At 44.7% G+C, this 70463-nt stretch overlaps 5 protein-coding genes across 5 annotated transcripts; 2 read left to right on the plus strand and 3 right to left on the minus strand.

The window, feature by feature from the left end:
• Positions 1 to 9644: 9644 nt before the first annotated feature.
• On the minus strand, positions 9645 to 19351 carry zdhhc18b (zinc finger DHHC-type palmitoyltransferase 18b). Its single transcript, XM_070846506.1, has 9 exons — positions 18665 to 19351; positions 17801 to 17961; positions 16007 to 16156; positions 15684 to 15821; positions 15200 to 15251; positions 14975 to 15077; positions 14710 to 14819; positions 14007 to 14109; positions 9645 to 10001 (listed from the first exon to the last, which is right to left on the minus strand). Exons 1-9 carry the CDS (start codon positions 18913 to 18915, stop codon positions 9645 to 9647), a joined length of 1425 nt encoding a protein of 474 aa, XP_070702607.1. The 5' UTR covers positions 18916 to 19351.
• An 8452-nt stretch (positions 19352 to 27803) lies between these two features.
• kdf1b (keratinocyte differentiation factor 1b) lies at positions 27804 to 33326 on the plus strand. The gene is made up of 4 exons (XM_070846569.1): positions 27804 to 27982; positions 28985 to 29921; positions 30010 to 30096; positions 32686 to 33326. Exons 2-4 carry the CDS (start codon positions 28991 to 28993, stop codon positions 32778 to 32780), a joined length of 1113 nt encoding a protein of 370 aa, XP_070702670.1. The 5' UTR covers positions 27804 to 27982; positions 28985 to 28990; the 3' UTR covers positions 32781 to 33326.
• Positions 33327 to 35255: 1929 nt separating this feature from the next.
• On the minus strand, positions 35256 to 36133 carry LOC139215316 (nuclear receptor subfamily 0 group B member 2-like). Its single transcript, XM_070846244.1, has 2 exons — positions 35593 to 36133; positions 35256 to 35506 (listed from the first exon to the last, which is right to left on the minus strand). The coding sequence occupies exons 1-2, from the start codon at positions 36128 to 36130 to the stop codon at positions 35265 to 35267; spliced, it is 780 nt and encodes a 259-aa protein (XP_070702345.1). The 5' UTR covers positions 36131 to 36133; the 3' UTR covers positions 35256 to 35264.
• A 1496-nt stretch (positions 36134 to 37629) lies between these two features.
• nudc (nudC nuclear distribution protein) lies at positions 37630 to 44619 on the plus strand. The gene is made up of 9 exons (XM_070846243.1): positions 37630 to 37790; positions 38680 to 38757; positions 38875 to 39084; positions 39168 to 39239; positions 39354 to 39467; positions 41838 to 42032; positions 42123 to 42206; positions 42294 to 42412; positions 44291 to 44619. Exons 1-9 carry the CDS (start codon positions 37716 to 37718, stop codon positions 44340 to 44342), a joined length of 999 nt encoding a protein of 332 aa, XP_070702344.1. The 5' UTR covers positions 37630 to 37715; the 3' UTR covers positions 44343 to 44619.
• Positions 44620 to 53568: 8949 nt separating this feature from the next.
• On the minus strand, positions 53569 to 56430 carry tbxta (T-box transcription factor Ta). The gene is made up of 8 exons (XM_070846832.1): positions 56246 to 56430; positions 55626 to 55890; positions 55036 to 55170; positions 54887 to 54948; positions 54730 to 54791; positions 54441 to 54614; positions 54220 to 54343; positions 53569 to 53827 (listed from the first exon to the last, which is right to left on the minus strand). Exons 1-8 carry the CDS (start codon positions 56428 to 56430, stop codon positions 53569 to 53571), a joined length of 1266 nt encoding a protein of 421 aa, XP_070702933.1.
• Between the last annotated feature and the right edge of the window lie 14033 nt (positions 56431 to 70463).

A 70463-nucleotide genomic window follows, 5' to 3' on the forward strand; every position in this document is an offset into this window, starting at 1 on the left:
CTGTTACCATGGCGACAAAGGTCCAGTATGCCTGTCGCTGTTACTTTCCTACAGTCACAGTGTTGGGAGTGTTAATAATAATCGATAATATGCACCTTCTGGCTTGGTAGGTGCAGAGGGCCCCATCTGAAGCCTTCTAATGGTGGTGATACCAAGTGATAACGGGCCAAGCAATAACAAGGGTTTCAAGCAGCTGCATGTGATTTCCCTGCCCTTCATTCAGCAGGGTTTCATGCTGGCGGACCCCACACGGCGTTAGGAGCTGAACAGTTGGTGGTGAGGACAGTGAGGCGATGCCAACCCGCACTGTTAAACTGCCCACAGATTATACTAATTATACCACAGAAAAACCTGACACAGGGATTCTGTCACAGTGTATGGCGGATGACGAAAAAAGATATTAAAGGTTATCCAGTAGCACCTGGACCAGGAAATCAAAATTGAGAGGTAAAGCACTGGTTTCTGGCTTTCATTTATTCCTTAGCAGCAAGTTCTTCAACAAAAACTCTTTCAAGCTCATTTCCAGTCAACACGTGGCCTCCAGGTGCTCCATCACAATTTCCATCTGCCAGCTGTCAGACAGCCTGCCTCTGAATACCAACCAATGCAGAAAAACATGACAGCGAGACCAAATACTTATCTGTTTCAGGATTCACAGATTGAAGAGAGGAAAGTCAGTCTGTAATAGAAGTCAGTCAACAGTGGATTAGTGAGCTGACACTGCAGAGATGCAAGAATCTACGTGAAGCAGTTGAAGCTCTCCGGCATCTGTGTGGATGCATGTGACAAATCAACTATTTCCTCCTGAGGAAGACAGCGCTGACTGGAGGAATTTCAGAATTGGACTGAACCAGTCAGAATCATACACTCTAGTAAATACATACAGTGAAATATGAACCACAGACCTGGTAGAAGCATCTGCTACAGGTATTGACTAAAAGACATACAGTGGCTATAGTTTAAACACGTGACCTGAAGAGTCTGGCTACTGACTCTTCATGCCATCACATTGGTTCCTAAATAGGCCTTTTATGTTGGTGTAAGTATGTTTCCATTTTTTAGCCACTTAATTTTCACACAAAAGTCAAATCATCCATCCATCCATCCATTTTCTGCCACTTATCCGGGGTCGGGTCAGGCTGGCAGAAGGCTAAGCAAAGGTAGTCCAGAAGACCCTCTCTGCTGGACGATCCTGGGCTGTTTCCAGGGTCTCTCACGAGCTGGTTGTGAAAAGCTCCAAAGGAAGGCGTTCAGGATGGTCCAGATCAGATGCCCGAACCACCTCAACCGAGTAGCTCACTCTTGAGGTGAGTCCAGCCACCCTACGCAGAAAACTCATTTAAGCAATCTTATTCTTTCGGTCGTTACCCAGAGCTCATTGCAGCAGGTGAGGGTTGGAGCGCAGATCGACTGGTAAATCTAAAGCGGCCCGCTACAACGGCAGCGTTATTGCTGACGCTCCAGCGATCGGCCCGTCGATCTCGTAGTCTCTCCGCTGAGAGACAGAGTGCGCTGAAGGTCACAGTCTGGTGAAGCCAACAGAACCACATGGTGTGCGAAGAACAGACGACCGGTTTTGAGGTCAATTCAACTGATTTTAATTTTTGCCATGTGCTCTGTTGCATAATCATCCTTCTGCTGACAGAATCTAAAACTGCTGTTATTTCAGTGTCCGACTGCTGCAACCACAGCCTGCGTCCAGATTTGGGTTCACCCAGTGAGGTCAACCTGAATCCTGCTCTGTCATCCAGATCTTCATTCATAATTTTCAGGTTTTTCTCTGGACTCTATGAGGGGATATTCCTGCGAGGCACATACTATACTGTGTTTCAAAGACATTCATTTCATCCAAGCTCCTGTTATCTAGCAGGTGAGCTTGTCCTCTGCTGTCCACTACATTACAAGAACAACCCCCATATTTCAATAGCGACAACAGTACAAATCACACTCATTGGGGATGGGATGAATTTTTGCCATATCAACATAATGGCTACTTTTTTTTTTTATTTAGCTAAATCAAAACATTTTACTAAGGTTTGGAAACATTTGAGCGACAAATGAGGGCGATTATGCAACTAAAACACTTGGTTATTGTTCAGTAAAGGTCATCGTCTTTGTCACATACTGAAAGAGTCAACAGTGACCTGCAGCGTCAGAGAAGAATGACAGTCTCCGGTGTCAGTGGTGTGCTTTGTACGCCCAAGAATCCACCCTGATTTCCTCCCTACAGCCTTTTACTGTAAGAGCACGCTGAATGTGAAACAAATTCAGGCGCCTTCACAAAAGGAAATGTCCTGCAGAAAAACATAATTGATTACTTGCATGCGACAGTGTTGGGCTTCAACCCAGAAATACGCCATGTTGAGTCTGTTCCCTTGTGACATATTTCAGATCAGCACAGATCAGGCAGCACAGCTGGAGAACAGCAGCAACTAGTGAAGAAGAGTCTGAAGTGTCAAACGCAGTAAGAGGGAATTTAAAGGACCACTGAAATAAATACCTTTGTTATAGTCAGCTTTGATTCCCAGTAGCTGGTGACCCATAACAGATGTTCATAGCATCCATAACAACATACCTGTAACAGAATTTCAAACTGTGCTTGATCGCAGCAGCAGACTATAATTTTATAGGAGTCCATCCATCCGTTTTATTCCACTTGTCCACTTTCAGGCCCTAATGGTGGCCCAGTCCCCACTTCTTCCAGCTCTACCTACACAAGGACGCATCCAGTTAGCACCTTAATCCGATGCTTGAACCATTTCTCTTGGCTACGTTCCACAGAGAGGAGCAGCAGTTCCACTCCAAACACCCTTTCAGCCGTCCAGAGTCCTCACTTCCACACCAGGAAATTAGTTTTAAGCTGCTTGTAGCCACAATTTCCTTGTCTCTGACACGGCAGGAGACTGCAAATCATAGGTGAGAGCTGGAACATTATGGCAATCACACCACACTCCCATCTGTTATTACATTTTTGATATCCATAATAGTATTCCTCCTAGTCAGAAATGAATTCTTCTGGTAATGAAAAATATCTCCAATCCCATTTTCACTGGTAGAAATCCAGCTTTGATTATACTAGTCATAACAAGGTTTCAGATATCTTTAAACACATGTAAGTGTCCGCTTTAACATTTTATAACTAGACAGATATCTGTAATTCATTTCTTTCTGGTCAAAAAGAACATTTCAGACATCCACAGCGACATTCTCCCTGGGACGACACTTGTGCCATCCACGTGTATCAAGCTTTTCAGTCTTCAGATATTTGTAATCTAATTGATACCAGTCACAACTTAAGTGAGCTATTTTTGCGTTCATTATTATCTATTTGGATGATGGATTTGGTAAAGATCATTCAGAACATTTGTTGGCATCTGCAGTTGCATTGTTTCTACTCATAATTCTGATTGTAGAAACTGTAGAAAATATATTTTTACTGTAATAAGAATAATCAAGATAAATTCATCAGTCATATCCACATTGATGTTTCTACTAGTCACAATGTATTTTGGATATTCAAGATGACATTATTATCTTATCTGGAATGGTTTTTCATTTTGGACATCTTAAAATTATGACTAGTAACAATTGGATTGTAGATATCTGAAATGGGAGTTTATCTTTCTAAGAACTCCAGATATCACAGTGACGTTGTGGATATCTGAAATTGAAAGCCTAACACACACAAATGGCTAAATCAACGTCTTTCATCCCAGACATCGACTGTATATAAGTGTCCATATCCGCTGTGACTCACTCATCGGTTTGTAAGCCACCATTTTTTGAGGCCTGGAGTTTGGCTCTACGTGTGTCGCCGTCTTGGTTTCATGGCCGTCACCATCTGTGTGTGTGCTCTGTGGCACCTGTAGCCACACCCACGGTGATGTCACAGCGTACTGACCAAGGTGATACGTTAGACCACAGCAGGTCCAAAAATTAGGACATTTAGATGGTCTTCAAGCAACATTTATATATCTGAAAGAATCTACTCTGGTGAAAGCATTGGCTAAATGGAAGATGTAAGCATTAACAGGTAAAACTGATTATAGGCTTTCAACAGTCAGCCTTTGAAAGTTAGCTGAAGCCAGTAACGACAACGTGATAAAGTTCGGGAAATTTCTGCCCTTGATCTTGACTTTGACGCTGGCTGTTGCAGACGGCCTATACCTCTAAATGAGAGTTGGTCACGGCGTCTGATGAGATGTTATCGGTGCCAAGAAGCGAATGCATAGTAAAGGGTGATGAAAAGTTTTAACCTGAAGCCTAACACGCAGACAAAGACCCCACTCATTAAGCTGAGAGCGGGGATCTCCTTGGCAACCGCGCCGTGTTTTCATGACACAGCCGCGCACAGCAGCAGACAAGGCAGGGGAGATCAGCGATGTTGAGCAGCGGTTCTCCATAAACATTTATTTGTTCTTCCGAGGGAACTCATTAAACACGGCAGACTCTTTTGGCCCGGAGCAAGCTAATTTGTTTTGACATTCCTAAAAGCGTATGGCGAGAGGGGAGCCCCACTTCCCTCGTAAGCTGCCAGTTGGACAGCTGGAAAAAAAACTTGTTAAGATATTATACTGCTGATGTGCAGCATTTCATACAGTCTGAGCAAGAGTTTCTAGTTTCTTGGCTTCTTCGCAGTACGAGAATCTTATGAGCTTTACTTCTAGTAAGTTTAGACAAACAAAAGTCGTAATGCATGACATCATATGAGCTGTAAACACAGGGATAAATTGTGTAGGCCTAATCCGTGTTTGTTTTAATAATGAGGGATTATATGAAACTGACCAACATGAGGATGATGAGACATCAGCATGGTTTACAGCACGGCCTCTGCAACGATTAAAATGTGTGTTCAGTTTAGTGCCACGTGTTGCTTTTCATATTTAACCAAATAATTTAAAATTCTTGCCAGATTCAGACATCACTGGAGGTCATTTAGAGGTTCATTTTACACAATTCATTTTCAGGGACAAAGCCCATCACATTTCCTCAAAGACTGATGACAGTGGCACAAGAGCAAAAACAAAACAAAAAAAAAGTTAACTTGAAGTCTGGCAGAACGAAACAATGAGCCAAAGTCATAAGCCAGCTGAGTTGGATGATAGTTTTCTGTGGATTTGTCAAAATAAGTGACACCTTTCACACCACACACAGACGTTTATATAAAAATAATGATACGGGCAGCTTTAAAGCTGCTCCACAAAACTATTCATACACAACAGTATTCCAGATCACTAAGTACATGCAAGAAACAGCTTCCAGGAAGGCCAATGTGTCTGACAGAAGACCTTCTGGTAGTAGCTGGCGCTACAAGACTGTTTGTGATGTCAAGGTGGGACATTTCAGGGCATTTAAAAAAGAGGAAGACGAAACAGAGCGAGACGTGCTGCAGAAACAAACGGCTCTCCGCAGTTGATTCTGTGAGCTACAATGTGGCTTAAGAACAAACAGATTAAACACAACACTGACGATGAACTCCTCCTGTGACGACAAAGTGTTACTTAACATGGAGGCTGACACGCTCTCCTCTCGTGTCGTGAGCAGCACACGCAGCCCAGTGCATTTTTTTTGTCAACAGCATGTCAGGGAACCCGAAGGTTGGGTTGATGAATGCTGGCGCTCCTCATTCTTACACGCAAACAGGGACGAATGGCATCTAATGACCTTCATGGGTATGACATGCTCTTTAAAGCCGTTCCACAAGCATGTTATCATACAGCGAGTGACATAAAGCCCCAACAATACAGTGTGAGTAGCGACAGGGTGTGTGCCATAGGTTCAAAGAGATTTCACAACCTGATAGCGACAGTGACGCTGCCACTGTTTACCTCCACATTCACATTCATCCAAGTGACTCTGTTTCCTCATCTGCCGTACTGTAACACTGTTATCCACAGGTTTCCCATCTGTGGTTCTCCAAAGTGCAGCTCTTAGATGGTTTGGTGGTATGATTGTCCCACTAGTTTTCTCCATGTTGCATTTGCAAAGCCAACAACAACAGCCTTGTTGAGGGCAGCCATAGATGGAATAATAGGACACGGTGCTGCCACAAGGTCAATTATTACTCTTTGTATTCTGAGTGTTTAACCCATGAAGATTTTATATTTATAAAGGTCCATTATATTATCTATTAGTTCATTATCATTTGTCATACATGTGTTTATTTGTACTGTTTGTTCATACTTGTTGCTTTTACTCTTTTAATCCTTTAGTATTTAGGATGGGGTTCACTGATGACACTTGTTGGTTTTTCTAACTAAACGTGTTGCTCATTTACTCCTGACTGAAAAATACTTATGATTTCAAAGCACTATAACAGTAGAAGCCACAGCACACAACTGCAGTGAGGCGATGCTGGTGAGTGAAAGCTGCCGACAAAAGGAGGAAAGTTCACTTCACTTCATCCACAGTTTGACAGTCAGCTGTCACACAGTCACATGTCGGCCTCTCCGGCCTCAGCACTACCGCCGCTCTCCGTTTTGAAACACCTGTCTGCCCCTGCTGTCTGCTTTCATAGGGCTGCACGATACGGGTGGCAGATAAACCAAGAGAGACATAACAATAACATCACTAAGTGTGCTTTCAGTTCCATTTCCAGTTACACAACCCTGGGAAACTGATTGTATTGAACTCTCCTCTTTAACATAAAGTAATTACATAGCAGCAGGGGAAGACAAAGAGAACTGAGTGGGAAAGAATTCTAAAATGCCTGCAGCTCATGCACACAGTGCTTCGTATTGTGGTTGAAGAGGAAGAGATCACCTTGACTGCAGCTCCATGTTTATAGCTCATCGCTGCCATCTAGTGGTCAGCTGCAGCACTTCAGCGGCGTGAAAACGAACTGAGCCTCTTTGTTTCACTCAACTTTATTTTTTCCACATTATTACAACATTTTTTTCTCCTCAGAAATGCATTGCTTGCATCAGCTCTCATCGACATCCAGTAAGTGTTGGGATGACACAGAGATTAGTGCACAGGAAGTGATGTTCTACTCAGTGATAACACTCTTTAAGGTGAACTACAGACGAACTGTGTGTGTTTTGTGTGTGTGCGTGCGTGTGTGCGTGTGTGTGTGCGTGTGTGTGCGTGTGTGTGTGTGCGTGTGTGTGTGTGTGTGTGTGTGTGTGTGTGTGTGGGCGCATGCCTACGTTTCAGTGCATGGAGGTGATTGTTTGGTTCATTGCATTTTTGTGCAGCTATTGCCATCAGGTTACAATGTGGATAAACATGATACATGTCACATAGAACTTGCATATTGAACAGCTAACCCCCCACCCCAACCCACCCCCATACAGCGATCCACCTGAGAACAAACCAACACGCCCACACAGATCTGCTTAGATTTGTCAAAGCGCAGAAAGTAAAACAATTTTGAGGAGGAGAGAACAGGTATTGCTGTCGCATGATACAAAGTGTGAGCAGGAAGTGGGTGAAAGGGAGCTTTAGACCGTTGTGTGATGGTAACCAGGAGGAGGTGCAGCACAGGCAACGAGCAACACTGCTTCAGCTCAGGTACACTGATATGTCTGGGGATCCAAGTCACAGCTTTCCTACAAAAAGTGGTGCGTAATGACACGTTTGAATCGAGGTAAATAAAGAAAAAGTACCATAAAATACGTCTTTAGTCACTATCATGCAGTTGCATTCGCTGCCATTTATACAGCACAGAAATCTGAACAACAGCACACACCGAAACAACTGACGCACGCTGAACTCACTGTGTGGTTTGTGCAAAGTTAAAGGGAAAATCCACACAAAAATAGAATTTCCATTTGCAATTTCTTAATTTTGGATGGTCAAAGTCAACACCTTCAAACCTTCGAAGACAGCTGCAACAATGGCATCACATGACTGTTTGTGGGGTCGATTCCTGGGCACCGAATAACTCAATGGACCCTTGTACGTGTATCTGAGATATTACAGATGGGCGACAAGAGGAGAACGTGAATAAATGAGTGTAGAAAACATAACAAATGCCATCACAGTCACTAGATCTCTACCCAACTGAAAACCTTGTTTGGAGATTTTGGAGAAGTTTAACCTGATTAAGGGGCCCAAAGCAAAGGTGAGCTGTGGGCCCTCCTGCCCCCATTTCCTCATATATAGATACATATTAAATATATGTGTTGTAGTTTTTGAATACCCATCAAGTACTCTATAGTACTGGCATACTGCCTGGCTCCAGGTTTGCTGTGTGTCAAGTAGTTTCTAGTAATGTAATGAATAAATAACTCTAGTCTAGTAACTTTTAAGAACTATGTTGAACTAACTAAATAAAGTACTGAATCTGAATGAAATTATAAAGATGATAAAACAACATGGCCTCAAGAGTAAGTAAAAAAACTGCATTATCTTGGAGCCCATCAGCTTCCATCTGATGACGATTTAGCCTCTGGGGGCCGGGGGCCAATGTTCTGGGGCTTCCAGTGCAGCCATCAGATATCTGGATAACGGATATCTGGGCCGAGACTTCCTCTTCCCGTCTTTGCTGAACCACATGAATGCAGATATTTTGATTTTAAAAAAAAGCCAACTTGTCGTCAGACTATAGCTGATGGTTGGTCTCTTTTACTCTTTTACTCTCCACATAGACCTTTCACCTGGATGCAACCCAAGCCTGCTCAAACATGATTGGTCAATACCACCCACGCTACAAATGGAAACCTAAACACTTTGGATGCCAAGATTTGTCCGTCTGGTCTACAGCTTCTGGGTTCATACGCAGATTATCTGTTTACAGAGATAAGCAGGAAAAAACTAGTTTGTACGAGTTCGTAAACAACTTTGAGAGAGACTAACACTGTTGGATGGAACCTCAAACCAGTTCCTACAGTCAGTCAGTCAGGTGTGGAGGAGGTGAGTTTCAGATGGTTGTTCTAAAGCCTTTAAGGCCCAAATCTTATCAGTTGAGATCCCACTGTAGTGTTTATAGTACCTAACAAATTTTCCCTTTAATTTGTCACCCATCTGTACATCCCTTTCAGACAATGAAGGGCATAATGTCCCTGTATCCTTGAAAATCGCTGACAGAGCCGTGTGATTGTCCCATTATTCGCTGCCTGTATGTCTCGAGGTGACATCATCAGTGCAAACTGTCTCTGCTGCTCAGCTTAAGGAGAAACTGGCTCAAGTTCACACTATAAACTGAAGCGGCACAGTGTTATGGAATTCCATATTTAAGATGGACTTTCCCTTTAAGAGCAACCTTTCTCCTGACAGATACAAACACTTCAAGCTCCCATCAGTTTGTCCACCTGATACATCAAAACCACTATTTCACAATATTTGACAGATCTGACATGCTGGTAAAATCCATGAGACCTACGGCTCTATCATTACACCGGTTCTTTCATCTTACATCATCTCCTCATGTGCTTTTTCGTTCTACGTCAAAGGCTAAATCGCATCCTTCACGACCTTTAATGATCTTCATCCAGCCGGCATCAGTGTTCCTGTTTCCACTGCAGATTGGTCACACAGATACACATCTTCGTACTCGCTACCCTCATACACAGTGACTAGATCCAGGACCGACAAACAGTAAAGAACATTTTGAATTCATACCACTTGTATCTGACTGTGTTACAGCATGCAGGCTTCAAACAATGTGTGTTTCCGCTTGAGAAAGCCGTCATTCACGTCAGTCAGTGCAAAGGGGCAAAGCTGCCGCCTTTGTGGCCCCTGGCTTTGGAGCTGGGGCCAGCGTCCGGAGAGGTAGGGGAAGCAGGGACATCAAAGGCCGGGTTGGGAATATGCAAAGCCGCTCGTTTGCTTTTCTTTGACCGAGTCTTGGCGTGGCGTGGAGGAGAGGTATCTCCTTGGGAACCGGCGGCATGGCGGGCTCCGCAGCTCGTGGAGAGCTCCGGTGAGGGGTCAGAGTTCCCCGCGGGGCTGCTGTCTGGGCAGGTATGAGCTGTCTGAGGTTTCCCCTGAGGACATGAGGTGGACAGGAGCGGAGAGCGAGTGGCCGACTCCAGCAGACCTTTAGTTCCCTGTGTGCACTGGGGAGGCACGAGAAAGGGGAAGAAAAAAAAAAGACAAGAACTGATGAGACGAGCCAGTGAAGTTAACAGGGCCAACAGCAGGGCGGTAAATCACTTCAGTGAATGCAGCAACAGCTGTGCAGGTTGAGTCAAAAGCAAGCTGGGAGTGCAAGCACGACACGACACGAGCGGCTCGGAGCAACAGATCACTAATGTTTCATGTATGTGCGCGGTAGACCTCGGGAATCATTACTGATAGGTCTGTGAGCATTGTCTAGTTGGATACAATGTGGTACAAAAACGTCTAAAAGCCTGGACCCTACGCTTCCCATGATGCAGTTCAACTGTGTACTACGTTAGAACCTTCCTGCTTCACATCAGTGCCCACATTTTTCAAACGCAGTGCCCTTCGGTTTGTGACGAAAGCTTTCCGTTACCATGACAGGCGTCTAAAGCTGGACTCATAGCGGACATGAGGGGTTAACGGGAGTCCCGCCATGTTGGATTTTTCTTTAACTTCGTGTCTTCACCCGCAACACAGTCCACCAGCATCAGAAACACAAGCAGCCAGTCACGGGGTCTTGCAGTCCCCACATGGGATCAGATTCTGGTTTTAAGCTGCCAGTTCATGTGCAGTTCTGCCTGTGGTCACAAAAACATCCAAAAGTCATGTTGTCAGTAACATTTCTGTCAGTGTGAGGGCCTCACCCTGCACTGCAGCTGATTTTCTGGCTGCTTAGAGCAGCAGATGCAGAGCAACATTTTAGCGATGGTGTGTCGTAGGTACTGTAATGTCTAGGACAGGGAGGGGAAATTTATTTGTGTAGCACCTTCAAACTACAAGCAAATCGCAGCACTTTATGTACAACATAAAGGCATTGAGACAAGATATAAAAGAAACAAAAGGCAACGTAAAACAATTTAAAGAGACAAATAGGAATTTTAAGTAAAATAGATAAGAGTAAGGCAGATTAGACAGTAGCGTAAAGTTACATTGCAGCAAGAGATGAATAAATAGTCCCAGATTTAACATCATTCAGTGGCAAATAGAAAAGTCTTACGCCGTGGTTTAAAAGAACTGAGAGTTGTAGTCTTGTTTCTGTTCACTACCTAGACGCTAACTTGGTTGTACTGCTGGTTGGTGCTGGGCAGGTCATGTTCAGTGTTCAGTGGGGTTTTTTTTACTAAAAACATCTGCCTGCTGTTGCTTTCAAACGGAGCTGATGTGAGTGCAGAACCAAAACAATGAGCTCAAAGCAGCTAGACTGGTCTGAAGGCACCTGCAGCCGCTCCTCTTACGTTAGTCACCTTTTCCAGTAGTTAACATTAGAATATCGATTGGTGCGGCACTGAACACTGAACACAGTTAAGTGTAAAACGTCCCCCCCCCAGAGTGAATAATGGATGAACTTCAGGAGCCTTGGGAGTCATTTTTGTATTCAAATTTAAAACATCACCTGTTAATCAAGGTTCAAACTCTGCCAGTTCACTAGTGATTGTGTGAAAAGCTATATAATCCCTCAGTTTAGACAGCAGCAGTGCTTTCATTTCCAGGTCAGTCCAGCCTGGCTGTCAGCATGTCCCCGAAGACAAGGACACGTTTCAGCAACACTTTCCACTTTGACTTTCACAGTGTGCTGGAACTGTTGGAGCCAGAACCACACGTACATCCTGTACCGCGGCACACGGCGTATTCAGCATGGCAGCGTATGGATGAGCCCATGCAGCAGCGCAGCAGTCGGCCAAGAGGACATGCAGACGCAGCGGTGGGCGCAGAGACCCTGCACTCGCTTTCCCTTTCAGTCAACAGGCTTACCAAGCTCAGGCATCACTTTTCCTGCACTAACAGTAGCTAATCAGCCAGCGCAGGACACAGCAAAGTCCAGACATTTCTCCTCCTAGTGTTGGTGGCAGGACACAGGCACAGAGACAGACCACAAACAGAACAGCAAGTTAGGACGGGGTGAACACACACACACACACACACACACACAGGGAGCGTACCGACACCCTGACAGCATGTTAGGAGCTTTTCCTCCCGTGGTCGTCACAGTTATAGTCCAATGTGTGAAGAGAGGATGGACCAAAACAAACAAAATAAACATAATAATGAAACATGAGAAGAGAGATGATGAATAGCACAGATAGAAATGCATGTTTTATTAAATGTTTACATTTCAGATGCTAACAAAATAGAAATGTATTAAAAAAAATCAAACGAAAAAGTGGAATAAAGACACGAAGGGAACTGAGTGGGAAATGATGCTGATCGTCATGAGGCGTCACGAAGACTTTGGCACTTTGAACTTTTGCATGCAGACAAATATGACTGTTGACATGTGACAGGAGAAGGTGAACGAGGAAGTGTTGGTGCAGAAAAAGCTTTGCTCACAGCTTCCCAGCTCTAATTGGCTGAATTCAGACGGACTATTTTTACACTCACTCACCAAACCCAACTCAACAACACCACTCATCTCAGACTGGAAACGCTACGGCAGCGTGCGCACAAACAAAGCTTTCATAGCTGTCTTGTTATTCTAGTGCAAACAAAGACGAGCCGTTTGGCTTCCAAAATGCCAAACAGCAGCTCCTCCACTGCGTGATGTGAGAATCCTGAGACTGCAAATCTACCGGTGCCGCGGTTAAGTCCTGTCAACAAACGTTGCCGTACAACATCCTTTTATATTCGCTGCTGTCATAGAGAACAGGGGAGTGAAGAGGAAGACGACGAGAACAGAAACAGCATCTGAGTCTTCTTACAACTGTCTCCCTCATAAAAACACCCTGAGTTGACGTACTGCATTAAAAAAATAAAAAAAAATGTAGTAAATCATTTTTTTATTTCAAAAGAAAGATGTCAGTAAACTGGATTTGTTCGTTTCTATGAGGTAAACATGACGAGCTGCTCGGGAGTGCATCAGCTGCCTGGAGCCTGTGTCTAAACTCAGACTAACACATGTTAGTAAATCACAATTACAGAAATTACTCTCACTTTTTCTAAAATTGGCTTATTTGCCTTCTCCCCCCAAACTGAGGTAAAGGATCGATGCGAGCCTTGTGTCTGTGCTCTGATGTAAGGATACTGAAATAACACCATTTTTATCATCATAAGCAGCTTTTGTCTAAGACTGCCTTCCTTGGTCAGGTGTGACCGTAGACTGTATATAAAGATGGGCGACACTACGTCTCCCCAACAGTGAAGCGAAGACGTCACCATCGCCCCCTGGTGGCTGGCTGCAGCCCCCTCCGTGGTAGCACGAGGGACATGGGCTCGATTAAAAAAAAGATAATAAATAAAAATCAAAAGTACAAGTCAGATCACTTTCAGTGGTTCTTATCACTTTTGCTGTATATTCAACTGTTTGGTTTCAATGAGTTATTAGATGCTGTGTGACGTCATGATTGACAGCTGACCCGACATTGAGTCGAGCAGGTGTCTGAGTAAGACTTTGCCCCCCCCCCCCATCACACTACTCAGATTTTAAATGACATCGCCAGCGCAATATGGCAGCGCCCACATCCTGGATGGTTTGGCTTCATTTCTGTACAGTGGGAGGAAATGGAGACGAGTCTTTATATACAGTCTGTGAGTACGACCAGTAGTTTGTTGTGATCACCACTAGCAAACCTGAATAGATGCTGCAGTGTAACGGACGTTACACTACTTGTGCTGGTGTCGCACTGTTTTTAACATCTACCATTACAGCATCATTAGCACTTGTGGTCCCAGTGGTTGTTATTTCTCTATCCTCCCTTTTAATAAGTCGTGTTATCCTTGCATATGCTAAGTTGTTGTATTTTAATGACATGTGAGCCTATGACTGTAGTGTAAATACAGAGCATGTGGGGATTAACCCGTACACCACAGTCAACAACAGGCAGCAGACAGACGCTGGATCTGGGCCACAGCAGGCAACAAGGCTTCTGTCAGGCAGAGGAAGAGTTTTGGTGGGAGTTGGGGGGTGCGGGCACAAGAGAGGGGGATTCCTGCAAGCCAAAAGCCAGCTGGGAGGATCCTCCTACCACATTTATCTCGCTTTTAGTGGCCAGAGTGGGCAGCTCGATGTCCTCGCCAGCTGTCTGGGCAGATTCATCCGCGGGCAGGAAACCTCTCCTGTCGATCAAGCTGAAAAAAACACAAATAAAGTCATTGGGTGGGTGTGTTCCTATTTTAGTCTCAACGTCTTGTGTACCCTTAGTGGTGGACTAACACCAACATCGGGCACGTAAACTCAAAAGGTGAGTGAACATTTTTGAACAACATGTAGATGCAATGAGTCGTCATTTTGCATACAGAAAGTCCTGTTTTTTTCCCTGCACATCTCAAAGACGAGCACAAGCAGCTCAGAAACATCTTTCAGAATAACACAGCGTGCTGGGTTTGGGGGACAAGCTAAATTTAGTATTTATTGTTAATTTGACAATTTAAATTAATCAAGGCTTAGAGCCAGACACAAAAAAATGTAGTGACAATTTTAATAATGGATTTGTGGTCAAACATGCCAAACACCAAACACCGTCTGGTTGATTAATCATATGACTGAGAATCTGGCTCTGGGCTACTCCTCATCATTTACAGATGCATTGTCATGGCGACCTATGGTTCACCTGTCCAATCCAGCCAGTTACAAGCGTCTTCCATATTGATTATGTGGGTGAGACAGGCCAACGCTTACTGAGTTCACGTCTCAATCATGTGTGGACTCCTTCCGTATGTGAGACTAACCTGGGGGGCATGGGTCCACAGAGCACAGTACAACAGTTGATAAAGATGTTTCTATGACTGTATGGGTTGGTAACGTCTTCCCCACTCTTCCCCGACCAGGAGCCTTTAATCTGAAACAGACAGGATATAAAAACATGCTTATTGTGCAACATTTTGCGTGTTTTGATATATTTTATCACAAGATACCAAAAAGAAACATCCACAGCTCCTAAACTGTGTTGTTGTAGTTGTAATGCAGCACATTCAACTCAAGGACAGCACTCACATCTTCATTAGTGGTCAGGTTGGAAGCAACCAGGTACGTATGGAAGCCTGAGAGGCCCAAGATGGACCAGACTGAGAAGAAACAGATCACCAGCTCCACTGCAGTGACAGGCTGGGTCAAGGAGAATGCCGGTACATTGGAGGAGAAAGAAACAAATACGGCGTACGTACATACTGACAGTGTTCACTGGCTGAAAAATCTCAAACCGCTTTGTGTAAAGGATATCTGCCTGGACTCTCTTGCAGAGCAAACACCAGGCCTTTTCCTCCTTGGGCCCCTGAAACAAAGGACGAAAATAACACTGAAAGAGGGCTCAGACTCTGTTAAAGTGTGTAGTCATGTTGGGATTCCCCAACCAACAGCTGCAGTTACTTTTCTTAATGTAGAAGCGGTAACACCAGAGTCAGGCTCTAATATTTTAATTTGATTCTAACCCCTTAGTGAGCAGGGCCGTTGGATGAAATTAAATTTCAACAGTCTGGCATTCTTTACTTGTTCCCATTTGGCCAGCCACCTGACACTTAATACAGTCACAGGTAATAATGAAACACTATTTATATTCTTCTTGTCAGACCTCACTGCTCTAATGTGGTAAATCCAAGCCAGACAAAAACAAACACCAAGTCTTTCTGACAGGCACAGCTTGACCCAGGTGTGTTAGCGGTTATCAGTGAGATCCTCATTCTTGAACCAGGGCAGCAGCACATACTCAGCGCTAGGTGTGTGGTGACGCAGCCGAAGATGAACGCCGTCAGGAAGGAGAGTGATACGATGAAGGTGTAGAAGAAACGGTAGTTGCGTTTTCCCACACAGTTCCCCACCCAGGGGCAGTGGTGGTCGAATCGTTCTGAAAGAGACGATCAGACCAAAAGGGGAAGTCAGAGTGGAACCTTTAGTTGAGGACATGTGCCGGTACGTCGCTCGTGTCAGTCCATCACTGAGTGCAGCGCTGCTCAGCGTGGCCCTGCGAGGCCTCTGTTCATTATTTATCACCGGGAAATGTCACAGTGCCAGTGTGTGTCCACAGCTCACCTACACAGTTGTCACACAGGCTGCAGTGGGAGGTGCGCGGAGGCCGGAACATCTTGCAGGTGAAGCAGTACTTGAGCTTCACCACCTGCTGGTTGATGAGGACTTCCTTGGTGCGCGGTGGAGGCCGATAGCTGGTGTTCCCAGTGTTGTCTGCGGAGGAGAAGGTAATCCTGATTCACTGAGCTATTGGTCTGAAGAGATAATTCATTATTATCATTTAAACACCTGCCATTTAACAAATCTCCAACCTATGCTTCATGTACACACTCACATTATATTTAAGCACAGTAGCAGCACCCTGAACCTGGCTTACCTGGACTGAATGCACTCGTTACTAATTACATCTGTGATCAACATTCCCTGCTATGAAATGCCAAAGTGTCTGCTGTAAAACAGATTTACACCATGTCACAATTCCTTACTGCATACTAATTGTATATCCTCAATTAGTGCTAAGTGCTATGCTACACTGTGCTATTTAATAAGTGGAATGCAGACGTGTGTCAATCAGACTGCTACTTTTGAGTGTTGTCTGAAGTGTTCCTGAATCTGTTTCACTACCATCCACACTGTGGGACAATACTAAATCAGCACACTCAGAAGTATTTTTAGTAGCGTACAGACTTATTGCAGCAGAATTTGTTCAGTCTCTTTTCGAGTGTGAACACATGCATTCAAAACCTGCTTAGAATTAGTATGAAATCGGGATTATAATTCCACAATTTACACATGCTGCGACCTTTTTAAATGAACTTTCAATGGGATCAGTGATCAAATTTAGAAACCAGTTAGAAAATGGAGTCAAATAAGCATTTCCTTAAAGACAGAGCAGTTGGTAAATATTCAGTGCTTCTGTCAGAGTCTTTGCTTCCAAAATAGCAGGAACAACAGCAGCACAGTTGGGTAATATGAACATCTTACATCACTGCTGCCTAAACTCTGGGCATGAGTGGGAGTTAACAAGGTGCACATGCAGCCAACTTTAGATGTTAAGGTCATTACAGTGCTAAGTATGCCATATGAGAAGGAACAATACTGTTGGCAAGACTTACAACTGACAGTGAACATAACTCATGGACTGCTTTTTTCCCCCACAGACTGTGGTGAAGAAAGAACAGATTGGTGTAAAGGAATCTGCACAGGAGCTGGTCAGGAGGATTGCAAATCTTTCAGTCCAGACTTTAGAAGTCAACGGGACTCATTCCTTCCAAAAAAAACTGCTCTAATGGCTGCCAACTGACATTCATTATACCGAGTCAAGTGAGTCTTTTCAAGGAATCTACTTAGGACCTTTTTATGTGTCAAATGTTCCACTATCCATCATGATTAAAATGAACTGGCAACAGAATGACTGGTGACTGCTCCATTAGACTTTGCCTTATGTTTCGGTTTCGGAGTAAAATAGCTGACGCTCGCAGAAAAGTGCCTTCAATCGCAACTGTGAATTGTGCTGTGAAGCTAAATAAACCGCGTGAAAGCTCTTATGACAGTCCCACAAATAGGATGTCCTTGAAGTTTGACATAATTGAATGCCACTGAACGGAGGGTAACTTATAAAGAATTGAGCTGAGCATAAGCAGTTTGAGTTTTAGGGATCAGATTTCCTTTGGGAAATATAAAGGCCACATGGAGCAGTTCTGGTGCCAGAGGTGGTCTAAATACAGTGCCGTAAACTGGGGGAAATACCAGTCAAGGGGGGACACAATGAACACTGAAATTGTAAGATATCAAAGTCAAAAGCACTTGAGACAACTATATAGTTGTGACGCCAGTTATAGCTGAGCTGGCCCTTACCAATCTGTTTTTCAATGTCTGCAGCCTCATCTGGCGTCGCTCTGGGCAGGATGCCGGGGTCAGTGAAGCTGGTCTGGAGCAGGGTGATGACCACAAATACAAACAGGCCTCCTCCAATAACGGGTATGCAGCTGGTCAGGTGTTTGACCAGGAAGGGACAGCTGTGACACAGAGCAGCCACAAACACAGAGATTATGAATTATCAAGACACAGTGGCTGCACCAAAGGCTAGAGAACGACTGTAAAAAAAAAAAAAGAAAAAAAAAAAAAAAGCCCCATCTCATACAACTCAGCCTACTTTATTCACCCACCAGGGGATCTACTTTAATTAATATTCAGTGCCTTTAATCACCATCTGAATCCCTGGAGAGAGGATCCACTTTTCACTGCCCTGTGACGGATGAACTGTAATTCTCATATCCAAACATCATTCCTTATTATAGTACATACCAAAGCTGCGAGAATAAACTGAAACGTTAATGTACAACTACATCAGTTATTCACGCAGTTTTTTAAGGCCAAATAGAGAACTGATGTGTATATTTTTGTAAAACATTTCCAGACTACATCGGGAAATCTTGCCTTTTTTAGTTAAATTCCGTATTAGAGGTATAATAACTCGTGTACAATAGGAATGAGTATCTTGGATGAATCATTAGGACCTGCTCTACGGTTCGGCGTAGATCTGACAGGAGTCAATTAAAGTAACTGGTCAATTTAGAGTCAATTTGCCTCCTTATGGACGCTGAGATGTACTGGTATTTCGTCCTTTACGTATCATCCCTTTGTCACAAGGACAACGAGTGAACTCGCAGGTGAAATGACAGAATGGTAGACTTTGGTTAATATGAAACATGAACTCACTCAAATATAAAGAATAATCCACTTGTGACGAGAATCAGGCCCAGAGTGAGGGGCAGGACCCCGCTCTGCCGGGCCACTATGATCCGTCCATCGCAGTAGAAGCGATTCTTTCCGGGGAAAACTTCCCACTTTCTCCTCGGTCCTTTCGGCTCCTCGCTCTTGCCACTGTCGTTTCCATGGTGAGGCGGGGGGGTCGGAGTTGGAGTCGGGAGTGCATGCGGGTCAATTTGCTGATACTCGCAGTTTTTCATGATTTATAAAGTAGTTTGGGTGCTCTGTCCCAATTCGGACAACCGGGGCATTCGGCCATGGACCGGCGGCATCACCGACGCCCCAGTGTGAGGCAGCTGAACGGGGCAAATGTCGTCATCCCCCGTAGAAAACAAGCTAACCCTACGACGTGACTACGGGTGTCCATGTAGTAAATAACCCGAAGAGCCCGTGCTCCGAATGACACCCCTGTTACTCTCCATGCCTCCTCATTTGTTCCTCCTACAGTCCATCTCCGGGAAGACCTCGTATGAATTCATGCTGTGAGCCGCTGGTCCCCGTTAGCCTGCTAGCTGTGCCACACTGGCGGCCAGCCCAACCAGCTGCGGACCGTTAAACATCAGCCACCCTACACACGGTCACCGCTGCTAGCTTGTTCGCTAGCTCGCCTGGCTCATAGTGGCTAACATTTTGCTAATCTCCAGGGTTCCTGTGAAGCACTAATTTCTCGGAGCACTAAAACTTCCTCATCACTGATGCATAATTATCTCCCATCAACAGTCCCGACACCTTCGTGACTGGTCTCTGTTCGCACCGCTGCCATTAGGTCTTCAGGACAAAGTGGTCAAAGTTAAAGGAGAGGTTTGTTTCCGGTTATTATTCTTTCAAAATAAACGTCTCATTGGAACGTCACCGTTGCATCGTAGGTATGACACTGACGGAGGCAGTCACAGACATGAATGACCACACAGAGTGTTGGTGAACCTCTCACGCTTTCATCATCTTCATTTCTCTGTCTGAGCGTCACATTTCCACAAAATGTCAAATGTGAATAGTTGCCAAAAAATGTAATATCCGGTAAACGTATCGGCCACTGTGGTTAACTTGACGCAGGTTCGTGCGCAAGATAACAGGTGTTATGGCGAGTTCTGCCTGCCTGAGTGGAAACGCGCAGCCGGCGCGGGAGCGCGCACAGCTGGAGCGAGCGCTCCCAGACCCTGTAAAGATTTTTAAGGCAAAGAACTGTTTAAAAACGACATTTATGGGCGATTCTACACAATCTGAATTCTGGTTTATGAACGTTTTGAGTCGTCAGTGCTTTATTAGACTCAACAGAAGTAATATTTCCTAAATATGATTGGTTTGAAATGTGCATTTCTTAGTTAGAGGCTTTGGTGCTCTTCCTCGGCAGCACTTCAGACAGCTGAAGCCTTCTGAGATGAGGTGTTCAGATGCATGAAGGGAATCTCACATTGTCACATTGTTGTCACATTCACAGTCAAAGCCAATCAGCATTTGGTTCCTGTCACAGCCTGACCTGAAGCGACCTGGCTGAGTAGTAAAGGGGCAGAACTGATTTAGTAGCTGCTCAGAAATGCATCCGCTATTGTTTCATTCAGGAAGATCGTACACAGGCCATGCTGGTGGTGGGACTGTTTGATCCTAAAGCGTCTGCGGAGATTCTAGATTTGCATCCCTCAAGTATTTCAGCCGAGATGAGTGTTATATGTATGAAAGGCTGTTTAAACCATTTCACTTCCAGATGAATTCTTTTTTTTTGCCTGCTCAGAAATGCATCAAGAATGCATTAAAGTGACATCGATTAACATCAACAGGATGAAACATCTTTTTTTCAGTGTTCTGTACTGTAGCCCACAGATGGAGACGTTTTAATTGTAGTGAGGATATAAATGTGCACGGCCCCTTATTGTGTGTAAACTGTCACCAGCTGGGATGATAACATGATCATATATCCAGTCAAAAATAGAAATATCCTCATCCAAATCTTCAAAACAGAAGTAGATAGCAGCACTCACAAGTGTGTGAATATGAAACTGTAAAGTTTGATAATAAGTAAAGATCAGAAAGACCCAGCAGGACTGAAGAACCTGTTGATGAACTGGCATCAACAGTCCAGTGTGGCAGCTGTGTCTCAGCTGGAGATGCTACATGTGATGTTCGACACAATCACGTGAACCTCCGAGAGTTTTCCTGCCTGCACCTCATTTCTGTCTGCAAAACTGAGAATCTTAATGTGCGTCTAATGTCCAATGGTGTGGCTAAATATTATTAAAAACTGCGTGGAGCTAAAAACTCCATGTCTCTCTACTCATGTGTCCACCACTTTACAGCTGCAACACATCTGGTAGCAGGGAACAGGAGCCAGGTGGAGACCCTGGGTCATGGCTGGTTGACTTAAATCATAGACAGCATATACAGGCTGAGGAATCAATCAAAAGCAGGACCTTAGTAACAAGTAGTCTGGCAGGTTGCAGGCACACAGGAAACACCTGATAAAAAAGGGGAAAATGTTGCTTCTGCTGAGTCCAATAAAACACTGATGACTGTAAACGTTCCTAAACTACAAACCCCACAGACTTCAGCTCATTTACTGTCACTGATGAGCCTGACAATGAGGATGTGGTCGTTTCAGAAATCCTTCCGAAGCCAGCCGTGCGCGCTCCCGCGAGGGGTGTGTGTTTCTCGACAGGCAAGCAGAACTTGCATAACACCGGAAAATATTTCAAAATAAAAGTGTAAAAAAAAAAGAAATTGGAGGGTGCTGGGGTTAATGTGTGATGGAAATTATGGGTATTTGGTCGTGGCCCTCTGGGCTAATTGTGACGTCATTTAAGGGGAGCCACTACAAGTGAATAGGGTCAAATAAATAGATCAATTAAAACAAAAAACACCACCAGTTGACTATTTACAGTAAGTCGTTTTTTGTATTACAAGTTTTCTGAGTTCAGTGTTTGAATATGCAAATGAGACATTGCCTAAGTAAATATGCACTGACTTGCACATATTTCAGGACAGAAATGTGATTGGATAAAAAGGTTCCGAGTATATTTTGAATATGTTTTTATCACTGACATAAATCGGAAAATACTGCCTCCAGTCATATATATATATATCATATATATATATATATATATATATATATATATATATATATTGTAACGTTCAGCAAGATGGTGGAATAACGAGCCCAGTTGTTAGTAATGTAATTTATTACTAATCTTCGGTTACTGTCGGCCGTAACCACGCCAACATAAACATAACAATACCGGAACAATTGAGCAGCTCTCTCTCTCACCAAGCGCGCCGACCAGAGGACGAGACATGCCACACACCACAATCAAGCACACACTCTCGCCCCGCCCTCCTCCTATTCTCAGCCACTCACATGCCTAGCAAAACACATTCAGGAACAGTGGGACTTTTCAGAACAGCATTTAACACAACAACAACAACAGGGATGCTACACTGCCCCCCTCTTACTAACTCTCTCGCCCCGAGAGATCACATAAAAAGTCCCTGAGGTGACCTGGGGGTCTTGTCTGTCTCTGGGGCCTCCTCGTAGCGGACACAAGAGGCTGTGTCTGCAGTCCTGCAGTGCCCCGCTGCTGCACACAGGGTGCGTTTAAGGGTGGGGGAGAATGTGGGGAGTGGGAGGGGGACACAGTCAGTGAGTCTGGGGGTGTGGCTGCTCTGTTTCTCCGGGAGTTGATTGGGGGCTGAAGTGGGCACGCATTGCCTCTGTATGGTGCCAACCTGTCCCTGTGGAGAACCACCCGTCTCCCCCTAGGTGGCAACTGGACTCTGTAAACCACCTCCCCCAGCTTCTCCAACACTTCACAGGGCCCCACCCAGTGGCAATCTAACTTAGGGCACCGGCCCTTCTTTCTCCTGGGGCTATACACCCACACTAGGTCCCCAGTCCTGAAGTCTCTCCCTTTTGCCCTCATGTCATAGTTCCTTTTCTGCCTTATCCCAGCCTTTGCTAGCTGGTCACGGGCAAAAGCATGAGCAGACTCCATCCTGTCCTGGAGCCTCCTGGCGTATTCTGGTCCTGGTGGAACAGCTGGTGTGTCTGGAGGGTTCCCGAACGCCATTTCTGCTGGTGTCCGCAGCTCTCGGCCCAACATAAGAAGGGCAGGTGTGCATGCGGTGGAATCCTGCACAGCTGACCTGTAGGCTAGCAAGACGAGGGGGAGGTGCATATCCCAGTCACGCTGATGTTCTGCAGTGAGGATGGCAAGTTGTTGTGCCAGGGTTCTGTTGAACCGCTCAACAAGTCCGTCACTCTGCGGGTGTAGGGGTGTGGTCCGGGTCTTGTGCATGCCCAGGCGTGCACACATGGCAGAGAACACAGCAGATTCAAAGTTCCTCCCCTGGTCACTGTGGATCGTCTCAGCTGCCCCAAACCTGGCGAACATTCCCTGAACCAGCGTGTCAGCCACAGTCTCCGCCTCCTGGTCTGGTATGGCATACGCCTCAGGCCATTTTGTAAAATAATCCATGGCGACCAGGACATAACGGTTCCCCTTGTCTGTGCGGGGAAATGGACCCATTATGTCCACTGCCACTCTCTCCATTGGAGCCCCCACCGCCAGCTGCTGGAGCTGGGCACGGGACCTGTCTGGGGGACCTTTGTGCGCTGTGCAGAGGTCACAGCGGCGGCAAAAGTCCTCAACATCCCTCCTGAGCTGGCCCCAGTAAAAACTCTGCCGGAGCCGACGAAGGGTTTTGGAAACTCCAAAATGTCCCGCCCCAGTGGTTCCGTGACAGGCCTTTAGAACCGCCCATCTTAGGGCCCTGGGGACCACCACCTGCCACCTCTCCTCTCCTGTAGCTGGCTCTTTCCAGGCTCTCTGAAGCACTCCATCCTTAACTCGGAGAGCTCCAAACTTTTCAACCAGCCCCTTTGTGGCAGGCGAGCACCCAGCGACCTCGTCCCACTGAGGCTTCTGTCCAGACTCCACCCACCGTAGCACTGGTTGGAGGTCAGCATCCTGTTCCTGTTGCGCTCTCCATTCTATTGGGTCGACAACCTGTGCTGCTCTGCAGGCTGGCCTGTCTCTGAGGTGCCTGGTGTCTCGCTCCTCCTCTGCGCGGAGCTCCTCCTCCCGGACCTCCCTCCTCTCGCAGTATCGACAGCCGTCAGTGGCACAGGGGCGCCGGGACATGGCGTCAGCGTTGGTGTGGCGAGCTCCAGCCCTGTACTCCACTGTGAAGGAATACGGTGCTAGTTCCTCCAGCCAGCGTGCAATCTGCCCCTCCGGCTCCTTGAAGGACATTAACCACTGGAGAGCTGCGTGGTCAGTTCGGACAGTGAAGGGCAGGCCGCACAGGTAATATCGGAAATGGCCGATTGCTCTCACAATGGCCAGGAGCTCTCTGCGTGTCACACAGTAGCGACGTTCAGCTTTGTTGAAGGTTCTGCTGAAGTACGCCACCACTTTCTCCCCTTCTGGCCCCACCTGGCTCAACACTGCTCCCATCCCAATGTCACTGGCGTCTGTGTCCAGGGTGAATAGCAGATGGGGGTCCGGGGGGATGAGAATGGGAGACTCCATCAGGGCTTTCTTCAGATGGTTGAAAGCCTGTTCACAGTCTGGGGTCCAGGCAAAGTCACTGTCTTTCTGCTGCAGGCGGAACAGGGGTGCAGCAATGCAAGAAAAGCCGCGCACAAACCGCCTGTAGTAGGATGCCAGTCCAATAAAGCTCTTCAGCTCCCTCACGTTGGCAGGGGTTGGCCAGTCCTTCACAGCCTGCACTTTCTCTTCCAGTGTGCTGATACCCTCACCTCCAACCTTATGCCCCAGGAATTCCAGTTCCTTTCTCATGAAGCAGCACTTGTCTGGGTGGAGCTTCAGACCTGCCGCCGCTATCTTCTGCAGAGTCCGCCGCAGGGACGCCAAAGCTGCCTCGAAGGAACTTCCATGGACCAGGATGTCATCCAGGTAAACTAGACATTCCTGTCGGGGAATGTCAGCCAGCACCTTCTCCATCAGCCGTTCGAATGTGGCCGGGGCGTTGCACAGGCCAAAGCAGAGGACACGAAATTGCCACAACCCCCTGCCAGTGCAGAAAGCAGTCTTTGGCCTAGTTTCAGGGGAGAGGGGCACCTGCCAGTATCCGCTGCGCAGGTCTAATGAGGAGAACCAGGATGAGCCAGAAACTAAGTCCAGAGACTCGTCGATGCGGGGCAGCGGGTACGAGTCTTTCTTGGTCACGCTGTTCAGTGGTCTATAGTCGACACAAAATCTCATTTTTGGGCTCCTCTTCTTGTTTACCATCACAACCCCCGAGGCCCAGGGGCTGTCAGAGGGTTCGATGATGCCAGCCTTCAGCATCTCATCTATTGCACTGTCAGCAGCAGCCTGATGTGCTAAGGGAAGACGGCGGGGACGTGTCTTAATGGGCCGTGCATCACCAGTGTCTATGTCATGCTGCACCAGGTGAGTCAGGCCCACTTCCTCCTCAGTCAGTGCAAAAATGTTCTTATACTCCAATAACACCTGCCACAGCTCCTCCTGCTGTGCGGGGTCCAAGTTGTGGCAGCTGCGTTTCCATACCTCCTTCACCACTGTCAGCCTGTCCACGTTTCCCACCGTGGACTGCAGGTCCAGGGCAGGAGGGCCCGCAACGGCTGGAGAATGAGGGGTGAGGGGTTGGGGTGTAGGGGGGGCTGCTTGGGGTGGGGGGTGTGACCCATGATGTTCCTCTGTTGCTCTCATGGTTGGCAGGTGCGGTCCTGAGGCCTGTGCGGGGTGCACCATTTCAACTGTGGGGCCCCCAGGAAAGGCCAGTGTGTTCTTCCCCAGGTCTAACACACACTGTGTGGCACGCAGGAAGTCCAGACCCAATATGCAGGGGTCCTGCACTGCTGCAACCCACACCTTAAAGTCCACGGACAGTCCCCCCAGCTGGATGGTTATTACCCCTCTCCCGAGCATGGGGGCTAACTGACCAGTCACTGTCCGCAGCTTGACCACAGTAGGTTCCAACTTTGCCCCTGCTGGAACCACGTCAGGTCTCATCAGTGTTGCAGTGGAGCCAGTGTCAACAAGGGCTGTGCATGAAGCCCCCGCCAGGGTGATGGGGACATGGCAAAAGCTTCCTGCATGGGTCCACCCCACCACCCTTGTGGACTCAATGCCGTCATCAGCTTCTGGGGGAAGTGGAGCTCTGTTCCCCCAGCTGTTCAGTCGGGCTCCGTCCACTGGAAACACGACAGACTGGGATACAGGAGAGGGGGCCTGCGTCATCCCATCTACGCAGGCCCTGAGGCGTTTCCCTGAACACCAGCCTGCTTTGGGCACCGCACGCTGATGTGACCAGGCTGGCCACATGTCCAGCACACAGGGGGGTCTCGGTGAGGACGGGTGCGGCGGCGTGTCGATTGTAGTGACACAGCCCGAATCAGTTCAGTCAATTCAGCAGCCCAGGCCGGCTTCTCTTGGCCCAGGCCGACCAGCTCCACACTCCTCCCAACCGGCCTGCTCCCACTGTGGTCATTCTCCGCAGTAGCTCCTACTGCCTCTCTCTCCACAGCCAGCTCTAGTGCTTCCTGCAGACTACGGGGGCGTGCGAGCTGTGTCTGTATGCGCAGCTCTCTCGGGGTGATGGCTCGCACAAACTGGTCTCTGGCCAGCTCATTCTGCACATCAATGGGCATGTGGGCATATGCTCTCCTTGACAGGGTCTCAATGTCATTAGCCAACACACGGAGCGGCTCCCCAGGCCCTCTCTGTCTGTTGGACAGCTCCGCTCGCAGGACACCGGGCTGGCTACACTGTCCAAACCGCCGCTGCAGGGCTCCAACCAAAGCCCCGTAGTTCCCCCTATCGGCTGGGCTGAGCAGCAGCAAACATGCCAAGGCCTCCTCCGTAAGGCACAGAGCCAACTGGAGCGCTTTAGTGTCCTCCGACCAGGCAGCGGCCCTTGCCAATAGTTCAAATTGGGCATGGAAGGCCTCCCAGTCCGCCTTACCGGAGTATTTCGGCGTCTTCCCATACAGTTGGTGACTCTGGGCGCCGCCATCTTTATTCAGACATGGCCCCGCGTCTTTGGCGGGTTTTTCCGCACTCAGCGAGCTGAAGCCGGCGTCAGCTGCTAGCCTCCTGGCCGTCTGCCTGAGGCGGGCTCTATGCTCCGCAGCACGGTCCAAGCCACCGTCATGTCCCGGTGTGACATCGTACTCATTGTCCACCGCCTCAACCTTGACTTTAGGACGAGTACCGGTCATTTCCCGCTGCGCCGCCATCGCCACCGTAGGTCGAGCAGAGTTAGCTGGTTCGGGTCGCTGCTAGCCGAGATCAGAAGTCCAGTGTTTCACTTCTGACACCAATGTAACGTTCAGCAGGATGGTGGAATAACGAGCCCAGTTGTTAGTAATGTAATTTATTACTAATCTTCGGTTACTGTCGGCCGTAACCACGCCAACATAAACATAACAATACCGGAACAATTGAGCAGCTCTCTCTCTCACCAAGCGCGCCGACCAGAGGACGAGACATGCCACACACCACAATCAAGCACACACTCTCGCCCCGCCCTCCTCCTATTCTCAGCCACTCACATGCCTAGCAAAACACCTTCAGGAACAGTGGGACTTTTCAAAACAGCATTTAACACAACAACAACAACAGGGATGCTACAATATATATAAAATGTTATATGAATAATGCTATGAATAATTCAGGAATATGAATTCCTCAGGAATATAGATAGAAATAAATCTATGTATGTAAGTACTACTGAAATAGGGATTCTCTGCTTAGACTATGAAAAACAACATATGAACATATGAATTAAGGAGAAATCTACAGACGCAAATGGACCATGTAGAGTAAAATAAACGCTTAAATTCGCGTCCTGGAAGTTTTTCTTGCTTTCCACTTGTCTAAAAAGAAGGAATGATATGAAAGCAAAATATCCCCAAATCCTACAGTTGACCAGTGCATGAAAAATCTATGGTTTGGCCTGTAGTACCTTCCCTTAAATACGCTTGGATGTGTTATTACCACTGTAAATATACGAAGTTCAGAATTGTAAGCTAAAATCCGGGTGGCGACTTAACTTGCGTCTTATTATTGAAGTCAACACCGGAAGTCCAGTCTCACGTAGCTACCTGGTGCGTTTCCTCCACCTTGACGCTCAGGTACGCGGCGTCGGTCGAAAACTTCGCTGAAAGTGACATTTCGGAGCGGAGCTGAGTTCGGGGATGTTTCTTAATGGCTTAAAACGGGACATGTGTAAAGTAGGGCGGAGAGAGCAGCAGTAAATCGGGAGGCAGAAGGTGGACGCGCCGTGTGCACCGTGAGTAATGTTTAGAGAGCAGTTCCTAAGTCCTCTAATGGAGGAAAGAGCCGCGGTGACAAGTCGCCATGAAAGTGAAAATAATTTCCATACACGATAGAGGCTGTACAGTAATATGTGTCAAAAAAATAGTAACGTGTTGTCAGTGCTAAGTTAAATGTGGGTGAAAACAGCCAAATAATATTTTCATGCCACTTGTTTGAATATTGGCTAATTACACGGTGAGGCTACTGTAAACATTGTCCCGACATGTATCGGGACACGGGACGCCAGACACCATCAGAGAATCTGGCAATTTAAGGGTTACTATGTTTTTAATGACTATATACTGCCAGTAAAACACCACAGAAGATAACATCAGATTGAAGAAGATTTGTGCCTCTTTTCGGCATCCGTGCAGCCTACAGTTCTGGCTCATAACCAACTGATTGAATCGGTTTTTATGGATGCAATTTTCTACCCTTTGTTTGCTCAAGCAGGAATACCGAATTCTAGATGATAAACAGATCCATAAGAGATAACAGATTCTTGTGAGCAAAGGGGAAATAAATTCCAAGATATTTAAAGGAGATTTGGTGCAGCCTTTTCTCACTAGTGTGTGTGTGTGTGTGTGTGAGAAAGAGAGAATATAGTTATTTTCTTTACCTTTTCATAGAGTTATTTTGCCTTTATGCAACAGTTACAATCAATGCTTATAGTTCAGACGTAGTAATGTGCCATGACACCACACAGTGAATTGGATGTGTAATTCTTCACTGTGTGCACACACATCTTCAAGAGAACCAGTTAGGTTACTCTACCTGCCACCTGGGGATAGTAGTTTCACATTTATTTTGAAGAGAGATGCCCTCAGGGGGTTACGAGTGATTTTAGACTTTGCATGGCAGATTAGATTGATAACGTGTTGTTAGGTAACGCCTCATCAACGCATACCATCTTACCATTTAGCTACACCTCACATGACCCCAGTTTCTCTCATGCTCGTCCCGACCTTGGAGCCAGTGAGTCATGTCTGTCGGCAGCACCGGCAGTCTGAGGCACGGCTCAGGGCCTAGCAGCTACAGGACTGGACCCAGCCGGAGCAGCAGCCAGAGGTCGTCCTACGAGGAGCGCTCTGTGGACCCAGTGGAAGACAGGCTCCCGATGCCAGAGCCAAAGACGGCCCACAAAGCTCACCTGAAAGATGCCAATGGAAAGGAGTCAGAGGTCATTGGCTTCATTCCTGGCTCAGCTGACAGTCCCTCTGCAGCACAAACCTGCAACCCCTGCGAGTCTCCGAGCAGCTGTAGGACCTTTGTGTGCAGCGTGCTCACGTGTGGCCTGTACAGGGTCTGCCAGCGCTCCATCCTCGCTCCGTGCCTGGCGCCAAACGAGAGCTCGCCTGACGAACCAGAAAGGGTGAGCCTCCGAGCTGTGAACCCGGGAGACAACAAGGAAGAGGACACCACAGACTGGCTGGGGGATGTCCACATCGCCGGCGTCAAAGTTGACAGACCATTAGAGTGTCTAGATGCTGGAACCAAATCCCCATCATATGTGCCTCCGCCTGGTGCTCAGACACAGCCCAGCCACCCGTCCCTGCATGAGTCTATGGCGTTTGACGACTGGGAGGCCACAGAGGAGGACGTGGACGCTCTGATCATGAAGAAGCTGCTGGTGCTGTACTCTGAGTATCAGATCGAGGAGTTGGCCAGGTGCACCTCGGACTCCGTGTTTCTGAAAAAGAGCAAGGCCATCAACAGTCTCATCAACTCACTGGCGGAGGAGCACAAAATGGACGAGCAGGAGGCCGAGTGTCGGCTGGTGCGCGGCATCATCCGCATCAGCACCCGCAAGAGTAGGAGGAGGCCGGCCATCTCCGGGAGGTGGAAGCGGACGATGTCGGACAGCGGGCACGAGACCATGGGGGAGAGCGATTCCTTTTCGTTCAGCAACAACAGTAAGTCCCACTTTTTCACTTCTTAACTCCAGAAATATCCACATGACCTTCTGTAACCATCACTTATTTTCTCTGCTTTGTTTGCAAGATGACTACAAATCAAATCCAAACATCCAAATATCAGAACTGACCTCCTCCGACAAGTGTGCCAGAGAGATGTGGAGGAACAACGGAGGTAAGAAACCAGCCTTTATTACATCATTCACAGTTTAGTCTTACACTGTGTCCTAACAGCAGGCGACAAAAGGGTGTGTCAGCGCCAGAATAAGTTTTCTGTTGGACTGTACTAACTTACTAACTGGCCTTGAGCACCACAGCAGCACGATGCTGAGCGCCGCTTTGAGCTGAACTTTTGTCAGACGTCCAGTTTCTATATCTGTCACTTTGACAGCACCGTTATAGACGAGGAACAACTGATTCATGAAGTTGAAATGATGAGGTATCTGTACAATACTGCCTCATTTCACTATAAAAACTTAGATGAGGTGGCAGCCTGCTGGGAGGAGATCATAGAAAGCTGATATCCATAATTGTTGTGTCATTTCCAGCAAAGAAACGTCTGAATATCACCATATAAAACAGTGTTTTCAAGGGAAGAGAGTGAGTATTCGCCCATATTTCACTGAGTGGTTACGTCACCAATCTGATCTGGAGTGCACGGCTGGTCGCGTCCTGGTTTGTTTACATGGTGACAACAACAGAAGTGACTCAACTGACACGGTCTCATAACATGCTGCATATTTCATGAAATGAAACTTTGACCTTTGTCTGTGACTTGGCTGTTGGAGCAGGGGAACTCCATCACACATGTATGTGCCAGCAGCCACTTGTTGTCATCAAACGCAGCCAAACTCTGGTTTGACTTCTTGATGCTTTCTTTTCCAGCTTTCAGCTTTCTCTTCAGGCTCTGAGTACACAAAGAGATGTCAGGGTCATTGTGAAATATACTTATGGACTTTCCACAAATGCTCCCTGACCTGATGTGATTTTTCTTTTTAATCCAGATTTGAATTTTTTTACTTAAAATTTACTCATTTCAGTTAAAGTTTCGGACAACTCTGTGACCTAATTATCCTGTCGAGAAAAATATTTGTATTTAAAGCTCAATCAAGAGCTTTTGTGAATCTAAATTTCCTCAACTATACATTGTGAAGCCAATTAAACAAAAAAGACTCATCTAAATCAGTGGTTTTCAAACTTTTTCTGTCTTGCCAGGAAACAAAGAGAGATCACCAACCGGCGTATAAATCAAATGAAACTGCCCAAAGAGTTTTTCGACACAAGAGAAACAGTGTTGAGGGGAACTTGAGGGCAGGATCAGCTTTGTTATATTTCAGGTGTTTGCTGGGCCTCACCTGTTTCATTGCCCTGTCAGAAATCTGTCATTGTCATTGTTGACCTAAACATAGTTCAATTTAAGCATATAAACTCTAAAAATACTGGACTCAGTCTATAAAGTGCCCTCACTGTGTAGGTTTTTAATTATAGAATGTGATCTCCTCCGACCCAGGTCTCTAAAACCCATTTCCTTCCCAGCATAAACACAGAGGATGTGACCTCCGTGTCCTTTATGGCAGCTCTGGCCCTGAGCCACTATTTGACTGCTGGTGTTATTGTACAGTTTGGATTTGTGCGATTATAATAACCAGCCACTCAATGAAGTTTCATACCACGCAACACAATTAAATGCGATGTGAAGGATGCACAGAATAGCAGAGAATAGAAACACGCCCTCTAAAAGTGAGGTTTAGATTAGAAATTACAGGTTTTATAAAATCGTATGTTCAAATATGGAAACGCGGCATTATTTAATTACATGTGCTAATTTTACACTTTTCTAAACAGAAATCTGAACATGCCTCGTCAAAAATGTTGGATTTCTGAAATCAGAAAGCAGAAACACTATTAATGTAACAGTCATAAAAAATGCCACGTTTTAGGAATACATTTCTATATAAATCAGGCTAAGAATGACATCTGTACAAAAACCTCCAGAATATAGATTGAGTTTGGTGTATGTACGTGTTACTGAAGTGGGATTTTCTGGCTCAGAACATGAGCATCATTTAATGTGTCAGCCATTTCATGCAGAGGTCTTTGTGGGTCAGATATTCATATGTGGACTAACTTCCTGTTAAATATATACCCTGAGTCTGTTCATAAGGCTGCACCAGTGACAGGCTACAATGTAGATAGTTTTTATCAGTGAAGTTAACAGGTCCGGTACTGCAGGGTGTACAGTACTGGTTAGACTGGACACTGTGCGCCTGTAGATGGAAAGATAAGGATGTGAGAAAACAGTAACATGAAGAACACCTTTGTGTTCTTATCCTAAATCTGTGTGACATTTTTCTGTGAGACACAACTCGTACAAATGTTAAAAATGGGATTTACCAAACTAAATACAAAATAAATGGCTTGCTGCTACTTGATGAGCGCAGCCTCTTGTACCTGTATAACCTGTATATGTCGCCATGCCAACATTGTGGTAAAATTAAAAAAATGAATTGGGTAGTTCAAATTGTCATGTTGGGTGCGGTTACATGGTTCCTGTAATTATAATGGGAGATGCTGCACATCAGCAAACACACATTTTACAACACACAAGTCTGAAAGACATTTTCTAAATCTAAACACAGTGTTTCCTCTTTTGTGTGAGGTGATTTCTAGTCGAGGTGCACTGTGAATACGGCCCAGTCTCCTGTCCAGACGAATACTGAGGAGGAATTGCCATCTTAATTTTTCTTTTTTTTTGCTCCTATAGGTCATACTTCTGGTTCTCCAACAGCCTACACACCCTCTCACACAGAGACTAATTCTTCAGGTGTCCCACTGATTCGCACCTCTGTCAGAACATGATTCCCGCTCCACACTGGCCACCTATGCTTGAATTATTTGGCATTCGGGGCGCTGGAAGGAGCTCTTGCTTGCACAGGAGTCTCTGGCTGAGCCAAGCTCTGTGTAGAGACCAACGCTTCGCTGTGGAGAAAAGCAAATGTGAAAATTCACATTGTCTGAAGGACTTCCGTGAACTCAGGGCCCACTGTGTAGATATTTATGCTCGATGAATCTTGTGCACACCTTTGAAGGATTACTGGATTGAGAGTTTGCCCCGCAGGCAGATATCAGCGGCAGCTCTTGATGGTTTTAGACATTGTAGCACGATTAACCATCAGAAGTGAGTTATGTTCATGAAAGTTGACCTGGTCCAATTATTCTGCTGTTGTCATGCAAAGAACACTAGTTCTGGAAGAATAAAATACAGTTTTTTATGTTTTGTTTTACACTTTATCACAGCAGATGTGATTTTAAACTAATTCGTGTGACGTTTTCTCATCAGTGCTTTTCAGTATCACATATTTACAGTCAGTGATTTTGAATGAATGATCAGAAGTGATGTTCTGATAGTTTTAATACTTTACACATTAGTGTCAGTTGTGTGAAAGGATGAAGTGACAATGTTTGTCAGGACTTTGTCAGGTGTTTTTTTTATTTAGTCCACAACAAATGAGAATGGGTTCTGTCAAAGGAATACTTTTGGGGAATGTGCTTCTTCCAGAGAGTTTCAAGCAACAGCCAGTTAGCTCAGCTTAGCATATCGACTGGGAACAGCTAACCTGCCAGTTCTGTCTGAAGGCAACAAAATCTGCCTAGCAACACCCCCAAACCCCACAAATGAAAGCGTTATATTCTGTTTATTTAGTCAGCTGAAAGATCGGCGTTAAAACAAAGTGGTGGTATTTCGTGCACAGAACTATTTCTTGTCGACACGTTGCCGTTTGTACAGTTCTGTTTCTGTACTTCCAGTCCCAATGCTAAGCTAAGCTAAGCTAACCAGCAGCTGGCGGTAGCATATTAGAGTTGTATTCTCTCGACAGGAAAGTGAGTAAATAATATCTGTCATTACTTTCCCTGATGAGAGTTCAGAATCAGAATCAGAATCAGAATCAACTTTATTGGCCAAGTTTGTACAAGCAAACAAGGAATTTGACTCTGGTGAAACTTATCTCTCTATGTACAGTAAAAAAGTAAGAAATAAACTGCAAGAAGAAGAAGAAGAAGAAGAACAATATCTGTACTCATAACAGCAGTTGAAAGCTATATGAAAAACACTAGTAAGGGAACTCTGAGTAAAGGCTTTTTTAATATTCTTTTTTTTTTTGTATTTTCATTTTGGTGATGTTCAGACAGTGTGGAGTGTGATCTCTTTTCCCCGAAGCAGAGTCCCTTTATTCGATGTTATGAGATGAAGCTTTTAAGTGAACCAGGTGTTTGAAGCACTCTGGGTGCTGTTTGTGGCCGTCCTCACTCTGTCTGGAACCCAAGTCTCAGACTGAAAGATGTAATAAAAGCTGGGTTCAGCTGCAGCTAAGCTTTAGGTCCTGTCATGTACAATAACTTTAACTTATTAGTGGCATTATCCCAAAGGTACTCATGAAGTGAATGTCTGTTTTCTTATCCCAATGTGCTTGCTGTGTTTGCTCTAGGGCGCTGATGGGAATTTGGCCAGCTGACTCAGTGGAATTTATTCAGCTTTTTGTCCTTATCAGCGTTAGATTGTGGTTACTGCTGCTCTTGGCCCTATTGTAGTGCCCTCAGTTAATACACATATTGTAAATGAGTGATTCAGCTGTCCGGATTTCACTCTAGTCTCCCAGGATCTATCCCCTCATGCCCCATTTCAGTTCTTAGTGTGGATTATAAACTACATTTATGACTTGATGTAATAGTGTTCGATAACAACACCACAGCGTGTCAAGGCTTTGGCAGCACCAAGGTGGTTATAATGAAATGGTGTCAAACTGGTTGCTCTGGTTTCCACCAAGACGCAGAAAATGGAACTCGACTATTTAGTTTTGTGTCAAACAAATTGCTAACACCAACCATCCTGTCATGGTTGTTATTTTGCTAAACCGCGTGATTCGTCTGGTAAGGTGTAGCATCTTGTTTCCACTCGCACATTAGCGTCATTTACTGAGAGGATTTCCTAAATTCCAAAGTGTACTACGTGTGCATGGGCCTTCTACTGAGGTTTGCTACTTTACCTTTCAGCAGATATGTGTTAGAAGACTCTTATATTGACTTAAAGCCATCTTTGAACTGATTTCTGGTTGTAAACACAATTAAGTAAATGAAGTGAAACAAAAAGAGGAAGTAGTTTGCTTGTTTTTTTGCCACATGTGGCCACATGAGGGAGTCAAAGAATGCATTTGTCTGAGGTCAGGCTGTTACATTCCTCCTCAGCTAGGACACTTCGAATAATGTCGTCAAGCTGAAGAAGCTATTAAAAGGTTTATTTTATGTGCATTTCAACTTAAGTTCTCATATAAAATTCCATAATCCTTACTGGACAAACAACATCTCTGTTAATAAATGGAACATATTTGTGTTGCCAATAAGGGGCTTGAAGAAGAGCTCTGTGACCAGGCTGTGGCCGACACTCTGAATGGCAGACGCTGCTAGAAGGATGTGGCTGAAGCGAGCCGTGTCCTCTGGGTGCAGGAGGCGGAAGACTTCTTGGAGAGCTCTTTGAGCTTCCCGTTGGAGACTCTTGACGAGCAACACGGCACTCAGTCCTTGAACAGCTGTGATGGACAGAGAGAAGTCTCAGGTGCAACGGACTAATCAGCATAGTTATTGAAACACAAGTAGTAAAAAAAACGTGTTTTACCTGGGTTAAACAACAAAGCGCCCTTGAGGTAAGCATATTCCTTCGGACTGAGCTCCAGATTCCACAGCTGATGTAAGCACGTCCTCAATTTATGGACCCCGGCTAGAGTCGGTTGGTTGGCCTCCTTTTCGGTGAGTCCAGGTCCAAGCAGAATCTGTCTAAGGATACTTGAATTTGGTACACCAGTCACTTCAAAGACTATCTTTTCCTGGGCAAGCCCCAGAATAAATAAAGGAACCCAGCAGTGTCTTAACAGTGACAACTGATCTCCTGACGGAAGCTGACTGAAGGACGGTAAACTTCTCATGAAGCATATGGTCTTGACCAGCACGCCAGAGGCCACTCGGCAGGTAGCCTTCGGGTCCTTGAGGCAAACCGCCCTCCTCTGCTCACAGTGGCAGCTGTGTACTGTGGTGTCTCGCTTCAGTTCGTTGTCGTGGCGGCCGCCCTCCCTGCAGCTCAGGATGCTGTACAGGATAGTGTGAGGATGCTGGTCCCGGCAGGTGCTGTTAGTGATCCCCTCCAGAGGAAACATCATGAAGGCAGAGAGAATGAAACAGGCTGGTGAGCTCCAGGGAGCGGGAGCAGTGTCTCGTAGTGCCCCCACACGCAGCCCTACGAGCTTATTTATCCACGATGTCACCTGATCACGACAAGCTCGGCCTTGACACCCATTTTTTAAGCTCCTGTATTTGAAAGGAGAGAAAAAAGCAGTGACCGTGGACTTCCCTCCATGTGGCAGCGATAAGGCTGGTTCAGCTCAGCGGCTGCACAGAGAAGGGAAGTATAGAAGCCGCTGGGGTGAATGACACTTATGGTGTTTACCTCAGTCATTAACTCTGTCTGTACCAGCCTATCAAGGACTGACGGGGTCAACGCACAGGCTGCCTCCTGACCTGTGGCCCAGTTACACCCTGATCCTGCATCACAGAATACAATGATTTATTTTTTTTATAGGTTTTGAGGATTACAGACTGTGGCTGAATGGTGCTATAGAAATAAATGTGCCTTGCCTTATAATTTAGCTGCCAGTTTCAGAAATGATTCCTTGCCTTGGTCATTTAATCCCCTTCATCAAGTTTACAGGTTAAAACACTTTCTGTCATGACCATCTGATGTGTACACATCACGCTCCAGGCAACAAACTGTTGTGGACACCTTTAAAAATACAGCATGTGTAATGAAGGTGGGATCACTTAATGTAAATTCCCCTGGATGTGTAATCTGAGCCACACACAGAGCAGCACCTACAAGTTGATTTATCAGCTAATCATTTCAGCTGTAGATCAGGCCAGTGTGTTCTCTGGCTTAGTGCACACTGATTTCACTAAATATGGAGATCAGCGAAACTCTCCCATTTTCTTTTGGCTCAACTTCTGTCTGAAATGTGAAAGTTAAAGACTTTCTTAGTCTTTCCTCATTTAGCCTCCTCGAAGTGTAAACGAATGTGGCCACAAGCTCAACAGACAGGAAAAGAGAGGTGGGCTGGATTTAGAGAACTGTTCATTCATCCAAATGTTGAATGAAAGGATTAGCCAATAAATTAAGGTTATTTGGCTGGTAAATAAAAGTTGACGAAAGATAAAAGTTGAAAAAATAAATCCAGAAAACAACAGCCTTGGTGGCCCTTAAATCGAATAAAATGTATTTGATAAATTCAGTTGTAATTTCAGAATTTGATCCCACCAGCTTTCCTCCCAGCAATTAATTATTCTGGCATTAAAGAGAACAATATTTTCTGTTCATTTTAAGATATTCTTCCAATAAATGCCTCCTACAGTTCTTCTGCTAATGCAGTGATTAATTTGATTCCTTTTTAAAATGATAATATAGTAGTTTAAACACGATATTTACAATGAAATCATAATTTCCTGGTTTCTTCTCTAGAAAATTCTCGTTCTTCCGGGGCGCCTCGGTCCTTCCCGAAGCCAGTGCTCTCACTTGATTGGATCTTTCAGCTGTCATGTAAAATAGATTCATCCAATTGGCCAGAATACGCGTAGGCGGGGTTTATCTCCAGGAAGTGAGTAGTGTGACTACGGGCCGCACATTGTTGCTAACACAACTTTTTTGCTTGTCATCTCTCAGCTAGCACTTATTCACCCTTTTCTTAATCCACCAACATGGGTGACGACGAAGAAAAGTATGACGGCATGTTGCTGGTTATGGCACAACAACACGAAGGAGGCGTTCAAGAGGTAACTAACTCAGTGTGTTTGCTAACGTGCTAAAGCTGTCGTTCAGCTAATGATTAAGCTAATGTCGTTAGCCTGTGCGCTAGCAGGCACACCTCGCATGTGCACAGTCACATGCAGAAAACGGCTGGTTTTCTCAGCTACTTCAGAAGTTGTAGCTACAAATGTTTACTTGATCAATAGGCTCTCTTGCACACAGACATAACTTTAGGTTCTTAATCCTTGGGGTGTTGAATTCGGCTAACCTGACTAGCGAGGCAGTGCTAATTGTCACTAAAATCTCGTTTTAGCTTCTGGTAAAAATGTTTTTTTAGACGGTGTAGTTGGAACAGGATGTTATGAGTATTCCTAACATTTTCCTGTTGCACTGATATGACTGCCTGATCTGTCTAGGTGGTGTAATATGGCTAACATTTCTAGAAGAACCACCACGATCCTTCTGCACATATTTCTTTGCTAATATGAAGGAAAAAATGATTTATGAAAAGGTTGACAGTTCAGTCAGTGGAGGGCTGAGCATGGAAACACGCAACACCATGTTGTATGCAAGATTTGCAGTAATAACAGAGGGATGTGGAGGACAGAAAGAAGAATGAGAATTTAATATTGTTGATGTGCAAACTAACCCCGGGCGCCTTGTATGGCTGCCCTCTGTTCATATGCATGTGCATGAGTGTGTACATATGATGGGTTAAATACAGAGATATAATTTCAAGTTGTAAAGTGTGCTGTGAAGTATGCTGTACAAAAATTGACCATTAAAGGATTATTATTATTAACCAAGCAGCAAGAGATGTGAGCAAACAGTTCAGCATATTTAGTCTGGTTCAGTCATATAAAGTAAATGCACCTTAAAGTCACAATCAGTAACAACCTTTTTTTCTCTCAACAGTTAGTTAACACTTTCTTTAGCTTCCTCCGCCGCAAAACCGATTTCTTCACCGGTGGTGAATCGGATGCTCCAGAGAAGGTGAGCGGTGTTGCCATGTCTGCAGCCTCTGTGACATTTGAGACGATGTGTTGTGTTACCTAACGAAAGGGGCAGACCTACATTTATCCCTCACTTCTCACCATCTCTTTCTTTCAGCTGGTCAAAGACGCTTTCGCCCACCACAATAAACTAGCGCAGAAGAACCTCAAAGAGAAGCAGATGAAACAGGAGAAGGAAAAGAAAGAGAAAGCAGAAAGAGCTGCCAAGCTAGCAGAGGAAGACAGGAAAAGGAGAAATGACGACGGCCCCAGAATCCAGGAGCTGACTGACGAAGAAGCAGAGAAACTCCAGTCTGAACTTGACAAGGTGAAATCTTGGAGCCTTGACGCTTAGTCACAAAGGACTAGAGATATTACAGAATGATTTATTTGTCTTTATGTGTATTTTAGAAAAAGACAGAGGAGGAGAAAGTGACAGTAACAAACGAGAAGTCACCTGTCAAAGCAGGAGAAGAGAAGGCGGTGAGTGAGCAGTGGGACACCTCTCGAGTGAAATGTTGGGTAAAGAGTTTGGCGTTGATGTGCAGTAAAATCGGATTCTGCTGACTCACTTCTCTTTATTTCCATTTCCCCCAGTCTGAGTCAGAGGGAGAGGAGGATGAGAAGGACAAAGATAAATTGAAGCCTAATGCAGAAAACGGAGCTGACCTGCCAAACTACAGGTGGACACAGACCCTGTCTGAAGTTGATGTGAGTGCTTTTAAGTTCTTCATCACGCACTATTCTTTAAACCTAGAGGTGTTTTTTTGATTACCAGCAAGGTTTTTGGCAAAAACCCTTGAGGCAGAAATCGGTATCGAGACAGTAGAACAACGTTTTTAGTAGCAATTTTAATTACCACATTTGTCAGGTCTCTCTTTTTGGACATGCACAGGGTCAGGCCTGTAATATCTCTGGCAAAAACATATCTATAACGTTTAAAAATGATTGGGTCCATTTGGATCTTGGAATGAACTTCCCTGGTCCATTAGGGTTGGGCTCAGTCACCTTGGACTACGGCTGTTGTGATATCAGATTTTCATCATCTTGGCCAGACGAATTCACGATATTGATATTATCACAATATCTATAGAAATTTAAAATACTGCTGCTGAAAGTCAAATGTATCTTTACTTAGTTTATTGAGAAATTTGTCTCCTTTTTTGCTAAATTAATTGCACTAAACGTGCGATTGTAAGGAGGTAGAGAGAGATTCTATCTCCTTAACGGAAGAGATGAACTGATGAATAAGAGATCCACAAGGCCGAACATCTGCCATCAATACAATGTCAACTGACACAAAATCACTTGGCGGGGGCAGACAGTGTGAGTGAGTTAGCCCACAGGCCGATAACTAACCGCTCTGATGAACTGTGGTTTGTACCATGTGTGACTGGCTGCTGGGTGTCCAGTAAAATGTGATATAGGACACCTACAGTACCAAGTACTTCCTGTGACGTTGTTCATCGTTCTAAACGAATGTGCTGTCTACATTGAATGAGTTACCATAGCAACGAGGACACAGCGAAAGCCTGCTTTTTTTTTTTTTTTTTTCAATTCAGTGAAACACGTTAACAAGCAAACTCATTTCCAGCAGCAAGTGTCCTCCTTCAGGTCCTCATCCTCTTCACACCACAGGATGGAGGCTGTAACACACAAGCTGCAGGAAGTACACTGGCCCCCGACCTCACTAAGACTTTGAATCACATCGCCTGTGCTTACGGGAGCGAACCTGTGATCTGGGGCATTTGTTTGTCGATCTTTATAATCCGTCTGCGAGTGGAAAATCACCTCGGTTCTATGAGCCGAGCGGACTGGAAATATCTCCCTTTACCAAGTCGTATCTAAGCTTAGTTTAGTGAAGTAATGTTAGTGAACAATGTTTTCAGTGACCAGGGCAACATTACTGTGGAGCTCACACAACGAGTCAGGCATCGCTGTGAGCGACCACTGTTTACTTTTATCAGTGATTTCACGAAACAGGTTATGATTTCAGCCATCCTGAAAGAAAAAAACAAAGATACACTCTTTAGTCATGATCACTCTTTACTAATAATAATAGTCATTTCTATCACTTCCTCCTGGGACATCTAAGCTGCGTTTCCACCGGCACAACTCGACTCGACACGGTTTAGGTAGCGTTTCCACCGGCCCTAGTACCTGGTACCAGGTACTATTTTAGTACCTCCTCGGCCGGGGTTCCAAGCGAGCTGAGTCGAGCTGTGACTTCACCAGACTGCAGGCCACTGATTGGCCAGGGAATCGCGTCACTGGATGAGTCATGAGAGCGACTCGTTCACAAGAATCAAACCCGCCGTTTTTAAAACACTTGCAACAAAACAAAAAGCCACAGACCGAGCAGCAGGTACACCATCGCCTCCATGTTCTCTGTTGTGTTGTGTAGTGTGGTGTATTGTGTCGCATACAAATGACGCCACCGGAGTTTCGGCCCGCCTTGCTATGACGACCCCACCCACTTTAAGGTACCTGGTGTAATGGAAACACAACCGTGCCGTACCGAGTCGAGTAGGGCCAAGTTGTGCCAGTGGAAACGCAGCTTTAGTGACACTCGGAGCCTCTGTGGCAGCTCCTGACACCTGACGGAGAAGTCTAATGGTATTATAACAGAACAGTTATGGAAATGAAATACTGTACTGGCACTCCTAAGTACTCTTAACGGCACACAGTAACGGCAAGTTCCCAAATGTAATTACTTGTACTTGATCTGGAAAAAGCTTTATCAGTGCATCCCTAATGGCAAACGGACTGCACTTGTTCTACTGCTTCACTAGACTTTTCCACCACCCAAAGTGCTTCTACAGCCACTTTCACCCACCCACACACGATTCATTCAGGAGGACTCTAATTAGTGGAGGAGATGGTTCACCCACACACGTTCACACTCTGCTGCTGAAGCTGTTCTTCAGGAGCAATTTGGGGTTCAGACCCAGAAGAAGTGCGTCCTCTATCCGCCTCGATCCAGTGTGTTTGCCTGAACAATGCTGTGTTTTAGCAACGCCAGGTGATCCCCAGGTGGTCCTCTTGTGCTTGTGTTTCATCAATTGTACCGCTCTCCTTCAGCTGGTGGTGCCTTTCGACGTGAAGTTCCGCATCAGGGGTAAAGACGTAGTGGTGGACATCCAGCGGCGCTCCATCAAGGTGGGCCTGAAGGGGCACCCTCCCGTCATCGACAGCGAGCTATACAACGAGGTGAAGGTAGAGGAAAGCTCCTGGCTCATCGACGACGGCAAGGTCGTCACAGTCCACTTGGAAAAGGTGAGCGGTGTCCCCGTCCACAGATTATACCCACTAGTCTGTGAATCAAACCGCTGAGCTGTTGAGCTGAATCATATTTCTTCATTCCAGATTAACAAAATGGAGTGGTGGAGCAGGATTGTTACCACAGATCCAGAAATCAACACCAAGAAAGTCTGTCCGGAGAACTCAAAGGTAAAGGATTGAAGGTTTAAGCCTTTAGGTGTTTTCTACCTCCCATACAGCTGCAGTAACTTACTGTGTGTCTCTCCTGCTGAGCAGCTGTCAGACCTGGACGGAGAGACGCGCGGTATGGTAGAGAAGATGATGTACGACCAAAGACAGAAATCAATGGGCCTGCCTACATCTGAAGAGCAGAAGAAACAAGACATTCTTAAAAAGTAAGTTTCCAGTCATCTATCACTGCCAAGTCATATCATACACCTCTTCTCTTTGGCTCAGTCTTTACCATCATGACACCCCAAAGATCTTTTTACTGTCTGTCAGCTGACATCCTCTGTGTTTTATCGGCCAGCTATCTAAAGTAGTATCCACAGACGGTTTAACGGGAGCTTTATGATGTATTTTAAGCTTTTATACGAGTGAATTTGAAAGCCGCCTGTCTAGTTTTGCCCTCAGAATGACCCTTTTCCTGCTCAAGGCCAGGCTCACCTGTTACAACTGCAGGCAATAAAAGATAGTGTGGTGTTCGTACCAGCTTCTGCCGCGCACCGATGGGGCCTGCTTTAAGGAGACACGTGGATCTGACCAGAAACCAGTTGTGTCACTGTGTCAGAGCACCAGGCAGCCGTGCTGTGACCTTTTAACAGTTTGTTTGAATTGTTCTCTATGATTGCTGTACACAGTAAGTCATGTACAGTAACACACTGAGACCTCAGGTCCTCTAGCTGATCCAGTTGGGTTTGGTGCCTCTTAAGCACAGGATTGGTGTCCTTCCCTCCACGCAGCCTCCACAGTGTAACTGCCGAGACATGTAATCCATCACGGTAAGCAACGGGGTGCCTCCATTTTCTTCATTTCTCCTGGAGGGGCCTTAATGGGGAGGTCCACCACTTTTACACATCACAGTCTGTGTTCTTTTCGTTAAGAGTTGTCTGGTTATATAAAAGAAGGAAAACCCACATAGTAGGTGATGTGTGGGTTTGGTCTGGGGGGTTAGAAAGACCAGTAGCCTGCTGCTCATCTGTGCTTGAGGCTTGAGAGACACAGCATAACACATCAGAATCGCTGGCTGAACTCGTAGAGGTGGTAGAGGTGCATTGTGGGTAATGTAGGCTAGGTTTTGGCAAGAAAGAAGAATACGTGGAGTGAATGAGAGAATATCTACTGCACTGGTTTTGAGTCTGACAACATTATAGGAGTGCGTTGCTAAGAGGATGGCCAATTCTTTCAGGGACTTTCTGTCAGAGAGAGCTTAAAAAAACATTGTTTCAAGTCTCTGCAGGCTGCTTTTGATAGTGCAGTAAAAAGAACTGAAACCAAAACCTAAAAACTTTTTGGGGGGGTTGTCGTAAAGTGAACTAGATCCTATTTACAGTAAATATACATAAAACACTCCTTCATGTGTGTTAATTTTGTATATTGAAGAACTGCTACAGCTCCTTAAAGTGCAGAGTTAATGTGATGTGTGTATATGGGATGATTTTTTGACTCTTTTAGGAACAGTAGCCCCCCCTCCCCTCCACTGAGTCAGTGGTCCATCCCTGGCGTATCATGTTAAATTTTCCATAGCAGTGTAGCAGTAGTAATCTAAGATGAGACCTGGATGTGGGCTACTGTCACAGCTGTGACACAGATGTGAAGGCCGCTCTCTTATCACTGTCGGTAGCAGATGACCTCTTCCTCCTGTGCTGCTCTCAGATCAGACCAGAGCAGACATGTCTGCTGTTCTGGTGACCTCCACTTCCTCTTTACGCTCGTTAAAGCCGCCTCTAAAGATCTTCTGTAGTTTTTATAAGGGTTAAACAATACTCCTGTGGTGACTGTAGTCAAGGCAGCTGCTCTCACAGTTGTTTTATTGGCACAAAGTTCACATCACCGCCGTCCAATCAACCGCGCTGTCTGATGCTGTCACCTCAGAGGGGTCACGAATCTTTTTCCTGTTAAAGCATTTGAGAAATCCCCTCACTGGCCAGGTGGAGGCGCTGTAGCTGAAGGTAAAAATGTCTGTCAGTCTGTGCCCAGCAGGAAAATGTTGACGGTCCTGTCATCTTGCTTTGACGATAACACACCGTCCTCTTTGTCTTCTGTCTCTGCAGGTTCATGGCTCAGCACCCTGAAATGGATTTTTCTAAAGCCAAATTCAGCTGAGACCCTCTGTCGTCCACTTCGCCTGTAGAATCCACATTATGATTCACGTCCATCGTATCAGGAGCCGATGCCAGGCGCCAACCAACCCCCCCCTTCCTCTCTGCTCTCCATACTGGACAGGGGTTTTGTTGACTAACAAGTCTGAGCTGCAAAGGTTCATGTTTGTCTCCTCTTGACATGGTAACTGTAACATTCTCCCTTTGCATGTCGTCTCAATATTTAAAGTTGTCTGGATTTTTTTTTTTTTTTTAATAAATGAATTTAAAATCAAAGTGAAGCGACGCATGAGTGCTTATGTTTTACTGCACTGTCGGCACAAACTGGAGTGTCCCTGCCTGGAATGTAATGGAGAAATGAATCACAGGCAGCAAAATGAAAACTGCCCTTTTCCTGCTTCTGTTTGTATTTTTTACTGACAACAATTTTAGAGAGTTCACAACACTGAAGAGTTCACTGCTAAGACTAGTGAGTGAGAGTCGATGAACTTAGTCATGTGTTGTGTTTGGATCACTTCCAAAGGCTCCTACTAAAGAGAACAAGTCGAACACTAGTTGTCAGAATGCAGGTGAATTCATTTCTAGTGGATATGTAGTCGGTGTCCAAGCCTTTCTGGGTTGTAAGTTTATATGTAAAATGTCATTAAACCCTAAAACTGTTAAAATATTTGCCGTTAATATATATTACTTGCGTACCAGTGAAATGCCCAGATAAGGTAGACACGTCTACTGTGGACAGGTTGGAAGGCTGTTTGCTTTTGATCCACAAGAGAGCAGTGTTTTCCTTGAAGTGTGAGGAGGCTTCCTGGAAGGTTGAGTGCAAATTACAGTTAATCTCAGCTCGGAGGGTAAATCGTGATCAGGGATGCCTGTTGAGTTACTTTTATCAAGGAGTAGGAGATCACATCGTACTTTGAGAGCAGCTCTTAAGTGATCACGTAGTTAATTATGTGCTCAGATGCAAGAGACGAGCTCTTTATCTGCCCCATGGTCCATTCTTTGAAAAATGTTTCTGCAGAAATATGTATGTATGTATATAGTTTTTTAGAAAGTTCATTGTATTTGTGTGAAATCAACAATGTCTCCTTTAGCAATTAACGTTTTAAAAGAGCAGCACTCTAACACACTGTACTCTGATGTAACGATAGGGGTTTGGCTGTAACGGAGAAAAAATGAGCAGGGCTGAGCGTCTGCTGATGGCAGAGCCCCAATGGTGGATGAATAAGCATGGACAGTGATTGCAAATGCAAACAGTGCTGCAGTAGCGTTATGCTTGGGTGCGCCCATCGTTAATGTAACATCCTATCAGAGCTAAGGGCTAATAAGAGGGCACCAGCTGAAGTTTGGACACTAAAACTACCCTTTTCTGACCCCATGCAGAGATACACTCAGGTAATGACTTCTTTCACATATTCAGTAGAACTCCCCAACACCTGGACACAGACTTCAGTTTGTGGATTTTCCCATTAAGTTTGTGAGTGGAAGTGAAATGTAAAGACCTCGTTGTACAGAAACACCTAAACACGTGAAGCAGCAGCAGGAGGAAAACATCAGTGAGGTCAATGTCGGTGAGATAGAATAGAAGAAGCATCCCTTCCTGTGACGTAGGCTGTTTGAGTCCAGCATGAGCGTGGTGGTCTGCTATATAGAGAGGTAATATAATCACATTAAATGGCTGTGTGAGTCAAAAGTAATCAGGTTTTTCAGAGAATGCTCCACTGCTTTAGCGCTGATGAACATTTATGCCACAGAACCAGAGATGATGTGTTTTTTTTCACTCCACTCATTCATCCTACCTGGCCCCCGCATTACCCACAATGCAACTGAGCTGCCAACAGCTGAACCTGGGGGGTTCAAAAACCCAACATATAGTTATTCTAAGTGACAGAACTTCTACCATTAAGTCACGTTTGTAACTAAAGTACTCATTTTAACCAAAACCATCTAAACCACCAAACTACATAGTTTTGGTGCCTTACTTTGAAAGTGTTGTTGCACTTTTCTGATTTTGTAGTTAACCACACAATGAGAACGTGTAGATCTGACACGGACACACATCCTCCAGTAGACCAGTGGGTCTGTTACACACCATTGAACTGTAAGGATTTTTCCTGTTATCTTTGATCCAAACAGAACGATCCTGTGAAGTAATCATCATTCAGCCATATTAAAACAAAGTGTTATAGTCGTGCTTTTTTTCTGTGACTTGTGTGAATGCGGCGACCGGCTCGTCGTCTGGACCCCGAGGATAATCAGCACGCAGCTACCAATGAGTGGGAGACACGCTTTCTCACTGAGACCACACTGGATATCATGCACCTCTGCTAAATGTTACTTCAGTGAGGACCAGTTTGCTTACAAGTCTTTTCGGCTTGTGTGACCGTCCACAGCTAACTGGACTGGCCTGTCAGGATGGTGAGAGGCTGTCACCATCACTGTGGTGACCGGAGGAAACATACATTAGCTTATGCTGGCAAGCAAGTCCTCCTAATGTGTGAAATTGCTCATGTAGTTCAAAAACACTCCTCGGACATCTGTCTCATCGGGACGATGGCGTTTATGCAGAACTGAGCTGCTGATTTCAGAGCGCGGGTCACCATGTTTGACTTCAGGGCCATAAATATACACGTGTTTCTTCACTTTCTTATTCCTTTAGGCATCTTGTCACCCCTGACGTTCACCATGGATGGGTCCTCCTCATTGTCCCTAGGGTGGAGACCAGTGATTTTAAGGCCAAGCTATTAAACAAAAAGAGTTAAAGTCACTAAACTTCTCTCCAGAGCTGAGAAGAACTGCAGTGTTGTTACTTTTCAAAATTCTCTGTGGGCTCATCATATGATTTCACTCCACGTATAGAAATTTCATCCTTTGTTAATAGAATGATATTGACTAGAGCAGTTGCGCATACATTCTTTGGTTTCCATTCATATCTCCACCCCGTCCATTAGTTTAGTTGCTACGAACCTCGGTTATGCTTTTGTTCGTCTGTTTGTCAGCAGGATAACAGAAAGACTACCGGCCTGGTTTTCATGACACTTGGTGGAAGGGTGTAGTGTGGGAAGACGTTTGGAGCGGGTCCAGATCCAACTCATGAACAAGCAGCAATTCTGACCAACTTCTAGCGTGAGAATGGTGCGACCAAACACACAACAGAAATCCAGACATATATCGTGGTTGCACTTGGTAATGCAGTTGTTTGTGCAGTTGGGGTTGAAACATCCGCACAACAGCACAGTACAACAACGACGTAATATTGACTCCTTCGTTTTATTTCACTGATTTCCATGACGTACAAGATTTAATGGACAATTTAATGGACACCGTTGACAGCCTGGAGTTTGGGAGAATATTTAAAATCCTGACACCCAATTATTAAAACCTGTTGGGTCCGAACAAAGCAGAAGCTTTCAGGTCGCCTTGGGGCCATTTTCTTGTATAAAGCTTTGGGCTCAGGTTTTGTTTGTGATGATTATATGGAGCACTTAACATTTGGTTCAGTGCGTCATATGTATATGAAGGAGATTTGCAAAAGCCCAGAGGGAAGAGGAAGAGAGGCAGAGTGAGGCAGGCAGCCAATGTCTCGCATTAGCCTGGCAAGTCAATAATGGATGAAATAAAGAAAATATAAAAAAATTTGGGTCAGTTTTGGGTCTCATTTTGGAATATGCCAGAGCGGCATCTGAGAGAAAAAAATGAATGGAGCCGTTCACAAGACCAAAGCTTCCTGTAAACTACATGGCAATCTAATCGCAAAAAGAAAATATGCTAACAGCCATCAGTTGGTACTGTTGTTATGTTATCAGTGTACTGAAAATGTGGTGGTAAAAGATATGAAATGCATTCATTGGTTCCATTAACTGCAAAGGAGGTGAAGCCAAAGGCCTGATGGGATTGCAGATGGGTGGGGCGGCAGGATGACTGTGCAGGGGTTGAGGGCACGGAGGAGCCAGAGTCTGCTCAGCTGAGAGCAATGTCTCACCAAGGTACCAGAATTTCTTCATTAACGAAGGCACACAGACATCAGAGGGACGGGGTTGGGGTTTTGGGGCGGACGAGGGGGCGGTCTGCAAACACACCTCCCCGCCACTGAGCTGACTCGCTGTTCCAGACTTGACAACTTGTTTTTTGGCAGCGGCCCCTCGTAAATCACCAGCAAGGCCCGGCACAATGTGACTCACCATCATAATCACGGTGTTTGCCGAGGCCGCTTCGCCCTTCTGTCTTCCTCCACGAGGCCGCTCGGTGGCTTATTCCTGGAAGTGGAGGAGGGATACGTGAGGGAACGCCAGGCCTAAGGTGGAACAAGGGGCTGGCGTCTTCTTCATCTGTCAGATTTAGATTTTCATGGTGCCTCATTGGAAGAAAGTCTTCCTTCAGCCGCTGCCTGTATCATATTTCTTTCTTTCAATAAATACAAAAATAAAGAAATGTAGGTTTGGTGTGTTTTACCGTACACTACACCTCCGCTATAGCGAAAAACTCAGAACTACAGTACCAATAAGGCAACAGTGACCCAATTCAACATCTGCATCTGCTGTTTGGAGTCCTCCGTCCTCCACACCTGGGTGCTGGGCACACTCTGTAAAGCGTATTTGGAACACACACACTTCCAGGGGTGGAGAGGAGGCCAGTGTGCAAAGTCAAACTCCAATTGTCAATTAGTGGAGGCCAACACTGGCTGCAGGCTGAGGTGTACAGAGCAGATCAGCCATCTTGAGGGACAATGGCTTCAGTCAGCTCAGGGTCCGCAGATCAGCACACATTCAAACATACACACCGTAAGTGAGAGGGCAGAGATGGCTCAGAGCCCAGCAGGACCTGTTTATCACTCCAGACTGAGCAAAGACCATCAGCAAACATCCTCCCCATCCACCAAGTCTGGACAACTGCTCATAAACACACACACACACACACACACTGAAGATGAAACACAAAGGCTCAGTGGCTCTTTTATTTTTGCTTTTTGGTGTTTACTGAAAGTAATGAAGTCATTCACTTTTCAAACTCCAGTTCTCTGACAAAAGCTATGAAGGCGAGTGCCTCAAGACTAAACTCTCTGTGCTATATCTGGTACAGATTGTAGACACAGCAGTGGGACATACTCAATGGGATTCACAAATACTGGCTAATATCAAAAGAATTTCACTTGTTCATTGGTCCAGTAAATCAAACATATTCTATAAGATACACGCATAATAAGACGTGTTCAATTCAAATACATATAGTGTAGACCAGGGGTGTCCAAACTACGGCCCGCGGGCCAACTGCGGCCCGTGCTCCAATTTTCATTGGCCCGCAGGAAATTCTAAAAATGTATTGTAATACGGCCCACACAGGGAACCTGTGCTGGAGTGTGTTGTACTTCTTAGTCTCACCACTAGGGGGAGTAACGGTCTTGAACGAGGCAGCTTCTCTATAAAATGAGTAATAGAAGAAGAAATGTGCTACAGGTGACCCAAGATGGCAGAATTAAGGAAATGTAAGAGAACAGGTGAGTGTAGAAAGTTTCAGACGCGGTGTGCGATGAGAGCACAGCTGATAACTAATGGAGATCACTTTTACATTATGGAGGAGCTGCTTGATGTTAGCAGTCTAAAGAGCACCACGACCGGTGAGGATGTTTTTGAAGCAGTGCCAGGTGTAGTTGGCATGATGTGGAAGTACGACGGATGGGGCTCCAGCTGGGACAGGAAAGGACGCAAAGGAAGGGCCTCTACGGTGTCCGCCGAGGGGCAATAAAGTGGAGGTAAGGCTGGGGGGGGCGGGGCTGGCTGGCTGGCTAAGTCGTGGCTCTGTGCTGCAGCGGTTTTATTCCCTGAGATCAGAAATCGACTAGCTTTGAAGAGAGAAGGACCTCTTCATGAGCTCAGTGACCCTCTCTGGTTGGCATGTTTAGTGGATCTCACTGATCACCTGAACACACTGAACAAGAGCCTACAAGGCAAAGACCAGCTTGGACCACAACTAATAAATGAAAGCCCACTAATGGAAAGGCTGTTTTTTTTTCTTAAATCATATTCAGTTATCAAGCAGAATTTACCTACATTTGATTGATTCACCTCTAGTGGATTAAAGTTAGCAGAATAGCTCACTTCTAGTGAGTGGCCCAGCACTTTGTATGTTTTTCTGTATGTCGCCCTCAGTGAAAAAGGTTTGGACACCCCTGGTGTAGACATACTGTACATACATGTAAATATATGAACTGTGCTGTATATGAACGTAAATGTAAGAGTGAACATGAATGACTCTTATATTGCTCTTGTAAATATGTTATCCTAAAAGGTAATATGACTCTGACCTTTGACCTCTCTGCAACTGGATGCTGGTTGATGATCTTGAAAGCTCCATCAGAAGATGCCAAAACAGCTGCGTTAAAATAATAACCCACCCATTTAGCGTTGTGCCTCTACAGCTGATGGACATGGTCAAATTTGTTCAGCAGAACCAGACACATCGTGTCCTTTTTCAAAAGCTATGCCTACATTACCCACAATGCAACTCGAGTGCTGACAATTCACTCAGAGAGTCATTTGTTGTACTAGTAGCGACTAGTGAAGTTTCAAGCCTCAAACAGAGGTGAGCAGCAGGCTACAGAGGTCTGCTTAGCTCACTTTTCTCTAACTTCACACCCCCAGATTGGTTTCATTTTCAGTCATATAGTCTTTCAGCCCCAACAGAGGCTGACTCAAGTGACATCACTTGAGGTAATTTATCAGACTTGTCCCCCTCAGGATGAATTGTAATAACTTCAACTCTTCATAAAGTGCCTCAGTTATGTGAGAAGTTCAGTTTGACTAAATACCATAAATACTAAGGAGATTCCCATCAGCCTCAGCTGTACTTTGTGCTAACTAGCAAATGTTAGCATGCTGAAATGCTGAATTAAAATGGTGAACATGGTAAACATTGTACCTGTGGACATCACCATGTTACATCTTTGGAGTATGAACTGAACTGCTGTAGTAGAAAAAGTACTTTCATTCAAGTACTGTACTTTGAATACTGCATTTGTAGGCAATTGCACTTTACATTAGTATTTCAATTTCGGAGATACATTCTGAAATTTTGAAAGGCAGTAAAGTGGAGGTTTTCAGAGATGTCAGCATTTCATGAGGGGACCTTTGCTCCGCCATGATCGGCCCCGCCAGCTGCAGGTCACATTGCTGCTTCATTACTGTTTGCCTGTGGCCCCATGACCCTCCAGCGTTCATTTGCACCTCGGTGAGGACCACTCCATCACTGTTCAGGGGCCGAGCCTCTGTGGGCCTGACACACACATCACACCACTGACATCATGGGTGCACAGCCAAGCCACTGGTCGCAGGTATGAGCTGGAAATCAATCAACCACAAAGTACTTTTACCGCGTTTATTTTAGGTGTTTTTGCATTAGTTGTTTTCCCTCGTCCACTGAGCTTGGTACTGCGAATTCTTCTTCTTATTATTATTATTATTATTTATGATATATTGTTAAAATCTGTCCCAAAATCACCTTGACATTACTTTGATTGTATGTGTGTACGTACACTTTTACTTTCGTTAGAGAAATGGTGAATAGTGTGTTAGAAAATTGCTGCAGATTTGTCTGTATACATTTGAATGAATTAAATAGAGTCACATACAAAGCTGTGTAAACTGTGGCCTCCAGTCAGTGATGATTGTAATATAAAGAACTGACTGCTATTATAGATAAAATTCAATTACTTTTTATGAATAATTTAAAAACTTTATCTATATTAATTTCTCTTGAAAGTTCCTTTCTTCATCTAAATTAAATCCTTTTGTGCTCTGTTCATAATAATGAATAGAGTGAATTTGTGCCATGAACATTGTTATCATTATAACAAAGTGGTTAAAATCGTCTTGTGGAAATAAAACGGAGAATAAAAAGGTTCCTACGCTGAGCCGAGTTTGGTTTGCGTCCACTATCTTCTTCTAATGATGTTAAACTGGCTTTGGACCGATAGCTGTGTTAATGTTTGTTCATTACATTGGGTCCCAGGTGTTGGCATTTTGGGTCCGTACTCGGTACCTTGGACTTTCCTCGCATGCAGATCCGAATGTGTTAGTCGTATGTCGCACCATAACGCAGATTGTAACAAAAGGGTGCCAGTGATGGAAAAGTACCCCGATAGATTTCTTAAACTGGACACTTCTCCATCACATTCACTTAGCGTAGTCGTGCAGACATTGTTATTTAAAGAAAGCTCTTTGCAGGGCTCAGTTTGATGGTTGAGGTTTAATGCATGGGGGCGATGTGAGAGTTGCACCTTGAGACTAAACCCGTGGGTTCAAATTGAGAATATAAGAAATGTTATTTGAAGTTGTCTGCTGTGTGACCCCTGTTCACAAAGCCACAGTAGCCCTTGTTTGCCCTTTGACCCCACAGATTATAGGACTTAGGTGTTACTGTACGCTGTGTTTTATGCTTTATTTTTTTTCTCTGTGTATTTCAAGACCAAATTCTAATTGTAACGCTTAAAGCTGACATTACGTTACATTCCTAGAATTAAAGTCATTTTTAGAACGTGCACAAAAACAGACAGGAAGGCCCATATTTGAGAAAACAAACATTTTTAATTTATTATTAAATGACATAAATAAAACTCACAGTGAGTTCGAATACAAATAGATAGATATGTACAGGTGTTTGTGCAGGGGGGGTGGGGGGGTCTTTTTGCCCAACACCCCTGCCAGCATGCAGAAGGCACTTGTGTCTCTCAGTCCAATCTTGGAACATTTATTGCAATCAGAAAAGGCACATTCATATGGAAAAACACTGGACGTTAATTTATTCTATTTACACACATATACACATTTATGTTAGCAGAACCACTTTCCCTTCTTATATATTTAAGAATAAAAACAAAAACAACAACTTTGAATTGACTTTGATTGAGTGGAGCAGAATGGGTTTGAAAAAGGTGTAATAAGCATGTTGGGACTTATTAAGAGCAAAGAGGAGTCGTGACCCTGAAGCTAGTCTGAGGCTTCTACTGTGGAACTGTCCAACATGGAAGGAGATGACTGTCTTTGCACATCGACTTTGTTCACTACGACTCCAACCTAACTTTACACCTTTTTTTTTAAATAAGAGGCTCTGGAATGACCAATCTAAGCTTTTTCACAAACAGGGGCCAAAAGGATCCTTGACGGTCCTGTGAGATTTCCACATCTACTCCAGGACCTTTAATTCATGTCTTTAGTCCTCATCCTAAAGCCTCCGGCCTCTCAGTAGCTCTGGGCCACAGGAGCCCAGGAAGCGGTCAGCCTGGCGATGGAGCTCTCAAACTGGGCTTCTCCAACCCCGACCTCGCTCAGGCTGGGGTCATACATGGAGGAGGGCGAGGAGACGGGCAGCGAGGAGGTCAGGCCCGTGTAGGAGGAGCCCCTCAGGAACTGGGAGGTCAAACCTCCAGGTATGGAGCCTGAGGCTGAGCCTGAAGGGGTGAGGGTGGTGCCAGCTACTGACCATAGGCTGGGGTACTGACTGTGGACGAGAGGGACAGGGGGGGTTGGTGGATTTAATTATTTTGATGGCACTCAATAACATCTACTCAAAAACAGAGAGTTCAAACATGGCGACATAATGGATCATTCAGTCATCTCAGCCCAAAATGGACACCCTGTAGTGTTCCTTAATGTTGTGGGACGGGCAGTAGAGAGAAAGAACTGACATCGAACCAGGAGGCCGCCGTCACTGACTGAACAACATTTACTAACAAACAGCAACTGCCTCTGACACACAAAAAATAAAAGCTGAGAAACGTTTCATGATGCTGAAATTTAGCTTCAGTGAAACATTTCTGCAGCCACTGTGGGCCCCTCTGAGAACACATGTTTGGTACTGGTACAAGTGCACATGGCTGAGAAGAAGCATACCTGGAGTTAGATGTGGAGTTGGTGCTGTGGGACAGAGTGCCCATGCCTGTGGAGTTGGGGATCTGAAGGGCAGACCAGCTGTCATGAGTGGGCAGAGTCCCCGAGGTGTTGTCCATGTAGTTGTCTGAAAATTAGGGCACAAATTAATACAAACTCTCCCGCGTGGTTAGATGACATTAGAGGTTCTTTACACAGTATCTGAGGTCTGAGCGGGGCCTTACTCGTGCTGGAGGTGCGGTGGGGGTAGTGGCTGGGGTAGGGGGCCGCTCTGTGGCTCCTCAGGCTGGAGTAGCGCTCGCAGTAGGAGCCGGAGGAGTGGCCCGCTGTGGCACTGAACTGAGGCGGGCTGCTGCTGGGGCAGATAGGACTCTGACCTGGGAGGAACCAACCTCCAACTGTGGGATAAAGCCGACAAAATGATATCAATATAACACGTCACAGATCGAAACAACAAAAAGCTCTATTCCTCTACTGTGAGTGCTCAGACATGCAGAAATAAATGAGACTCACGCTGAGAGTAGCCAGACTGTTGGCTGTCTGCACTGTGATCTGGGATGTCTTTATGGTCGCTCCTGCAGAACAGAACAGAACAGAAACAACAGCATTAGGTGCTGCACTATCAGGCATCATCATCATCTGAGGAATCATTTGAGCTCCAAGCTTGTACCTTTCTTTGGCATCCAAGAAGGCTTTAGCAAAGGGATTGTGCTTTATCTTCAGAGCAGTGATCTGTGAGGACGACACGGCAGCAAGTGAGCATTTCAATCAATATTGGAGACAAGTCGGTGTTCGTGTTGGACGTAACGCTCAACTGACCTCTTCGTTCTGGTAAGCAGTGACGGCGATGAACTGAGTCTCGGGGAAAGACTGGCTGCTGATCATCTTCTGGATGCCCCCGACCTTCACGATGTGTATCCTCGGTTCGTATTTGTGCAGAGAATTCAGCATGATCTATGGGAGGATTCCAAGCAGTTAATCATCACATTAAACAGCAGGACACCCCCACCCCCCGTCAGTTTAGGCTCATTCTCTGATTAAGTGGAGATAAACCCAGTAAATACATCCTGTGAGAATCACACTGTTTCCTTCCTTAAATCTATTTATCTTGACATTAATCATCCATTATTTTGTCATGTATTTTGTCAGGAAATGATTTCAGACTAAATGACTTCTTAAGCTATATTTTGTTGCTGCTTTTTTAATTATTTATTATTTTATTCTTGCTTTCTCTATATCTGCACTGAAAAGACTATTTTCCTACTTCCAACTGTATTTTTAACCCTGATCCCAATAAATAGATTTATTTAAAAAAAAAAAACTTCTGATGCAGCCGACGTAGTGTTTAAAATGGCAAAAAGTCACGATTATTAAATGACTGAATCCCACATATTTGATGTTCTCCTCACCTGTCCGCCCCCGTTGAGTTTATTGGAGAGTTTGACTTTGCTGAAGGAGACGGGCGCCTTCATCCAGTGCGCTCCGAAGTTGGGAGAGTCCGGGTGGATGTAGACGCAGCTGGGGCTCTGGGGCTCCGGCTTGCCACCGGGGACCCACTCCCCGTTCACGTATTTCCACCGGTTGTTGTCCGCGGCCACGAAATCCAGCAGCACCGAGTACATCGCGTTGGGGTCCAGGCCGGAGACGCTGGCCCTGAGCACCGGGAACATCCTCCTGGAAAAACAACAGGGATGGAATCCGTCAGAATCTGTTCAAGGCGTTTGTGGGTGCATTTTATCCAGACTATTTTTAAACACATTAAAACTTCTTATTTTAGCTGAATGACAGAGTTTCGTTACCATTTTCATACCAAGGCCTCTAAGGCCTCAGGGGCAGCGCATTTGACAGAGCAGTAGCTTATGTGTTAGCCTGTTTGATATCAAATAATTAAAAAAAAAACTATATAACATTTAAAATTAAGAAGATTTTGACACAAACTTTTACTCCTCGGGCTGAATATCCCGTGCGTAAAATGTGCCACGGCTGTGCGCAAAAGACACCCAAACTGCTGCTGCTTCAGTGGGCCTACCTTCCAGTTTTGGTGACGATCATCTCGTTGGTTAACTCTTTGAACTTGTTCCATAAGTCTGCATCATCCAGGGTCAGTTTAATATCCCTCTCGGACGCGTCTCCCTTCTCGCTGCCCTTCTGGAACTCGCTCTCCACGGCGCTGAGCAGATGCTCCAGGCGCTGGTCAGGGTTGGAAGAAGTCATATTTCCAAGTAGTGTAGACAGATCTAAATCCAGGGCGTTCAATGCAGGCTCTGAGTCAGCCACTGGCAGAGGGAGAGAAGGCCCGAGTGATACTGGTTTCTAAACCCGGAGGCCTCATCATTTAAGGGCCCCCAGGGACCTCATGGGGATGTGGGGCGTGGTTTGTGCGCACTCATCTCGTCTCTCTGACCGGGTCCAACGTCTCCAAACGCCGCCCCCACAGCAGGCTGAACCGCTCTCTACATTATAACAGATATTTAGAATTCATTAAATCAACTTTTACCGTGTAATTTTAAATTTGTGGTCCTCAACCAAACTCTACTCAAAAAATCGACATTTTTATGACTTTTATAGCTGTTCAAAGAATAACCTTGCTGTGTTAAAGGCTGTTGGAGTAAAGTTTGAGATTTGTAGATTAATACCTTAAAATCTATTTCAGTCTGCTGTAATTGATGCCCTGCACATTCAAAGCTGTGTGGTCGAACAAAGGAAGGGAAGCGAGGGAAGAGAGCCATGCCTTTGAACTCAGTTGTATATTTGCAACTAGTGCTAATCTTTTGTTGTTTCAAATCCACATGGGAGAGGGCTTGTGTTTACTGAGTATGGGCCATTAGGGCAGTCTCTGTGTTCCTGTTGTGCCAAAGTGTGGACGGCCCACAAGTGATGCCTGGATTTGCATAATGGGCCCGCATGAGTCCCTCTGATATTAAATATTTCAGTTGGAGGCTGAGTGCTTAGCACAGGCAACAATTTCTACTATCTAACTGGAAAAATTAATAAACTAAACCATTAGCTTTGGGAAAGTCCGTCTGCCTGATATCATTTACCAACAAAACTTCCAAAGCTGCTTGTATCTACTGGCTGCAGAACGCAGAACTTGTTGTAGGCTAATTCAGTGTGTGTCACTCAGGACCCTGAACTTAGTCTCTTTTGCTGTGTCTTTGCTCACCAGTGATCCACATCAGTGCTTTTACTCAAGTACAACCATTCAGTTGATACAGTTTAGAGCGTAGGAAAACATTGTGAAGGGAAACATTGGACTTTTGAACAATTAAAATGTTATTGATAAGACATGACAGTTATAGCTATAATTACTTATTTGACAACTCTAATAAAGAATAATGATAATAAGAAGATGCCTACATACACACTGTTGTCCATAAAGTTGGAATCAAATGTTCTTTACCTCTTCTCAGGAAATGATTGTGACAATGTGATTTATTCTTGATAAATAAAGTTTATATCTTCTCAACTTTATTGATCAAACTCTTCCAAACATATCAGTGACACTTAAACCACAATGAACCTTTGCAAACTGTGTATTCAGGCTTTAACTAAATTGGGGGTATTGAACAATTATTCCAACTTTATGGGCAACAGTGTGTATATATAGTATACATATATAATGAACTTTTACAAAATATGATACATAGACATAAAAAGACAGACACATACTACAGGAAGATTAGAAACACTAGTGAGTATTTTGCCGACTAAGTTTCCATAAAGTTATGCTGAGTTAATTAGTTATGATACATTTTTAATAGATCTGATCATTCAGCTGTATATAAACTTATTGAATTAGCTCCACTTTGACCTGCATCAACATTAGAGTGCTACACATTATTGCAGTAATAATAAAAATAATAAAAGTACACCATACATACTTTTTGCTGAGTGGTGAGTGTTGGCTGTGTTTCGTTGCTCACTACATATATAAACTTTTGTTGCTTCACTTTGTGAGGTAAAAAAAAAACTTGTTTCCCTTCCTCTTGTATTTCCTCTCCGGTGGTGGAGAATCACTAAATAATTCCTTAAGTCACATGTTTAAGGTCAATTTTGAATTGCTTCACTTGAATATTCTGCTACTTTTTATTTCAACTCCATTATGGGGAAATATTTGCTACTTTTGAGATTATCATTGAAAATACATATTAAATCAAAGTTTATTTATATAGCCCTTTCCAACAGCCCAAAGGGTGACCAAAGTGCTTCACAATAATAATAAGCAATGTCACAGAATAATCTAGTTATTTATACATAAATTAATTCATTTATGATACTAATCCAAAATATATCATTTACATGTTAATATAATTTACTATAATTAGAACTTTTGTTTCTCATACTGCTGTGCTGTTCACCACAATGGGAAGACCATGTATCTGCAGAACAAGAAAAACAGCTGGTTTCAGCTTTTTTAACATGAATTTTTCTAATAATCCAAAAGTCTTTTACATGGTTTATTCTAAGAAACAGGGTCATTTTCTCAACCTACAATGAAACAATTAATACTTCAGTTTATCTGAAGAATTCATAATCACCAAAAGTGGAAAAACAGGGATGGTGGGCGTCATTTTGAGGGTATTTGGAATGATTTTCACTCAGTGGTGTTTCTTTGCTTTAAGGAAAACGTGAACGTTCACAGTACTCACGTACTTACAGTAGTCACTGTAAAGCTTACACTGAACTTCAGACAGTTTCAGAGTTTTACATCTGAGCCTGCTTGTGTTGTTCCCGTCCCCTCTGGTTCCACTGTCTGTGATGTACTTGGAATTGAGTGAGGGCTTTGGAGCGCGACTCCACTTTACTACACCACTTCCTCCAGTTCTACAGAGGCCATAAATGTAAAGGGGCTCTCTCACACCTTTCCATCCCGTATCATTCAGCCTCTTCCTTTTCCCCTTGTGTGTTTTTTTTAATTTTGAAGGCTGAGAGAAAGAGACAGAGAGTGTTAAAAAGCGGCTGCATACAGGACCTAACCCCCGCAGACCAGTCCTGCAGGCTCTGCTCACCCCCGACAAACACAGCCACGCGCACAGGAAGCTGCCTCATAAATCCAAATTTAAAAAGATTTAATTAAGTGATCATGCCTGTTTGATAAATCAGGGGTGAGTTGTCTGTAGCTGCAGCAACCAAACACCCTCTTGGCTGAACTTGGGCTGTGTGTGGTGGCCGTCAGGTGTTGCCTGGTGAGAGTTATTGTAGAACAAAAACATCCCCACGGTTTGACTGACAGGCCCAGTCCAAACTGAGGTGAAGGAGGAGCATCTCGGTCCCACTCGGTGAGCGAACGTCTGCTCTGGAATATGAAGTTTACTTGAAAAGCCACAGATTTTCTCCTCATGCACACACACGGCGCTGCGGCCCGGCGAGCTGAGGGTTAACCCATGCAGGCCTCGCTGTGGCATCGGCACACACTCACCTAGGTGGGAAATATTGCAGAGGTCTGGTGCTTCACAAAGGGACAGTTATAACGATGCATATTTTCCAGAGGACTTCGCTGGCCTAAATAAGTAAACACAGGGAGGCGCATGAGTCAGCCCTGGGAAGAAAAAACACTCACACACACACACACACACACACACACACACACACACGTCCAAACACACTCTCAAAGTCATTTTTTATCTATTATGACATAAGGTGGTTACTGGACACAACAACTCAGTAACTCAAGCTGCAGTTTTACTGAGAAGGACCAAAAATGTATCAGCTTTAAATGATATAATACATTTAATAATGTGTTTGATATTAAAGAGCATACAGGTCACTATGGGAAGTAAACAAGACATTTCTGTTTTGTGATATTAGTCTGTTAGTCTATTAGAATTACTGCCGTAGCCGTCAGGTTAATAACCGTCGGCACCTCATAACTCCCCGAAGAAAAATGCGACACCAGAAAGGGTCGTTAATGCTCATTCTTTAAGAGGGATGTTGAATATTTTACTTATTATTGCTCTAAAAGTGGCCAAATCTAAACAACATGGAGGCAGCCTGTAAAACACCCCCATGCTAAGTCTTTACTTTTACAATGTAAACTCCCTCCCTCACTAAAATTCTGAAATAAGGACATGACTTCAGTGTGCAGTGTGATAGCTCCTCCTCATAAAGGTCTTTAATTATAACAAGGCTTTAAATAAAGGATAAATGTAGAATGAAATGTAGAAATGTCAAAATAAGAGCTTTTCCACCTTCTGTGGCTCCTATTATCTTTGGCTGTATCATTTATTCAGTTTCAACCCAATATAGTACCATTATTAAATCACTGACAGTTGTGGAAGATTGTATGTGTAAAACCAAATGAAATAAACCAATTTCAGAATGATAATTTCCAAACATCTTTGAGTTCATTGCTTTAGAGATGCCATCATTAGGTGGCATTTGTGTAACAGTGGCACAAAGAGCGGGAACCTGATGCAGAAATAGCTGCCTCACAGTAACGGCTGCGACACCTACAGTCAGCTAACATTAGCCACCGTTGGCTACTGGTCACACCAGACCGAAGAAGGCTGTAGCAGCTCAGCAGGGTGTTGAAAAGAGCAAATTAAGCTTTAGGAAGATTAACGCACTTTTCTTAAAAAGTTACAGTGTTCCTTTGAGTTAAAGTAGTGATATCACAGTTGTATCACATTCAAAATATTCCTGAGGCACATATGTATCAGATAAAAGTACAATACCAAGTGCTAATTAGTAAAATATACTATGATGCCATTGTTAGATTATTGTTACTGATGCATAAAGGTATAAGAAGCATATCAGTGTTGAAGCCAGTGGAGTTAATACATACACATGAGCAGTTTAATCTATAACAGAGCGTTAGAATCAATTACAATGTGTTTTATATGTCAAATCTGAATCTGTGACAGACTACAGCTGTCAGATAAATGTTGAGCAGTAAAATGTTCAGTAACTCTTTCTGAAATGTAGCGAGGTAGAAGTATGAAGTACAATCATCTGGAAATATTCAGGTTAATATTGGTGCAGTACTTTTAAATACTACTAAAGTTAAAGAAAAAAGAGCAACAAGTGAAGCAACCAGCAGCCTCTTCCTCACAACACACACACACACACACACACAGACACACACACAGACCCCGCCCTCCCTGATGTGGATTGAGGCCTGAGCTTCGTCTGTCACTTTTGCGTTTCCACTTCAAGTTCAGGAAATCTAAACTTTCCTCTTCTAATCACCCGTCCCTTTGAAAGGGATAAAAAGAATTAGTGGGGACAGTAATTGCCCCCCCCCCTCCCCGCAGCCCCCACCAGACCTCATCTAGGTGCCCTACAGTAGACCTTGGGACCTTTGGCATGCTAATGACAGGAGGCTCAGCTCTGACACTACAGAGAGCCGGCCAGCGCTCAGTGTGTGACATTTCAGAACATTAAAGCACACGGATGAAAATACAGCGACGGAGGAAACTGTTTAACTGCAAGTCTGAACAAGGAATTGCTGATATGAATGAATAAAGATTCATCATGCCAACTTTTCAGGAAATGAGGATAAAAGAGAGAACTTTAAAAAAAAATATCCTCATTCAAACACTTCTGTTGGCCAAATAAAGCCAGTCAGACCTGCATGTCAGTCCCTGTCCTTGGTGTGGGCCAACAGCCTGGGCTGACTTCTCTTAGATGAGGTTACATTGGATCAGATTAGAGCAGATTAGATGAATGTTTACTGATTCACTGAGAAGGGAAATCCTTCATTTTACAGCAGCAGAGGGAAGTCTTAGAGGCGACTTATTGTATTTAATAATTTAGCATGTGCACTGTGGGTGAACTAGATGTTGGGGTAAAACCACAAGTCTCATTTAAAACTGTGAAGTACAAATAAAAACATGTTTTTAACTCTAATGAAATGGTCTAACAGCTAACTTCATCTTGAGCGAAGAAGCCGGGCGGCTGCAACAGATTTATGAAAAACAAAACTTGATTTCAGAAGGTTCTTGATTTGCACTGGAAACTGGAGTAGTTTCTACTATGCTGCTGAATTTATTTCACTCAACATGGGGGTTAGAATGTAGTTATAGAATAAAACAGCTCCATGAGAAGAAGAAGAAGATGTTTGCGGGAACAAATGCATCATAATTTAAAAGGTAAAACATCTTTATTAGTGACTGCAGCTGTTGAACCTTAAGACTGTGCTGAAGTGGCACTTGTTCCACCGCAGATGATCTAACGTACTGTTAGACTGCTGAGATAAATGGATGGAGAGTCGCTCTGGTTACGGAGGTCCAGTGAGAGCACACGGACAGAGGACTGTATGTCCTGTCCACGTTTTCACCACGTTCTGCTCCCCTCGATGACAAGACGCCCCCCCGAGCGTGTGGTAGTTAGTGAACACTGAAGCTGGCCTGATAAACACAGTGACTCCTGTATGATTTATTCACAGCTTCACGCAAAGCTTTTTTTTTTTTCTTGTGAAAACTCACGAGAGTCTCTCTAAGATATTTACTTCTAAAAGATGGATGCTGCAGATCTTCTTAGATGTACATGTAATGCCTAATCTTAGAATTATGTGTAGTGGTATTGGTTCTAATTTTGGAATTATTACCATTTACCTTCCTTTTTTTACTGTTTTTCTTGATGATTTCTCTGATTTAGAAGAAAACTCCAACAACAGCTGGCCTTAAAGGTTTTATTTATAAGACACACGGCTCAGCACTGAATTCTATAGAGTATTATATATACCTGTACTGTACGCAGACAAACATTCCTCTTCATTTATGGTTTTCCACCCCAGTAGACAGTGAAGTTGTATCTCAGGCACATTATCTTCCTTGCAGGTTTGTTTTTGCCTGTTTCCTCTTTTTTTTTTCTGCTGGGATCGGTGTTGCCTGATGTAAATATGAGCAGCTGAGGTCAGCAGACACCAGTGTGTGAGAAAACACAGTTAAATCTCCTTGCGGCAGCCCCCAGCTGTGTGCACATGCACCCACCCACCCACACACACACACACACACACTCACACATATTAACGGTAGACCCTGTGGAGTGAGATCACACTTGGGCCTACCTCCCTCTGACGTGAGGAGGGGCTGTGCTGGGAAGCTGTGAAAGACATTAGCAAATATTAGCAGATATTAATCATGACTTTGGGGTGGATCATCATAACAGGGCCCCGCTCGGGAAGACTTTTTATAACCACCTCAGTGTCCCTCTGCTCTGACCTGGGAGGGTGAGTTTTTTAGTGGGAGGGTTGAATGGGCAGGGGGGGGGGGAGATCAAAAGGAGCGAGCCTGGTTTCCACTGACAAACAGTAAGTGTTAAAGACAGAGGATTAATGATAGGTGCAGCCAGGAACATTATTTACCCAGAGTCAGAGGACGTGTGACTTCAGAGCTCATCACCCTCTTCCTCTGGCGGCACTTCCTCTCTCTATAAATGCACAATTAAAATGAGATGTTCACACAGCGCAGGGTGTCACCTTCTGATGCAATGACCAATGAGTTCTCAGCACCTGACCCGCTCGTCACGTTACCAAGCGATGACATGGATGACTAATAGCGGCATCTTATATACAGCATGTGGGCACCCTGGAAATGTCACAGACGGAGGTGCTAGAACTGCAGAAAAGGTTATGAGAGATAAAGCGCTCGTCTGGATGGATGGATAGATGGATGTTAGAAAGTGCACTTTGTCAGTCATTACAGAAGTCGCTGGAAAATGAAAAGAAAAAACCCTCAAAATATAAAATAAAAGCATCATAACGTAAAAGAGTTATGATGCTTTTAATGCTGAAATATTAATGCGATAGTATACAGATTTAGATACAGAAACATTTGGAATACATCATCAGAGGACCTTTTGAATTGAATAATTGTTTTACAAATAAAATGATAATTTCAGACCAACTGTTCATTTGCATTTTCCTCATTTTCTTACAATTCTGCAAACATTTTCTTGAGCATTGCAGTGGAAACCCTTCACATTACACAAAGCTTCTGTCTAAACTTGAGGCCCCAACAAGAGTTGCAAGATGAATCTGCAGAGTAACAAGAAGTGATGAGAAAAACAGTAGTTTGTCCCAATTCTGCCCATGTGTCTTCAAATTATCTTGCAAATTTTTTTAATTACTGCCTAATTTTACATCTTCAGACTTCTAAAAAATTCTGAATTCAAATAAAACCAGGATGAATAGTTTTGTGAAACTGGTATCATGATGTCAAGTCGCAGCTGTATAGCTGTACTGTGCTCAAACAGGGCTTGGATAAACTGGTTTCAAATACAGTGCCCGTTACACATGGATGAGAATAATGAATGTATAATCTAAAAATCTGAATAACAAATCATCTATAAATAAAATAAGCTATATATATATATATATATATATATATATATATATATATATAGTCCTGTGCAAACATTTTAGGCAGGCGTGAAGAAAAGTTGTAATGTAAGAATGCTTTCAAAAATATAAAATTTAATTGTTTATTTTTTAATCAACTTATAAAATGCAAAGTGAGTGAACAGAAAAAAATCTAAATCAAATCAATATTTGGTGTGACCACCCTTCAAAACAGCATCAGTTCTTCCAGGTAGACTTTCACTGTTTTTGAAGGAACTCAGCAGGCAGGTTGTTCCAAACATGTTGGAGAACTTAACCACAGATCTTCTGTGGATGTCGGCTGCCTCAGATCCTTCTGTCATGTGAGTCCCATCATCCCAGACAGACTAGATGATGTTGAGATCAGAGCTCTGTGGGGGGCCACACCATCACTTCCAGGACTCCTTGTTCTTCTTTACTCTGAAGATAGTTCCTAATGACACTGGCTGTATGTTTGGGGTCGTTGTCCTGCTGCAGAATACATTTGGGGCCAATCAGACTCCTCCCTGATGGTACTGATGATGGAAAAGTATCTGCCTGTATTTCTCAGCATTGATGACGACATTAATCCCAACTCCATTTGCAGAAATGCAGCCCCAAACTTATAAAGAACCTCTGCAGACACTCATTATTGTTCCTCTCTGCAGCCCGTCAGCAAACAAACTGTCTTCTGCTACGGCCAAATATTTAAGTCCAGAGTCCAGAGCTCCTGCTGCCATTTTTCTGCACCCCAGTTCCTGTTTTCATGCGTGGTTGAGTCACTTGGCCACTTCTGGCCAGACATCTCCAGACAGCAGATGGTCCCACTGGTTTCTGCTGGACTTCTTCTGATTTTGAAGGGAATAAACATATCATGTCATCACAAACTTGTCTTTTATCTGCTGCACCAATTATCTGCTGTGCTAATGTACCTAGAAGAACCGATGCTGTTTTGAAGGCAAAGGGTGGTCACACCAGATAATAATTTGATTTAGATTTTTCTTTTGTTCGCTCACTTTGCATTTTGTAAATCGATAAAAATAAACTATTGAGTTTCATATTTTTGAAAGCATTACAGCTTACTTTACAGTATTTCTTCACACCTGCTGGACACAGGACCCTTGACACAGGAGGGGTATAAGGAGAGGAGAGGGGAGGAGAGGAGAGGAGAGGAGAGGAGAGGAGAGGAGAGGAGAGGAGAGGAGAGGAGAGGAGAGGAGAGGAGAGGAGAGGAGAGGAGGAGGAGAGGAGGAGGAGAGGAGATATTGATGATTATATATTCTCTGTGTATGTGTACTGTAGGTTTCTGGTTTCCACCTTATTTGCATATTGGACCATGATTGGCTTCCACACTAGTTGTGCTCTATGATCTGTCCACCTGTTGAAGTGAGATTCAAGGTGAAACTGTCCCTCTTCAGCAGGTGACTGTGACAGTGCACTTCATTCAGCACAGCCAAGCTCAAATATCGGAGAGAATCAACACTAAATAACATTCATTTGCTGCTCTCCTTCGATCATCTGTTCAGTGGAAGGAGCTATCGCTGCCTGGGAGCCCCGGCAGGCAGCTACGCCTCTATGGGGGCCCAGAGAGGCAGCCAGCGTCTGCCTGCAGAGTCTGGAGGCCAGGCAGCACTATAGGAAGGCAAGAGGGGGGTGCTGCACCGTAAACTGGAGGGGGTAAACAAAGGGGGCCGGGCAGCTTTTACTGCCTTCCCACGCCAGGCAGCAGCAGCAGCTGACTGGAAAGTGTTACCTGGAATATGCCGAGCTGGGGGGACCCACCCACCCACCCGCTCCACCAGCAGACAGCCAATCTGAATGCAGGCGCAGCGACCCAGGTGTACAAACAGCAAACAGTGGGGCCACATCAAAGGCTCTCATTAAAAGACAATAGATGCAGCCCTCCTCCTCCTCATCTCCCCTGCCTCCCCCAGCAGCACACAGCCCTCCCAGCTCCACCGCATCCCCCCTGAGCCCAGCACACTGCCCCCTTCTGTCCAGTGTGGGGGTGAGAGGGGGAGGACGACAGCTTCACCCAGGATCCAGACTGTTGATGGCAAGAACAGGCGGGAGGCATGCTCAGTGTCTGGAAATAAACATCACCACACAAGCAGAGATGTTTGATAGTTGTCTGTTTAAGTGTGCAGGCTGATGCTTGTAAGAACCATCATTAAGTTCATCTCATCGACCAATCAACATCTCTATTACATCTCTACCCTGTTATCACGAGAGAAGCTCTTTGCACTGGCTGTTTAAAAGTTTCACCTTGGCAACACCTACTTTAACTACGTACTGTAAAGGATACATCCAATCTAAATAAATCTGAGATTTATTGTCAGGCAACAGTGAACGCTAACAAGAATTGTGTGTGTATCCAACGCCTGATGTATCCTCACCCAGGCACACGTCACCCACTGGGTGACCGTAGCTTATTTTGAACTCGATCCAGCATACAACATCCCGCCGCTGTGACTACTCAGCATCAAATGTGTATTAATCCACTGCTGAAAGTAGTGCTCACTTTCCTGCTGTTTGAGTCACATTCGATAGAAACTACAGCTCCCAGATGTTTTGAGAAACACAGAAGTGCAAAAAGTCACCTGATAGATTTACAAAGGAGTTGGAAATGAATGGAAGCTAATGGCTGCCTATACCTCTATAGGCATTAATACACCCAAACATCTAAAACTATGCAGAAGGAAAAATGATATAGCTGATTCATGAAGGATAGGTGATTCATTTTCATTGTGCTTTAAATGTCTTATTCAGGTGTAATATGCCTCTGTGTGGTTTAATATGGGATAAGATGACACACCAGTGATTTGTGGGTTTTTTTTGGATGGTTGGAAGTTTAATTTCTTCTTCTCCTCGTTGATTAAAATACTTTGTTTCTCACATGTGTAACGCACCTTTACTTTTCTTCTCTAATCTCTCTGGAAAAAGAAACGCTCTTCACAGTGAGACCACCTGGTTAAATGTGGAATGGTCCTAATTAATAATGCACCGACGGCAGGGCTCTGTCTTCCATTGTAATTTTTCATTACCACCCTGTCTACCTTTTATGAGCTTGGTCTCCCCCCCCCCCAGCTGACACACAGAGCTGACAGCTGATGGTGATGATACATGAAGTTAACACCTTTGTAATAAATTCATTGTTATTATTAGACTTCCTGTCGGAGAGCATTATAAAGGAAACAACTTCAAAGCCTGAGACAAAAATCAATTACAGCTCCATATCAGCCTCACGCCTCCCGTCCTCATATCGGCTACATCACCGGGCGGCCACGTCTCTCAGTTCAAAACTGGGTCGCTAAAGTCAGAGGGGGGGGAACTCTTGGGATTACTCACTACACAGGCATTTCTGCGTCAGTCAGGAGTTGTGAGACGCAGGAAAATGCCATCACTCATCCCCGCAAAAGGATAAAAACACACACACACACACACGCAGCGGTTTTTAAAGCAGCACCTTAAAGGCCTGCGCTACGCCGTTAGATGTGAGCTGGCCTGGGAAAAGCCTATCTGGGCTCCACAGACAGCAGCAGCCTCCAGCTTTGATGGGGAAGCCTCTTTGTAGTTGGCCTGGAGATGGCTTGTTAGTCAGTAAAAGTGAGGGCTAAATGGCTCCCTAACAGGAAGCAGTTTACACGGTGACGCTCAACCTGCCTGTGGCCCTCTATTGTCCCCAGCCCCATGTCCCACTTCATTACCATTTCCATAAGAAAGGAACAGTAATTGCCCCTTTTCTTCTGCTACCCCTTCATCTTGGAGTGTCTCCTCTCTTTTTTTTAACCCCCCTTCCCTCTTCTCTTGCCCAGTCCCTCTCTATCTATCTGTCCCTCTTCTCCCCATACATACTGGCTTATTTGATTTACACCAGGGTTTGTATCTAAGTTATTTTGAGGTGTAGAAAACAAACTCTTATTTTCTTTAGACGCTCTTTTTCCACTTTTTAAGACAAATTCTAATGAGGAAAAGAGTTCAAGCCAAAAGTGACACATTTCCAGTGTCTCACCACCTGCCAAAAGTACCCAGAAGGTACAAAGCATCAGAGCAGTGTTTGTGGTGGGGGGCCTGAGACTCCCCCGACCTTTGACCTGACCTTAGATGGAGGACATGTCTGTGTAGGCAACCGGCTGATCACAGCCGTGTCTCAGTGGCTTGCTTGGAAAGTGACAGAAGAAGTAAAAATGCTAAATTCAGCATCTGCATGTGATGGATTTAAGCTGCAACTGATCGGCGTTTCATAGTTTTCATCGTGTTTATATCTGCTTAACAGTTTATTCCGACCATAGTTCATTATTTTTGTGAGTTTTTATGTTTTACACCTTCTGCATCTTCTTATGGTTTCTGGCTGTTGACGTGGTGTCCAAACAGTCTTCAGACAAAACCTCTCTGATGCTGCTGAACACCTTCTATGCTTTATATGTGCATGTCGTTATATTGTTTTCAACAGGTTTAAAATGGCTTATTTCGCTGACGACGTCAGAAGGATTTTCCCAAACCATGAAGAAACACTTAATCCTTTAGTATGTCTAAGAAATTAGAAGTCACCAAATTTGGAGATAGGCAAAGATTTTCTTTGCACGGCAACAAATAAAATGGAATTCCTCCTGCGTATGATTTTGTCTGTAAAGTAAATGCATGAATGAGTCACTTTATACACGACCGTCTACACAAAGCAGTGTACATAACATTGTTGTTTGTCTCCAGTAAAATAGTTAATAGTTCCTGTGGGGAAATTGGATCATTGCAGCAAATAGTTCAGCCTTGAAAAACAGACCAATAAAAATGTCTTTTATTTAAACAAATATACTCCACAGACATTTTTAACAGCTGTTTGTATGAAGTATCAGCGATGGATGAAAAATACAAGAAAAAGTATCATTATTAATATTTTAAATCTGATAATTAGAGGAAGTAAGTACAGGTAAAATACACACGCCTGGGAAAACAGCAGCATGTAATAGGAGTGTGTGGAATCAACACTTGAGAAACGGGGCCGGAGAGGATACACACACACTCTCACACTTTCACGCGGGCAGGCCCTCTCTGCCTCACTTTGAACTTCCAAGGTGACAAGAGCGAAATGCAGCGACAACAGAATGAATCTATGCGGAGAGAACGATCAGCAGCTTCTGTGAGTTAGTAATCCTATCAAGGGCGGCGTGGATACATGCGAACCACCAAAGTCAAACATGTTGTTTCACACACTCGCTTGGTGGGAAACCCGGATCCCACTGATCCCTCCACAGCGGGTCCACCCCCGAAAAAAGCTGGCTCATTTGAAAGAGTCTCATATGTAGGGTTTACATTAATTTAAGTGACTGTTAATACCATGACAGTGGTTTTAGAAGCTCTTCTACCTCGGTGAGTGAATCTGACATAAACACTCCTCAGTGTCCTGAGGCCCTGCATGGGAAGGCTGCAGGTAGAGCTGCTGTCAGGGGAAGGGGAAGGCCACCGGACCCCCTCGGTGAGTTGAACTGTTTTAATCATGGCCCCATGTGGACCCCGACAAAAGAGCCAGGTCGGAATCACCGTCTGCTCTTTTGTTGCAGGGGGAGCCAGCGAGGCTGGGAGCGGGCTGCAGGCTGAGCCGCTGCTCCCGTCGCCACAGCAGGCCTCCCGTTTATTTGCTTTGGAGATTGTTTTATCCCAGGTGACAGTAAAGGTAGCAGGTTCCCGGGATGATATATTGCACTGTAATCGTTTTTTACCAGTAGGCTGGTAATGGTTGGCAGCAGAGCCACTGTGGGAGACACACACACACACACACACACACACACACACCTAACAGTCTCTTTCATTCCATTACATGCAGCCACTGCTATTAGAGAAATCATACAGCTCTAATTATACATGAAGCGTACAGTTCTTATTTAGCTATCTATACATAATAAACAGATGTACTAATAGAATTTATAATCAATATTTATTCAGATGTGAT

The sequence above is a fragment of the Pempheris klunzingeri genome, chromosome 16 (genome assembly GCF_042242105.1).
Source record: "Pempheris klunzingeri isolate RE-2024b chromosome 16, fPemKlu1.hap1, whole genome shotgun sequence".
NCBI lineage: Eukaryota > Metazoa > Chordata > Actinopteri > Acropomatiformes > Pempheridae > Pempheris > Pempheris klunzingeri.

What these genes read in the sequence shown, in the direction of transcription:
- tbxta (XM_070846832.1), bottom strand. Translation starts at nt 56,430, where the DNA reads ATGACTTCTTCCAACCCTGACCAGCGCCTGGAGCATCTGCTCAGCGCC. An exon ending in CTGCTTACCAGAACGAAGAG is followed by an intron (nt 54,949 to 55,035) that starts GTCAGTTGAGCG and finishes TCGTCCTCACAG; the next exon opens with ATCACTGCTCTGAAGATAAA. An exon ending in CCACCGCACCTCCAGCACGA is followed by an intron (nt 54,344 to 54,440) that starts GTAAGGCCCCGC and finishes CCTAATTTTCAG; the next exon opens with ACAACTACATGGACAACACC.
- zdhhc18b (XM_070846506.1), bottom strand. Translation starts at nt 18,915, where the DNA reads ATGAAAAACTGCGAGTATCAGCAAATTGACCCGCATGCACTCCCGACT. An exon ending in CACCACACACCTAGCGCTGA is followed by an intron (nt 15,252 to 15,683) that starts GTATGTGCTGCT and finishes CCTTTGTTTCAG; the next exon opens with GGGCCCAAGGAGGAAAAGGC. An exon ending in CTGCAAGAGAGTCCAGGCAG is followed by an intron (nt 15,078 to 15,199) that starts ATATCCTTTACA and finishes CCAGCCTGTCAC; the next exon opens with TGCAGTGGAGCTGGTGATCT.
- kdf1b (XM_070846569.1), top strand. Translation starts at nt 28,991, where the DNA reads ATGTCTGTCGGCAGCACCGGCAGTCTGAGGCACGGCTCAGGGCCTAGC. An exon ending in CTTTTCGTTCAGCAACAACA is followed by an intron (nt 29,922 to 30,009) that starts GTAAGTCCCACT and finishes TTTGTTTGCAAG; the next exon opens with ATGACTACAAATCAAATCCA. An exon ending in GATGTGGAGGAACAACGGAG is followed by an intron (nt 30,097 to 32,685) that starts GTAAGAAACCAG and finishes TTGCTCCTATAG; the next exon opens with GTCATACTTCTGGTTCTCCA.
- LOC139215316 (XM_070846244.1), bottom strand. Translation starts at nt 36,130, where the DNA reads ATGATGTTTCCTCTGGAGGGGATCACTAACAGCACCTGCCGGGACCAG. An exon ending in CGCTTTGTTGTTTAACCCAG is followed by an intron (nt 35,507 to 35,592) that starts GTAAAACACGTT and finishes TGTCCATCACAG; the next exon opens with CTGTTCAAGGACTGAGTGCC.
- nudc (XM_070846243.1), top strand. Translation starts at nt 37,716, where the DNA reads ATGGGTGACGACGAAGAAAAGTATGACGGCATGTTGCTGGTTATGGCA. An exon ending in ACGAAGGAGGCGTTCAAGAG is followed by an intron (nt 37,791 to 38,679) that starts GTAACTAACTCA and finishes TTCTCTCAACAG; the next exon opens with TTAGTTAACACTTTCTTTAG. An exon ending in AGACCCTGTCTGAAGTTGAT is followed by an intron (nt 39,468 to 41,837) that starts GTGAGTGCTTTT and finishes GCTCTCCTTCAG; the next exon opens with CTGGTGGTGCCTTTCGACGT.